Here is a 72,089-nt window from a genome sequence, read left to right as displayed (position 1 = left end):
CAATAGTAATTATGTCTTTCTTCCGAGCACCAACATATGCCATTCATACATTCCAACTAACTCTTCTGAAATAACCGGATGGTCCAATATACAGCCTGGGCCGTGATGTATGATTGTGATAAATTGGAGAAATTTATTATTTGATTTCACTTATTTTAGGCTTAGTGGTAAATATGTGTGAACACAAACACATATAGAAATGTACTGTCTTTCAATTTTGCACAATTATTTGGCAAGTTGCTAGAAAAAAACTGCAGTTCTTTTTTTCTAGGAAGCAGTATCATAGCCATGTGCTTAAGAATAAGCCACTCTCTGAAAATAATGTGGTCTTGCAAACAGGCCTAAGCATTGGGACATAGATGACTATCCTGATCTTGCACAAGCCCACAACTTAGATGTGACAATCTAAGTTCCGGGGGAAACTCCCTTACCATAGTTATGTGTTGCTGTGGGATAAACTACCCCACAAGTCAGTGGCTTAAAACAAAAACAATGACTTCTTTCTCATGATTCTGGTAAAGCAGCCTTTTAGAGATGACCCAACGAGAGAAACTGAGGCCCGAGCCAAACAGCCTCCATGGAGTATCCAGTTTGCCTCTTCCAGCTGTCCCAGCATCTCAGCCTGCACCAAGCTAAGCAGAACCTCTTGGTAAAGCCTCAAGTTAATTACTCTTCTGGGGGCTGCACTCTTCCCCATTTGCCACTCTCTTGAAGGAATCTTTGGTTTACCCTCTAGCAATAAAACTGCCACCCACTTCTCAGAGGTCCCGCGGACCACTTGGTGCCGGAGGAGGCTGGCTCTGCCTTGGAGAACCAATGGAAGGGATCTTTTCCCCACTCCACATTCAGTAACTTGAAATTGGCCAGGATAGGGGCATGTCCACGACGGAAACTGGCAGATGTTTTTCCTTTGGAGAACCAGTTGTCGAACATTTCCCAGCACACCATTGCCCTGAGCCCTGAAATGTGCTTGGGCAACCTCACTGCACCCTCCTAGAAGAGCCTCGGACACGGTGGTTCTCAAAGTCAGACGTATAGAACCTACCCAAGGGACTTGCACACTTCGCAAATACTCACCCTCCTTGCCGCTCATCTTCCAGCCATAACCGGGACATGGTAGGAACTCAAGAAATGCTTCTTGAGTGAAAAAATGAACACGACTTTAAGGTGGGTAGTAGTATCATCTGTATTTTACCAATGAGGAAACCAAGGCACAAAATTGTTTTAAAAAAAAAAAGAAAAAGTTGCCCAAGGTAGCATAACTTGTAGGTACAGGAGTCAAGTGCAGGTCTCTCTGGCTCAGACAAATGCACATAGTGGACTGAAAGATCCCGGGCGATGGCCCTGCAGAGAACCAGTGCCTGGTCCCACCTAACAGCGATGGCGGGTCCCACCTACCATTACGGCTGGCTTATCATCAGCAATCATTTTGGCCCAGCCACGATGGTGCCCTTAGTGAGCTCAGGGCAGTGGACTTACACATTGTGAACTGACTACAGGACAATGCCTGAACTATGCAGCAAACACAACCATGAGACGGTATCACATGAAATTCTGGAGAATGGGTTTGGGGTCTAAAAGCACTGGGTTCACATACCACCTAGGCACCTCAATTTCCTCATATGCAAAAGAGGACTTATTCCTTAGGTTAGTCAATTTGTTGACTTAAAAATATTTGTGTAGCACCTACTCAGCCATATACTGAGCTAGGTGCTGGGGCAGGCAAAACAGGCTTCATGGCCCCTGTCTTTCTGGAGGTTAAGAAATTCTGAATAATACAAAACATGATGCATTTTCTTTTTTTCTTTTTGAGACGGAGTCTCCCTCTGTCGCCCGGGCTGGAGTGTAGTGGCCCGATCTCAGCTCACTGCAAGCTACGCCTCCCAGGTTCACGCCATTCTCCTGCCTCAGCCTCCCAAGTAGCTGGGACTACAGGCGCCTGCCACCTCGCCCGGCTAGTTTTTTGTATTTTTTAGTAGAGACGGGGTTTCACTGCCCTACGGAAGTACTCACTAAATGGGAGTTATTTTTGGTATTAATTTATTGAGGTCTTTGTATGTACCAAGTGCTATGCTAACTGCTAGAAATATACTATGCCATTTAATTTTCCCAACAAGTCTATGAGGTAGGCATTTTATCTACATTTTACAGTTGTGAAAACTGAAGCTCAGAAAGGTTTTATAACTTTTCTTTTTCTCACCCAGCCAGCAAGTGGATTCAGACAGGTCTATCTGATGCCTCGGATGGTATTTTATTTGCTACATTATAGTGTCTCCTGCAGTGCTGATGAAAAACAGTTGCTCGGCTGAAACCTATTAGCCCCCAAGGTGATCTGTGAATGAGTTTCAGGGAATCTCTCAGCCCCTTTATATGATATGCAGACTTCTGTGTATATATTCATTTTTCTGGAGAGAGAGAAAGCTGTTCCTGTTCTCCAAAAAATGGTAATTTTTAATAAAGAGAAATCAGATAATGTACGTAGCAGGGTTTTATTCCATTTCCATGTATCCAGCTATCCATGGGTTGGACAATGGGTAAAAACCTGTAGTTAAAGGTATAAATTCTAATGTTCGATAGCAGTGACAATAGTTAGCAACAATATATCATATATTTCAAAGTAGCTAGAAGAGAGATCTTGGATCTATCCCTCCAATAAATATTTTTCAAAAAAAAAATTTTTTTTTCAAAAGGGCATTCTTTTCATCAGGCACTGAACTAAATGCCAGGATTACCTTTGAAAGACAGGATTTCAAGTATGTAAACATCTGTTTTACAATGAAGAAAACTTACATCTACTGATGAGATATGTTTTCCTCTGATAATAACTATTATGTAAATTGTTCTATATTCCCTTTATACTTTGGTGGGCAGAAAGCTTAGACTAAAAATTTTTATATTTTTATTTTAGCTCACATTGGCTCTTATTCTTTAATTCCACTTAAAATCTATATTTTTTACTATATGTATTGGCATTGTTGGCTGCCTCAAATTGTCTATGAAATGAGCTGAGAAACAAAACCAATTTATTAAAAAAAAAAAAAAACAAGCATAATTAACTTTTAGTCGTCTCACTTTTTATTCCATGACTCATGGGAAGCTTTAGGGATATTCAACAATAATACTATTCATATATCCAGTGGAATTTGTAATTATGTGAGTTTTACACTGGTTATGTATTATTAATCCCACATCAAGTAAAGGAAATAAAGCTCAGATTTTGCCCAAGGACTGATAGGAAATGGCCTTATGCTCTAACTTCAGTGTGGCATTCCTCATGCCATTCTTCCAAGAACACACATCAAACATCTCTTCCCGGGCATTTTTGTTTGTACTTTTAAACTAAAAATGAAATACAGGCAACATTTTAGACAGTGTAGCTGACTTCTTGATTGCCAACCCAAATCCCATTCCTTTTTCTTCCTTTCTAACAAAGACCTTATTTATTTATCTTTTTTTTTTTTTTTGAGGTGCCATTGTGGCCATATTAAAATGTCCAACTTCCCAGACTCCCTTGCAGTGAAGGGTGGCCATGTGACCCATTGTAGCCAATATAATGGTGGCAGAAATCCAAAGAGTAGCATCTATTCCCAGACAAAAACACAAAAGTTTGAGAGGAAAAGCCCTGTGGTTCTTTTCTCTCTTCCTGCCTGCAATGAGGGCATCATGCACGGAACAGCAGCAGCCATCTTACAACTAAGAGGAGGAAAGCCTCAAGTTACGATTGGCAGAGCAGGAAGAGCAAGCCAGTCCGAGTCCCAGTGGACATTGCCGGTCAAGCAACCACTTTAGCCCTATACTACTTACCTCCTGATTTCTTGCTATGTAGGAGGACAATAACCCTCTTAGGGGTCTCGACCACACTGGTAAGGTTTTCTGGGTCAAACATAATCCTAACTCTTAAGGCAGCTTAAATAAAGTGACAAAACTATTGATGAGCATTTTTTACTCTCAAATCACCAGAAATCACTTACCTAGGAATTGACAAGAGAATACTTATTTAGTTTTCATTGTCTAGATTGCTACTTTATTAACAATATGGCCTAATCCTTCAATAAGAGAAATCACTGGTTGATTCTGTCCCAAATGACTCCATGTAAGGAAAGAGATTAAGGTTGAAATGACTCCTGTATAGTACTTTGAGAGTATATTGTGCAGGATTCCCTTGAGACTCTTCAATTCAATATTTACTTGTCTGTCCTTTCAAGATTGATTAGCAATTATTTATGGCAAAGATAAAGCAGGCAAACTGTGAGAGGAACATTTCTTAGAATAGTGATTTATTATTAACATCAGAAATATTCATTTACAAAATTTGAGCAAGAAAGAAAAATGTAAGAGGGAAACAGCAAATTATCTGAAATCCTAGCATAACCAGAGTTAATATTTGCTATAGAACAGTTCAGGTCTTTGTGCATATGGCCCAATACATGGATAGAAAAGGAGTGTGTGTGTGTGTGTGTGTGTGTGTGTGTGTGTGTGGTGTGTGGGGGTGGGGATGTGTGTGTGTGTGTGTGTGTGAGAGAGAGAGAGAGAGAGAGAGAGAGAATCAGCTTGTCAATTTTTATTTTTTAAAAACTGCTGGGATTTTGTGGAATCTATAGATTTGGGGAGAACTTACATCTTAACAAGCCTAAGTCTTCTAATCCATAAATATGGTATACTTCTCCATTTATTTAGGACTTCTTTAGTTTCTCTCAGAAGCGTTTTGAAGTTTTCAGTGTATAGACCCTCCACATCTTTCATCAGATTTATACCTAAACATTTTTATGATGTCATAGAAGGTATTAATTCCCAACTATTTGTTGTATATAGAAATACAATTGATTTTTTAAATATTGACCTTGTATCCTGCAACCTTGCTAAGTTCACTTGTTAGGTCTAATAGTCTTGTTTAATAGATTATTTAGGATTTTTTACATCAATGATCATCTTTAAGGAATAAGTCAGTCAAAAAAGGACATATTTATTTCTTCCTTTCCTATGTGAATGTCTTTTATTTATTTATCTTGCCCTTTCCCCATTGGTAGAATCTTTACCACAATATCGATTGGGAGGGGTGAAAACAGATATTCTTGCTTGATTCTCAATCTTAGGGAGAAAGTATTCATTCTTCATTATTAAACATGATGTAAACTGTTGGTTTTATTCATAAATTTCCTTTGTCAGATTGAGGAATGTCCCTTCTATTCCTAGGGTTTGTGAGTTTCTATCAGGAATGTATGTTGAATTCTGTCAAATGCCTTTTTTACATTTATTAAGATGATCATATGGTTTTTCCTTTCTAATCTGTTAATATGATGAATTACATCTATTTCTTTTCAAAATTTAAACCAACCTTGTATCCCTGGCATAACCCCCACTTGGTTATGATGTATTATCTTTTCTACCTATTACTGAATTTAAATTGTTATGTCTATATTCAGGAGGGATATTGGTCTGTAGAGAATATTAATAGTCCTATTTTATTATTAAGAAAATAGGGACACAAAATGATTAATAAACATTCTATAACATTAACAGCTAACTGTCAGGACCAGGATTTGAACTAACATCTGTCTAGTTTGAAAAATTTTACATTTTCCATTGTAACATACTCTTTCTCAACTAAAACAGTGCAAGAGCTACACTTAGTTTTTAAGTATGCTCATTGATGAAGCAAACCAACGAACCAAATAATGATGTTCTGTAGAGAAAAATAAACTATTTTTCCTCTGACGTCACACCACAACAATCAATCAACACAGAAGACTCTGTAACCAAACATGTGGGAGTTTCTCCCCACACATGAAGCAAGTAATCAATTCTGTAGCAGACATCAGCTGAGTGTCATCCTGGAACTCAGTTCAATTTTGATACTATCTACCTGGAAATAGTGTCAGATCCTACGGGTTGAGCACTCAGCCCCACATGACTGCTCCCCACTTCCAACATCAATTCCAAGCCTCAAGTTGTTTACTTGTGCCTCTGACAATTGGCTGTAAATTGGGGGTTCCCAAAACCCTTCCTTGAATTTGATTAATTTGCTAGAGTGGCTCACAGAACTCAGGGAAACACTTACTTTACTGGTTTGTTATAAAGGACATTACAAAAGAATTACAAAGGACACAGATGAAGAGACGTACAAGACAAGGTGTGTGAATTAGTCTGTTCTCACATTGCTAATAAAGACATACCCAAGGCTGGGTAATTTACAAAGGAAAGAGGTTTAATGGACTCACAGTTCCACATGGCTGGGGAGGCCTGACAATCACAGCAGAAGGTGTGGAGGAGCAAGTCATGGCTTACATGGATGGCAGCAGGCAATGAAAGAGAACTTGTGCAGGGGAACTCCTCTTTATAAAGCCATCAGATCTCATGAGACTTACTCACTATCACGAGAACAACATACGAAAGATTCACCCCTATGATTCAATTACCTCCCACTGGGTCCCTCCTGTGACACGTGGGAATTGTGGGAGCTACAATTCAAGATGAGATTTGAGTGGAGACACAGCTAAACCTTATCAGTATGGGTGAAGGGACATGGTGCTCTCATGCCCTCCCCAGGCGCTCCACCCTTGAGGAACTACAACCTGTTCAGCTACTGGGAAGCTCTCCAAACTCGTTCCTTTGGGGTTTTATGGCAGATTCAGTATGTAGGCATGACTGGATAAATCCCTGGCCATTGGAAATCAACTTAACCTTCAACCCCTCTCTCCTCCTCAGGGGTTGGAGCTTGGGCTCAAAGTCCCGACTGTAAACCTGCACTGATCTTGTTAGTGACCAACCCCCTTCCTGAAGCTACCTACAGGCCCCCAGCCACCACTCAACTCATTAGCTTCAACAATGAAGGAGGCCAGCCCCTCCACACCTGTGGGTATTTCTCATCAGGTGGGATGAGAGACTGAGAAAAGAAATAAGACACAGAGACAAAGTATAGAGAAAGAACAGTGGGCCCAGGGGGCTGGTGCTCAGCATATGGAGGACCTGCACCTGCACTGGCACTGGTCTCTGAGATCCCTCAGTATTTATTGATTACTATTTTCACTATCTCGGCAAGGGGAATGTGGCAGAAGAACAGGGTGATAGTGGGGAGAAGGTCAGCAGGAAAACATATGAGCAAAAGAATCTGTGTCACAAATAAGTTCAAGGGAAGGTACTATGCCTGGACGCGCACGTAGGCCAGATTTATGCTTCTCTCCACCCAAACATCTCAGTGCAGCAAAGAGTAACAGAACAGCATTACCGACAGCATATCTTGCCTCCAGCCACAGGGCAGTTTTCTCCTATCTCAGAATAGAACGAATGTATGATCGGGTTTTACACTGAGACATTGCATTCCCAGGGACATGCAGGAGATGGAGGCCTTCCTCTTTTACTAATCCTCCTTAGCACAGACCCTTTACGGGTGTCGGGCTGGGGGATGGTCAGGTCTTTCCCTTCCTGTGAGGCCATATCTCAGGCTGTCTCAGTGGGGGGAAAACCTTGGACAATACCCAGGCTTTCTTGGGCAGAGGTCCCTGTGACTTTCCGCAGTGCATTGCGCCCCTGGTTGATCGAGAATGGAGAATGGCGATGACTTTTACCGAGCTTACTGCCTGTAAACGTATTGTTAACAAGGCACATCCTGCACAGCCCTAGATCCCTTAAACCTTGATTCCATACAGCACATGTTTCTGTGAGCACAGGGTTGGGGCCAAAGTTACAGATTAACAGCATCTCAAGGCGAAACAATTTTCTTGGTACAGATCAAGATGGAATTTCTTATGTCTTCCTTTTCTACATAGATACAGTAACAGTCTGATCTGTCTTTCTTTTCCCTATAAACAAAACACACCACTTTGAAGAGTCCAAGGATGTTAAGTGCCGTGAGCCAGGAAACAGGGAGGAAGGCCAAATACATATTTTGTAATATCACCTATGTAAATAAACAATATATAAAATTTACATTTATTTATTCCCATCAATTACCAACATATTTAACACGATATCCTAAGTAAGGCCCATTGGCTGAATACTGGATACTGGATACCCTGTAAAGGGAAGCAGTCATTAGTCACATTGTGCAGTTCTTTCACACCCTGTGGCACCTTCAGCAGCTGAGCAGCTGCCTAAAGTCCTCAATGCTACAAGGTCAGACATTGTTTATCTTACATTTTAGAGGCCACTTCTGCAGCTAACCCAAGCTTAGGTCATTACAAAGTAAAGAATTCTCCCTCCTTTCTCCAAGAAAAGACACACAGTGATAGTTACAGCCTGGGATTATGTCCTGGGATCAGTTATGACGATTCACTCCATTAAACAACAAATATTTACAGAAGGCCTATTATGTGCCAGGCACTATTCTAGGTCCTGGGGATACAATGGGAACACAATTGACAAATTCTTACCTTCATAGATCTTATATTCTAGCAAGTGATGGAGTAACACATCTAGTTCAGTTTAGGGAAAAATATACCGGAACACTTGAATGGGAAGAAGGGCTGAAGGGGATGGGTTACAAGGTATGTCTACATCTATTGAAACCCTCTCCAGATAGCGCAGCCCACTCAGGAAAGAAGCATAAGGTATTCCTTCCTGGTGGATGCCAAGCTCTAAGACTTCCCTTATTATTTGTCTGTTCATTAAGCTTTGAATTACAGTGATATTCAGACAGTCAAAAGTAGAGAGTATAATACAAAGAACGATCAAGTACTCATCAACCAGCTTCGATATATATCAATACAAGATAATCTTGTTCTTCTATATCTGCCTCTATTCCCACTGTTCCTGGATAACTTGTAGTGAGCCTAGACATTAAGCACTGTTATTTATAAACATTTCAGTATGCATCTCTAATAGATAATCATTATTTTAAAAAAGCAATCACAATATTTTATTATACTTAAAATATTAAGCCCTTATTATTAAATATTGTCATGTTTATATTTTCCTGGTTGCTTTATATTTTAAAAAATTGATTGTTTGAACCAGAACTGAAATAAGATTCCTACATTGCATTTGCTTGAAATAACTTATAAATCTCTTTTCTTTATACACTTCCTCTTCTTTCTTTTAACCCCTCCATTTTGTTGTTGAAAAAAATCAAGCCATTTGACTTAGAATTTTCCAGTCTGGATTTCATTGCATCCCACGGTGTCATTTAACATGCTCCTCTGTCCTTCGTATTTCTACAATTTCTTTCATCTGTGTCTTTCTGCAGTCCTTTCTTTTTATATTTCTAGTTATTTTCTAAACTGTGCCATCCCTCTTTTCAAACTTTTTTCTCCAGTCACCTTACTTCTGAGCTTTTTTCTGATTCTATGGTATGTTGTTCTTTCATAGCTTCTATCATTTTCTTAATTTTCTTTAACTTGTTTCATAACATTTGAAATGTTTTGTGGGCGTTCCTTTTGGACACGCTTTCATCGTTTGTAGGAATTTTATTCTGCTCTTTCTTTTCTTTTTTTCCTTGCTAACTTTTATACATTTTACTACAATGCTTTTCTGTTGTTTATTTTCTAAATGAAATGAATTTTCCTATACTTTTAGAAGTGAAGGGTATGCTGGGGCAACCTTTCTAGTTCAAAGGCTCTAGAGCTCCCTCTCCTGTTCCTTTCGCAAGGAAATAAAACAAAAATCTCCCAAGGTTTTGAGAGCTGCCTCTTCTGCTCTGCCCACCCCCCATCCCATTTATCTGGATCTTTTTCCCTTGCCTTTAGTGATCTGCCTAGATACTCATCAGCGCAAAGGCTTTGTATTGGCAGGGACTTTGTTCACTTTGAGAGCTGAAATCACCCCAACACCATCAGACCTTACTGTATCACAGTCTCTTACGCTTAACCATGTATTAGGTTTTCAGATAGCTCTCCTGGTTTTGGTTGCTGTACTCAGATGGTCTTGCTGTGCCCGCTGGTGAATACCTGCAGGTGATTGTGTGATTCCCAAGCTCTCAGTATCTTCAGAATCACAGTTTTTATCACTTGTCTTCTTCCGGCACTAATGCTGCTACCATTCAGTTCTTGAACTGTAAATGCTTTGCCCAGACCTGTTAGTATTTGGTGTCTGGGAAGATTACCTCTCTACCAGTTCTGTTGTGGATACTGTCCGTGGCTCTTTGGGCTTTGCTATTCTAGTTGCTGTTTCTATTTTATGGGGAGATTTGGGAAGATTCTGAGACTACCTAGCCGTTTCTTTTCCCCTTTTTAATTCTTCTTGGTACTCAGTGCTACAGTTTGAGCGTTTGCCTCCGTCCTTCAATTCATGTTGAAACTTAATCCCCACTGCCATAGTATTAAGAGATGGGGCCTTTAAGAGGTGGTTTATGTCTTGAGGGCTCCACCTTCATGGATGGGATTAGTGTTCTTATAAAAGGGTTTGAGGGAGTCTGTTAGTTCCTTTTTGCGCTTCTGCCATCTGAGGACACAGCAACAGGTGCCCTCTGTGGAACAGAGATGGAGGTTTCACCAGACACAAAATCGGCTGGCACCTTGATCTTAAACTTTCCAGCCTCCAGAACTGTGAGAAATAAATTTCTATTATTTATAAATTACCTAGTCTAAGATATTTTGTTAGAGCAGCCCAAATGGACTAATACACCCAGTGATCAGTGCAGATTGATTAGAAGTTTAACTCGATGAAATATTCCAACTTGGGAACAGGTTTTTCTCACAGGCTCCAGGAGCCATGACCCTTCCTTCATTTGGTGCCCTTGAGAAAGTGACTAAGACAAGAAAAAGTAGACAGAAGGAATACCAAGGGTCAGCTGTTGGGTTGAGCATAGCTCTTAGAACCTGCCTCAAGGCCAAGTTGTTGAGTCCCGCCTCTGACACGTCACTTCTCCTTTGCTGGCCAGGCTCTGAAAAGGAGACAAATAATCACACAGGAAGAGAAAAGAAAACAGTGCTAAAAACAAAAGTTCCATCTCTCACCTTATACAAAAATAAACTCAAGATGGATCAAGGACTTACATCTAAGACCTGAAACTGTAAAAATTCTGGAAGATAACATTGGAAAACCCTTTCTAGACATTGGCTTAGGCAAGGATTTCATGACCAAGAACCTCAAAGAGAATGCAATAAAAACAAAAATAAATAGCTGGGATTTAATTAAACTAAAGAGCTTTTGCATAGCAAAAGGAACAGTCAGCAGAGTAAACAGACAATCCACAGAGTGGGAGAAAATCTTCACAATCTATACCTCTGACAAAGGACTAATATCCAGAATCTACAACTGACTCAAACACATTAGCAAGAAATAAACAAACAAATTGTCCCATCAAAAAGTGGGCTAAAGACATGGACAGACAATTCTTAAAAGAAGATATACAAATGGCCAACAAACATATGAAAAACTGCTCAACATCAATAATGATCAGGGAAAATGCAAATCAAAACCACAATGCAATACCACCTTACTCCTGCAAGAATGGCCATATCAAAAAACCAAAAAATAATAGATGTTGGCATGGATGTGGTGAAAAGGGAACACTCCTACACTGCCGGTGGGAATGTAAACTAGTACAACCACTATGGAAGATTCCTTAAAGAACTAAAAGTAGATCTACCATTTGATCCAGTAAGTCCACTACTGGATATCTACCCGGAGAAAAATAAGTCATTGTACAAAAAAGATACTTGCACATGCATGTTTATAGCCACACAATTCACAATTGCAAAATCTCACCAAACGCTCACCAATTTTTCCATAGGTTATTGGAAACCCAATACTCACCAACCCAAATGCTCACCAATCGAGTGGATAACGAAACCGTGATACATATATGATAACATATGATATATGATACACATATGATATACATATGATATCTATATGATATACATATATAATGGAAAGGTAGTCAGGCATAAAAAGAATTAATGACATTCGAAGTAACCTGGATGAGGTTGGAGACTATTATTCTACGTAAAATAACTCAGGAATGGAAAACCAAGCATCGTATGTTCTCACTCATAAGTGGGAGCTAAGCTATGAGGATGCAAAGACATAAGAATGACACAGTGGACTTTGGGGACTCAGGGGGAAAGGGTGGGAAGGGGGTGAGGGATAAAAGACCACAAATTGGGTCCAGTGTATACTGCTCAGGTGATGGGTGCACCAAAAGCTCACAAATCACCACTAAAGAACTTACTCATGTAACCAAACACCGTTCCCCAATAACCTATGGAAATAAAAAAATTAATTTAAAAAAAATTCTAGGAAGCCACCTGGGAATTTCCCAGCATAAAACACCCCCAGATTTGCATTTGACTTCAGTTTTGTATTATGGGTGGGGGAGCCACACAGCTTCCCTCTCACCTCCCAGCCCCTCCCAGCCTCTGCCTAAGCTCCATTTTCTTGTGCTTCCTGGGTGGTGCAGGGTTGTGATGTCTTGAATACCAAGAGTGAAGCTGAACATATGTGAACCTTTCCTAATCCTGCTAATCTTTCTTCAAAAACCTTTCTCAAAGTGTAGGCAACATCCAGATTGAAAAAAGAGAGTGTGAGTGAGCCTGAGCATTTTAATGACAAATAATCTTTGTCCAAGGGGGAGGGGCGGCTACCTCAGCTGGAGATGGAGCTGATGAACTGCAGCAGGTAGAAATAACTGCCGTATTACCTCATGTAATCTGCACCACTCAGGGGCAGATGAGGTCTGAATGCAGGAAGAAATCAACTTCGCTTTTAAACTGGAGACTCTGCATCCGTGACAGCTATTAGGCGGTAATTAGTTGTGACACAGAATTACCAGCGGCACAATGGTAATGGGAGCCTTACGAGGCCTTTGAAGCTGAGTAGAGAAACTGAATGGATGCTACTTGCGATTAAAAAAGTCTGTTCAGATGTGAGCATGAGTTAAGACTTCACCCTGTCCCCTTCCTCTGTCCTCACCATCCTACAAATAGTGAACTGCTCCCAAGAGTGGCTGCCCACAGCTGGGCAAATGTCTCCCAGGGGCTTGTGTTTCTCAAAATGGATCAGGTACCAACAGGTCCTTGGATTTTACCCATCCGAAGGGAGGGGATTTTGTAGATTCTTTTTGACAGAGTAGAATCATAGAGGTCTAGAGCTACAAAAACAAAAGCAAACAAACAAACAAAAAAACAAATAACAACAACAACAGCAACAAAAACACAAAGGAAAGAGATTTGAGGACCAACTGAGACAACCCATCACTCAGGGCTCTAAAACTGAATATCAAAATCGTGCCCTGAGAGATATAAACTCAGAAATAGCTTTGTCACGAGGCAGACATGCAGGGCTGGGGGATTGAAATGCTAGTTTGGCAGAGATGGGTTTGCCGGATACGCAGCCTCTTTTCCTGCAGGCTCCAAGCCCTGGACAAGTGAACCCCAGAGAGCAAAGATGTGGTGCTGTGCCCTGCCCCCTGGGGCATCCTCTAGGGGAGAGCTGACAGCAGAGCAACTCCTTTGGAAATTTGCAGGTCAAGGTGCTGGAGGAGTCTCCCGGTGAATCACGTAATATGTTCATGGCTGTCTTTGACAAGATCTGCCTTCTGCCCCACCAGGTGAGAAATGAAGGATTGCAGGGAAACAGTTAGGGATTTTGAACTTACTCCTTGCTAGAGAAGCCAGACTGGTAAGGACATTCACTAATTAAACTTTGTGGGTGGTTTTATTTCTCCCGTATTTTAAATAAGGCTGCTATTTTGAATAGCTGTGGATTCATCTTAAGTTTGACATTTGTCATACCGTCTAGCTAAATATATATACAGATAGGTAGCTGGATATAGACATATATCATACTATATCATATGCATAAAACTTCTACCTATATATTTGTAGATATAGATACATAGATGGGTTGCCTTAAGTAATTATACGTTTTTGTATAAAATTGAGCTAACTTCTCCCCATTGTTTAAGCAAACTGTGCCCCCTTTGCACAAGTGATAGACTTTTTTTTTTCTTTGAGACAGGGTCTCACTCTGTTACCCAGGCTGGAGTGCAGTTGCACAATCTTGGCTCACTGCAGCCTTGACCTCCTGGGCTCAAGTGATCCTCCCACCTTAGTCTCCCAAGTAGCTGGGGCTACAGGTGCACATCACCATGCCAGATGAATTTTTGTATTTTTTGTAGAGACAGGGTCTTGCCATGTTGTCCAGGCTGGTCTCAAACTCCTGGGCTCAAGTGAGCCACCTGCCTTGGCTTCCCAAAGTGCTGGGATTACAGAGGGGTGAGCCGTGGTGCCCAGTTGATAGATTTTTTTCACATGATAATTTTACTCAGTTCGCCTAATGTCACCCCATCTCCATTTTGCAATTGACTTGCTGTGTCACCTTAGGAAGATCACACCCCTGGGGCCTCTGTCTTCTTTTCCTTAAGCAGAGATAATTAACCAGTCCACTGGAAGCATTCAGGTGCTTGTTTCAGAGGAAGTTTCAGTGCCAATTTCAGAGGAAGGGTGGCCCTGCTGACACCTCAATCTCAGACTCTGGCCTCCAGAACTGTGGGACAAGATTTCTGTTGTTCTAAGCCACCTAGTTTCTGGTACTTCATTACTGCAGCCACAGGGGACTAACATGGTATGTATCCCATTCCTAGTTATTGGAAGGATTTAAGATGGTTTCAAACAATACAGCAAATACAAGACAATTGAAATTAGATGTAAAGAAATTCAAGGTGAAAGTGAATGGCAAGTCCCAGGATTATAGCATTGTAATTTCCTGCACTGAGGCCCTTCAACTCCATTTCATTCCAATATATAGAAGTGATAGGACAGGAAAAAAAACTTAAGGAATGATACTTAAAATGCACAGTTGATATCAAAATTGGGTAAGTATTATGTCCTTGGGCAAGAAACAAGAGAAACTCAACATGGAAGTGAGGCTGAATCCACAAGTCTGCTGGCTTCCGGGTCTGGATACAGGAAAGGCAGTTGCAAGCTCAACTCCTGTGGGATAAGAAGGACTACAGGTGTCCCAGATGTGGCAGGTGACCAGAGACAGGCTTGAAACTAAAGACTGAGACTTTATTTTTATTTTATTTTATTTTATTTTTGAGATGGAGTCTCGCTCTGCCGCCCAGGCTGGAGTGCAGTGGCCAGATCTCGGCTCACTGCAAGCTCCGCCTCCCGGGTTCACGCCATTCTCCTGCCTCAGCCTCCCGAGTAGCTGGGACTACAGGCGCCCGCCACCTCGCCCGGCTAGTTTTATGTATTTTTTTTTTTTTAGTAGAGACGGGGTTTCACCGTATTAGCCAGGATGGTCTCGATCTCCTGACCTCGTGATCCGCCCGTCTCGGCCTCCCAAAGTGCTGGGATTACAGGCTTGAGCCACCGCGCCCGGCCAAGACTGAGACTTTAGAATGCTGGAGACTGAAGATTGCTACCAATCTGGGACTATAGCCGCTAGGTAACTGTACACCGGGGGAGGTGGGAGGAGGCAGAGGGGCCTCACAGCCGTGCCCTAGGCCAAGCTACCAGCAGGAAACTCCATATCTCCCTAGCCCCAGCTGCCATGTAACCTCTGCTTCTGGTCTGGGGAACATGAGGAGATGTGTGTGATGGCAGCGGGGGTATCACAGAAAGCAAGGAAAGGAGACTCCCCGTTAAGATAACTCTACGAACTAAGATTTCAAAAGGAATGAAGGAAGCAAATGTTAAGAAAGAGCAACAAGTTTTTAAAAAATCAACAACCTGGAGAATGAATTCCTAGAGAAATGAAAATAACAGCGAAATAGAAACATGACTTTCTAATAAACGTGGTTTAGGTTCTCCCAGAAATGAAGGGTGAGAAATTAGGAAACAAACAGTGGCAGAAATGGAAGAAGCACAGGTGAACATGAACAAAATAAAAAATCCTTGGAATGAAAAATATGGTTATTGAAATACAAGATTGAAGACATAAAATCAAGCTCCATACTTGATGCAACTGAGAAGGGAATTAGTTAACAATGCTCGAGAATTCACCCAGAATGCATCTCAGAGAGATAAAGAGAATAAAAACTATGCAAGAGCAGTTAAGCGACTTAGAAAACTGGTTGAGAGGCTCCAACATACACCTCATAAGTGTTTCAGATGGAGATACATAGAAAACTCAGGTGAGAACGTTTAGAATTAAAGAAAGACACAGAATTAATGTTAAGTTCTCTGCTACCATGTTTACAATCAATGCTGCACCATGACAAACGAATCTTCACTTGGTCGTAATGTAATGAAATGCAAAGATAGAGCAATCTTACGAGATTTTAGAAAGAAGACAAATACAAATAAAACTTAAATGGAGAACAGATGTCACATTTGCAGGAATGGACGTCAGGAGACAGTGAATCAATATATCCAATATTATTATTAAAAATGGGAGGAGTGATATAGACTGAATGCTTATATACCTCAAAAATCCATATGTTGAAATCTAATGCCCAATGGGATGATATTAGGAGGTGGGGCTTTTGGGCTATGAATAATGCTGCTATGAACATTCACGCACAAGTGGATACATCGTGCCTGGCCTAATTTTTGTTGTTTTAAGCCTCCCAGCTTTCTCATGGGATACATATGTTCCCATGACATATGTACTACTTCACATAGTACAGGCCCCCGAATGGGATTCTGGACCAGCGAGGAATGAGAGACGTTATGGGGATATTTGGCAAAATTTGAGTGGGGTCTGTGGGGTGGAGGATGAGGCTGTATCAATGATGACGTCCTACATGGGAAAGCTGTGTGCATACATGTGTTCATTCCCCTTGGGTATATACCTAGGAGTGGAATTGCTGGGTCATATGGTGACCCTATGTTTAGCCATCTGAGGAGCTGTCAGACTATTTCCCAAGGCAGCTGCACTGTTTCTTTCCCACCAGCAATGTATGAGGGTTCCAACTGCTCCACATTCTCGCTGGCACTAGTTATTCCCTGCCTGTTTGGTTCTAGCAGCCATGGGGGTGCGAGTGCTTGCTGACTGTGGCTTTGATTTGATTCACCCTGATGGCTGATGATGCTGGGCATCTTCATGTGCTTACTGGCCATTTGCATATTTTTAGAAAAATGTTGGATTCGTTTCCTAGGGCTACTGTAACAAAGGACTACAAACTATGTCACTTAAAACAACAGAAATTGGGCCAGGCACGATGGCTCATGCCTGTGATCCCAGCACTTTGGGAGGCTGGGAGGATAACTTGTGGTCAGGAGTACAAGACCAACCTGGCCAACATGGCAAAACCCTGTCTGTACTAAAAAAAAAAAAAAAAAAAAAAAAAATTAGACGGGCGTGGTTCCTTTTACATTTGTTAACAGGCATTCTACTATTAGCAAAAAATGGTTCTCTTTCTTCCCCATTTATTTATTCATTCATTTATATCAGTACAGACACTTGGACTCTTATTCAATATATTGTAACCCGATATTATGATTATTTATTTTGATTCCCAAGTTATCCTGGCTCTGGCCAGTGGGAGCCTGTTCGAGCTGGCTTCTGCATCCTGTGGGCATATCTCTACCGTTCTTTGAGACTTTCATGACTTTTCATGACACAATTATGTGTTCCAGGCTCGTTTTATTTGTACCCTGTTGCTATGGTTTGAATATGGTTTGTTTGGTCCTGGTAAGTCTCATGCTGAGCTTTGATCCCCTGTGTTGGAGGTGAGGCCCTGTGGGAGGTGTTTGGGTCCTGGGGGCATATCCCTTGTGAATGGCTTGGTGCCACTCTCATGGGGTAGAGTGAGTTCTCACTTTTAGTTGCTGTGAATCTGACTGTTATAAAGCTCCTAGTGCCTCCTCCTCTCTCTTCCTCTTTCCTCTCTCACCATGTGATGTCTGCTCCCTTTGCCTTCCACCTTGAGTAGAAGTTCCCTGAAGTCCCCACTGGAAGCAGATGCTGGCACCATGCTTCTTGTACCGTCTGCAGAATCTTGAGCCAGATAGAGCTATTTTATCTATAAATTACCCAGCCCCAGGTATCCGTTTATAGCATGCAAATGGACTAAGAGATCTGTATCACTCATTCTCTCCAAGCCTGAATCACTCATTCTCTATAGAGCTTTTTCTGCTTTTGGTGTGGGTATTTAGAAACCAAGATCTGAGTGCTTAGTTGGTTCATTGTTACTGAGGAGTCTTTGTCTCAGGGACAAAGCAAGTACACATGTGAATGTGTAAGTGTCCATTTACAGATACATGTACCCATCTATAACAATTTCTAGATCTATCTGTATGTCTGTGTGTTATATATACATATATACAGATATAGGAATTTATGTATGTATGCTGTATGTCTGTTTTATGTATACACACAAAATACTCAAATATATAGTTTTGAATTATTATTTAGTAATAGTTCTAATTCAACACTTTCGGGTTCTTTGCAGTCTTCTCCCTAACGTCTTTGTAAATCCATTCTCTGACAGTAAGCAACCTGCCTCTCACCAGCCTTGGTATATTTGCTTATTTGCTGACTCAAGCAACTTGCTTGTTTACTGTAACCAGCCTCCAAAAACTTGCTTTCTCTGCTCCCTACTTCCATACCCTGTCCCCAATACCCTGTATCCTGGACACCAGACATACTGTTGCTGGGAGGGGAGGGGAGGGAAGAGGAGAGGAGAGAAGAGGAAAGGAGAGGAGAAACAGATGGGACCTATATCTTTGTGTAGGACTCAGGTGATAAATTAAGAAGGGGGGCAGAAGGGACCTATAGCCTTGTATAGGACTCAGGTGATAAATTTCTCTTGCTTTCATTGACAGAAGGAAGTTGATGGCTTTAGGTATTTTATAGGCCTTTGGATCCAACCTGGTTGTCTGTTTGCTTGGAATGACACCCCTCCCTGTATGCTCCTATGCTAGGGATCCTGGTGGACCCCTAACCATGAATTAAGATACCTGTAATCCCAACACTTTGGGAGGCTGAGGAGGGAGGATCGCTTGAGGCCAGGAGTTCAAGACCAACCTGGCAATACAGTGAGACCCCATCTCTACAAAAACAAATAAATAAAAATTTAAAAATTTATAAATAAATATAAGAAAGACTTGGCTTCCCTGTCTCTGCTGAAACGGTGCTGTCTCCAAGTTGCTCCCTCCACCCTTGCTTTATATGGCACAAGGAGCCAGAAACGAGGCTAAAAGACAACCTACAAACTGGCACAAATACTTGCAACATACGGGACAGACAAAGTGATAATAATTTTAATAATGACCTCGGTAAAATAATGGACAGAGGGTGTGAACAAAACACGTGAAAAGATGCTCAGTCTCGCTTTTAATCAACTGTATGCAAATCAAAACGAGACCCCTCTTTTATTTTTCTTCTCAGACTGCCAAAGATGACAAAAACGATAATGAGATGCATTGGTGAGGGTTTGGTGGAAATACCATTTCATCTAACCTTTCTGGAGCACAGACTAGTTATATCATCTTTTAATCTAGTAACTCTATTTCTTAGGAATTTATTCAAAGGAAATAATAAGACAGACATTAAAATATGAATATTATTAATAACGTACATAATGTTAAGATATGTATATATGTATTTATGTATGATAAAATGTCTATATTATTGTCTATATTATGTATGATAAACATAAAGATGTTTGTTGCATCATTGTTTCTGATACCAAAAGTTGGAAAAAGCTGAATGTCCATCATTAGAAAATTAATTCAATAAATAATGATAGACTGGAATATAGTATAGTCTTTGAGAAAGCAAAGGTTGATCTTTTTGTATTAATAAAGTTGTGTGTATCGATATATATAAAACCATATTTTGTTTTATTTATGACCAAAAAACTTCACTTGTCTAATACTATTTGTGTGCCAGACGCTGTTGTAAATATATCACAGATATTAACACATTTGTTCCTCAGCATGGTCTGTGGGGAGGGAAGGGGAAGGAAGGGGAAGGAAGGGGAAGGAAGGGGAGGAGAGGGGAGGGGAGGGGAGAGAAGGGAAGTACTCTAAACGTAAAATACTCCAAAGCCCATATTCTTAAACACCGCACTCTCCTGCTCATGAAAAAACAGACAGACAAACGTTTTCAAGTTTATGATCTCACTCATATGTGTGTGTGTTTATTTTGATAAAAATATACAGGATGAAGTTTCAACAGTGGTTCTTTCTAGAAGTGGAGATTCATTGACACCAATCATGTATTAGCAATAAAACAAAATTATGCAGCCCATAGAAAAATAAACTGTAACTTGGGGAAGCGTGACAGTTGCTTGGTCCCCTGTCCTCTCCTCATCTAAGGGTTATCCTTGGGGTGCTCCAACAGAGGCGGGTCTGACCCTGGGCCTTCCCCACATCTGCCGGCCTTTCCTTCGCCAAGACGCAGAAACAGTGTGCCTCCTGTGAGACTCACAGTGAATCCAGGAGGCTGGACCAAGAAGAATGTGACACAGGGTAGTAGCAAAAGCACCGAATTGGGAGTTAGGCAATGTGGACCCTTTTAGCCAGCCGGGTGAGTCCAGGCACATCCTTTACCTCCCTGGGAGTCAGCCCCTTATGGGAAAATGAGTGAGCCTCCAGCATCTTACGGACCTTCAGAAAGAAACTCACTGATGAGGCTACAAAAAAACCAGCATGTAAATAAAGCTCTGAGCATTGAGTCTGTTGCGTGGTAGGTGCTCCAAGAGTGACAGCTATTGTGTTGTCATTGTGATTCTTCACTGAGAAGTAACTTCTCAGTGAAATGCAGACATGAGGATGAGGGGAGATGGACCACAGGAGAGCTACAGATCGGGGTTTGTGCACTTCAGAAAATCTTCTCAACCGATAAATTTAGTCCAATCTCTGGGTGGGCTAGGCTCAGAACTTGTTTTCCTGGTCAAATCTCTGCTCCCTTCTGAACTGGCTTCATAATAACATGACACTTCCATTTCTGGAAGCACACTGTCTAGCCACCTTATGATATAGGATCAAGTCAAGAAACTGGAAAGAAGCAAACAAAAATTAAAGATCTTCCTATTGTACCAAATGCAATCTTTGAAATTCATGACTGTCACAGGAAAAAAAATTTCATTCCTAATAATACTAAGCTGTCATTTTAATAATAACTCATATTTATTACATATTTATTATACTCCAATCCCCATTGGGTGCTTGATGTATATTATTTCATTTAACCTTCTCAGTAATATCCTGGAGTAAGTATTATTTCCATTTCCTTTTACAGGTACACAGAAATTAAATAATTTGCCCAGAATAACAAAGCCAGAGTTTTGACACTTACTCTTGTTACACCTTGTTAACAGGTTTCACAAGCCAATAGAAACAGCAGAGTAGAATGACGGCAAGGTGCCCCCACAAGCTAAAGTGACAGCTGAAGGACATAGAAAAGCTGTAAAAGCAGGCACCAAACCTCCCAGACCATCATCCTCAGGGTCATGAGGCGGGAGGGCACAGTCATTGAGAGGAAGAAGAATAGCCCACGGGCGCATTGTGCTTTAGGGTTTACAGAGCACTTTTGCACATTCTATTTTATTTGAGCCTGAGTCAGTAAAAAAAAAAGTGCAATTCAATTTGGTATCTTCTGTTTAGAACTGAGGATGTGTGCGATGCATTTGAGGAAGTATGATGGATGTTTTTGAAAACTTGTGATTTAAAGGAGTGGGAAAGATATCTATTACTTGGAACATTAATTTTGGTAAATAACTTGATACACCAAGTTACAAGGTGCCTGACACGTGTAAGGAGATGTCCTTCCCAGCTGGGGGCCAGCAGCAGTGAGCTGTTTTTACATTTGGTGTTATATATGTTATATATAAAGTGAGCTTCTTCAGAGTTTAAATCAAGAGTGGGAAACTAGTTTTAGTAAAATCACCCTCACCCCTCCCTCATTCTTAGCTATTAATCATGACGGTTTCCTTCCTTCTTTCCTTCTTCACCTCCTTTCCTCCTTCCTTTCTTTTCTCCTTTCCTTCCTTCCTCTTTCCTTCTGTCTGTCTTTCTTTCCTTCCTACCTTCCCTCTTTCTCTCCTTTCTCTCTTTTCTTTTCCTTCCTTCCTTCCTTTTCTTTCTCTCTTTCTTTCTCTTTCTTTTTTTCTTTCTTCTTTCTCTTTCTTTCTTCTTTCTTTCTCTGTCTCTTCCTCTCTTCCTCTTTCTTTTTTTACTTCTTTTCTCCCCTGGCTCCCTCTCCTCTTCTTCCTCCCTCCTTTCTCTATCTCCCCTTCCCTCCCTCCCTCCATTCTTTTCATTTCTCTTCTTTTTTTCTCTCTCTCATGATGTCTAAGGCTGGAGGCTGGCAGACAGAAAAGTGCAGGAAGACGTGGGTATGAAGCCACAGAGGACCTGGGTTAAATCTCCTGGCAAATTTGTGAGGCAAGAGGGTCTGGCTCTGGACTCTCCCTGAAAACACAGCGGGAACCCTTTGGGATGCTCTAGGCTCCCATCTACTCAGGATGCCAGCTAGCCCGGCAGCCCTTTCCAGACCCAGAGTCCTCTTAGTTGTTCGTGGGGTTTGGGGGATGAACTCTCCAGCACCCAGTTTCTCTTGGGCTCTGCTCCACAGCCTGGCCATAATTTACTGGTGGGGGTCCCAGGCCGAGGAGGCACTGTATGTTTTGTTTTCAGGGTAATTTACAAGGCAGGCTGCCCTGATGGTCACCTTCCCCTCTGCTCAAGGAGGTGAACACAATGTCTCCATCTTGGTCGCCACGGAAAGAGTACTTTCTCCAAGGGCGCCATGAATTGGCCGCCTGAGCCCCTGACAGCCAGGCAGGGGGGCGATTATCTGGGCCGATGAGAGCCATTAACAAAATGGAGTGTGCCATCTTCACAGCACAAACGTCGCCCTGACCATAATACCCTCTTAAGGAGACCTCAAGTGGCCCAGTCTTGTCACTGGCTCTCCCAGGCACACCACCAATCATTTGTCACGGCTGCTGGTATTTGCAGGGAGGAGAGGGCAAGAGAAAAGCAGGACCTGAGAGCATCACAAGAGATCTCCGCCCTGTGGCCTATTGTACTTCATCTTGGAGACAAAGAAGCCCCCAGGCCTTTCTCCAGCAAGTTGCTTCAGCTTCATCAATAAATCAGAGGCCAGAGAAAGCCATTCAGATGTGGCTGAGGCCTCCTGAAGGCTCTCTCCTTAGAGCCACTTTCTGGAATATGTAGGATAGGAGAGATTTTGTTTTAATTCTCCCCGCCCCGCATTCTTTGTCACTTTTCTCCTTTCTGTCCCCTCGGTGTGGAACAGAAGATGCGTTTGTAGGCCTGAATCGGGGGGATTGTTCCAATCATCAGACCATTCACGCCCGCCCCTCCCCTGTTGTAAAACACAAGCCCAGGCCGGGGAACAGCGGCCCCATTGTGCGGCGCCCATGCCACCCAGATTTCACCTCAGCCTTCGCGGAGCCCCTGTTTTGTTTCCAGTCAAAAGAAAGCATTTGCTCAGGGGAGGGGAGGGGTGTTCCTATTGCTTCCACTAACAGAGAGGTTAAAGGAAAGATTGATGGGAGAAAGTTCACCTAGAAAACCAGGATACATTTCTGGCCGGCCAAGGCCAGTTGTTTCATTGTCCTGGGGCCATGTTTTTTGTTAATTATCTCCCACTCTCTCCTTTTATCAAGGAGAAAAGTAGCAAAGCAGGCAGAAAGGAACAGGATATAGGGGTCAGGGGTCCCCCTGGGCCACCTAGGTATTCCATTTGAAATGCTGAGGCAGGCAGGGCCGAGGGTGAGCCTTGCCTGGCTTGGGGTGGAGAAGAGTGGCGGTCACCAAAATAGTAATTAATTTGATCCCGTTACTTATGAGGAAACTTCCCACCCTTCACCCCATTCGCTGGCCTCCCTGTATCCTTGTTCTAACTTCCAGGGCCTTTATCTCCTTTCCAGCTCCAATCCCCTGCCCATTGCCTCCAACGCACACACACACCCACACAAACATGCACACACACGCACACACCCATATACACACACAAACGCACATTCATGCACGCTCACGCACACACATGCACACATGCACACACATATACACACACACGCACACATATGCACACACGCATGCACACACACGCACCTGCACTTTTTCCTGTTTAATTTTAAGCTCCATGCAACTGTAAGGGTGATTTCAGGAAGGGTGGGGGTAGGGTTGTGGGGAACAACGAGAGAAAGGCTAAGAAAGTTGGTCCAAACAAGAACATGTTGTCAAGGAAATAAACCTTGGTGAGGGTAGGCATGAAACCACAGCTGCTGAATTTGGCCAGCCTCAGACGCTGGTGGTAATGACAATGATTCTCAGTGGCAGGGCCCCAGCTCCCAACATAAATAGGGCTCAGCCTGAAAGGGGAGGAAATGGAACAAAACATTTCCTTGGGTACCACTGGCAGAGAAATAACATCAATTTCAATTTGGGGGAGGGCGGGAGGCAAAGAATCTGCCTGTTTCCCCACAGTAGCAAAGGCAAATTCATAACTCGCCAACAAAGTACCTTTGAAATGCAGCTGCACTCCACGAACACACTGCCTTTTTCCACCCAGAGAGACAACCCTGTCTTGACCAGAAAGAAGGGGAAAAGAAAAAAGCACACACTATTGAAAACCCACAAGAGAGGGAAAAAGAAGGGGGGAGGGAAGTTGCTGGGGGCTGCGGGGCAGGGAGGGAGGGGAAATGCATGGATCTTGGCAGATGCAAATGATAAGCTTTACCTAGTATAATGCAACCTTCTTTGCCTTTCCAAGAGGAGGACTATGATGAATGGCCGCACAGATTTTCGGGAGAGAGACTGCACTCAGGCAGCTGGTGGCCAAAGGCAGCCATGTGGCCAGGAAGGAAGGCCATTGGACAGAGCCCGGCCTCCAGGTACCCCTTGGTGCTCTTGGACTCCAGTGCCTGCAAGGAATGGAGCAGCTGCTGCCTCCTGGGAAGAGATACTCTGGCGATATCAGAGCCAGGGTCCTAGCAGCCCAGGAATGTGTCTACAAGACAGCACTTTGGGATGAGTGATAGCCATAAGTTGGGCAAGTCCAGCTTCTACATTTAAGAAAAAGATTTTCAAAGTATGAATACAAAATTAGGCATAAACAAAAATATTCACTTAAAATGAGAAAAGAAATCACAACAAACTACAAAAGTTAAAAGCTGAAAAATATCAAACCTCACAGAATCCAGAAATACTCTGTGTGTGTGTGTGTGTGTGTGTGTGTGTGTGTGTGCACGCACCCATGTTTCTTTAATTAGCATCTGGACACACCTCTGCAATACTTTTCCACAGACTAGCTTCTCACCTTACACATTTTAAACCTTGTTTTTCTGCACCACCCACCTGTTTCTGATGCTGGACACCAAAGGATGTGATTTCTGACCCTGCAACCCCCTGTCACCATTCTAGGAACTCCACTCAGTGGGCAACAGGGGTACTCCTGGAAGCCATTTCTATGCCCGGGTGACCAGGAATCATTCAACCATGGAGAAGCGACAGCAAAGCACACAGATACAACCCACTCACCTAAACCTTTCTCCCAATCCAGCTCCCCTTACCACATCCCACACATGCTCTCGGCCACTCCAACACCCACAGACACAGGGAGGTAGGAGAGAGAAGAAGGGAGTCAGGCTGCAAAGCGTTGAGACAGCATCTTACTGCATTGGGGTTAAAACATGTAACAGATACAAATTCTACAAAAACATATGACCATGTGAACAGTTGGTGGGGTCCTTCCCAAGTCTTGGAAGATGGTGTGCAAATGAGCATCCTTAAGCTTAAGTTTTATTCCTGTCGGAATCAAGCTGCCTCTGCCCACGTGACTCATGTGGTCAATATCAATGTCTGCAGGTCTGGGTGCCGATCACCTTGACAGTGCCTGTCCTCCATGGAGCCTTTCCTGATGCTCTCCAGGGAGAAATCCCTGGGCCTTATTAGGGTGCTCCTAACATTCCACACTACACAGCCCTTACTGGGGTCCCAGGGCTACAGGACATGGACTGGATCATGTTCCCACATAAGCACCCATAGCAGCAATCAGAATGCCTAGCACAACATGAGACTCAATAAATATGTGTCGAGCCAAAAAGAGAACAGGGCCAGGCACAGTGGCCCACACCTGTAATCCCAGCGCTTTGGGAGGCCAAAGCAGGCAGATTGCTTGAGTTCAGGAGTCTGAGACCAGCCTGGTCAACATGGTGAAATTCCGTCTCTACTAAAAATACAAAAATTAACCAGGCGTGGTGATAGGTGCCTGTAGTCCCAGCTACTCGGGAGGCCGAGGCAGGAGAATTGCTTGAACCTGGAAGGCAGAGGTTGCAGTGAGCTGAGATTGCATCACTGCACTCCAGCCTGGGCAACAGAGCGAGACTCCATCTCAAAAAAAAAAAAAAAAAAAAAAAAAAAAAAAAAAGAAAAGAAAAAAGGGAACATATGAGCTACACCAAGGTTAGCTGGCTTACGTGAAGAAGGTTTATACTTCCATGTCCTGCGCTGGGGTGAGGCTGGAAGGAGATTCGGGACGAAGTGTCAGTATGGAGAGAAATAATCTACTATAACCAAAATAGTTTCAGTGGTGCTTTCCAAGGTCCAGAAAAGAAATTCCTCATCCCCTAAGTGACTATGTCCAGCCATAACCCCATGCTTATTCACAGTGCTTGAGAACCATTTGTTAACTGGAATGTCCTTTACCGAGCATATCTATTAGGGTACTGTGCTCTGGGCTAGGAATTTCCCAGTGAATGATAGGGATAAACGTGAGCGTTTTGTAAAAGCTCATACGATCCACCTAGCAATCCAATCAGGTAGACTCTTTTATTAGCACCTTAAGGACAAGGAAACAAAGGTCTCAGAGAAGTGACTTGTTCAAGTCACGTAGCTATTAGGAGATAGGAGTTGGAATGTGAACCCAGGTGTGCTGGAATACACTGATGAACTCATACCCCAGCTGGGAAGATAGCATGGAAACACAGTATACAGTGGGCTAAATGCACCAGAGACGTATGTACAGGGTGCTCTCCGAGGCTAGGGGAAGGAGCAGCTGATTTTGCTAGAGAGGAAGATAGGAAGAGACTGGATATTGGGGATATGGTGATGAGTGGGAAGTTTCTCTCTTCCAGCCTTCAGCCTTCCCCTTCCCCAAGGACATAGCTTTGGGGCTAGATGACTTCCCAGCCTGATGTGCAAGTCAGATTCATGAATGTTCCAACACGGTTTGGAGAAGAAGCACTTGAAATTCCAGTCTTGGTTGTCTCTGTGACTATCAGCGAGGTGCCCTGTTCTCAATTGGCCATTGACACTGGTGGGTCCTCTCTGGAGTTGGACAAGCTGTTTACCAGCCTGCAGGCCCCTCACTCATACAATTCCTCACTCTAAATGAAGGGGCCACTCTGGCAAATTGCCATGTCTTTCTCTAGTTCACCCTTCTCAGTTACTTGACCTTTCCACCCTTCCACTAGCCCCGTGGTTTGGCTAGAAAGAAGCGGCTCCGTAGAAGAGCTGAAGGACTCCAGCTTGACCCCAGCCTGCCCCCATGGGGTCCACCATCAATGGTACAGTCCAGCAGCAAGCAAGACTGAGGCAACTCCCAGCCACAAAGAAGTCAGCAATGAACCAGTTCAGTCACGGGAAGTCAAAGGATACCCGCTTCGGGTGGTTTTTGTTTTGTTTTTTTGAGACATGGTCTCACTCTGTTACCCAGGTGAGAGTGCAGTGGCGAGACTGTGACTCACAGCAGCCTCGACTTCCCGGTCTCAAGTGATTCTCCCACTTCTCAGCCTCCTGAGGAGCTGGGACTACAGGCATACACCAGCATACCTGGCTAATTTTTTTTTTTTTTTTTTTTTAGAGAAATAGAGATAGAGTCTCACTTTGTTGCCCAGGCTGGTCTTGAACCCCATGGGCTCAAGCAATCCACCCTCCTCAGCCTCTCAAAGTGCTGAGATTACAGGTAGGAGCCACCACACCTGCCGCCCTCTCTGCGGGTTTGATGCTAAATAAAAATATCCCTCCCTTACTTTTCTGATGGCTCTGGGTGCATTTTCTGGCTCTTTTTCTTCTCTTCATTGTGGGTGGTGGTGATGGGAGGTAGGAGCAGATCCAATCTAACATTTGCACTTCCTGGTTTGTACTTTTCCAATATCAATATGAGGCCTTAACATACAAATCTACCTGTTCTTGTGTTTCAGGCACTCATAGCTATAAACACCAAGTACACCCTTCCTGATATGGTGGAGCTGAGAAAGGAAGGGACGCCTATTCAGTTGGAGTGGATTTACTTCCCAAAGAACACAGTTTCCATGACACTAATAGTTTTCTTTGGATCTTCGATTGCATACTCCAAGTGGTCTATGAACATGCCACATTTGACTCAACCATCCATCCCATAGACTCTCATAGCATGTCTACCCTGTGCAAACCACTGTGTTACAGAAATCCTAAGGCGTCATGTATATGAAATGTTGAAGGAACTGTATTTGAACTGAGCTGGTCATAAAGAATTAGATATTCAGGGCTTTCTTCATTTATTCATGCCGTCTGCAAAGTGCATTGACAGACAACTTGCCCATTTCCATGCGTGCAAAATATTTCCAGAAAACAGAACCAGGCCCCAGGCAAAATTCACAAAGGGAACGAGAGACTCTTGCCCCTGTTATTTTACTTTTACTCCGTTTTTCACTCTTTCCCTATTCAAGATAGCTTGAGACATAGAGGAAAAGCAGAACAACTGTGAAATAATTGGACGTCTTTGCAAGAGGTCAGAGAGAGTCAAATCTTTGCTACTCAAAATCAGTGCTTTAGGCATTGATAATACAAGTAAGCATTTGTTTCTCTTAGGCTCACTCTTCTAGCAAAGTTTAGAGCTTTGTGAGTGTGTGAATGTATTTATGAAATGAAAACTAAGTTATCTGACTCTGGTGTGCTGATGTTATTCTAGTTGTTCCAGAACTGATTGCTTTGTTCTCAGTATTGAAGCTTAGTGTGCTCACAGATACTCAACATACAAAGGCAATTTACACAACTGAGAAAGTATTCAATTTGGCTTTTTTTTTTTCTGCTTTATTTTCCTTTCTGTTGTATCCTAAGCATTATTAAGTAATCAATGAGTTGTATAGCTACTTACAATAATGCTCCAATGGGCATATAGTTTAATCTCAACCCACTGAGACTGAAGAAATAAAAATACAGGAAAACCCTATAACTCAATGCCTGATGAGACTGTGGGGAAAGCAGATATATCATTCTTTGAAAACTGGTACAATGCCTTTTGAGGGCATTTGGCAATCAATGCGGGTCAAAGGTCATAAAAATGTTTGTACTCTTTGACCCCGTAATCTCATTCTTTGGAATTTATTTCAAGAAAGTAATTTAAAAGGAGACATGGTGTATGCATTGATATATTTATAGCAGTGTTATTTATGAGAGTGAAAAGCTGAAAATAACTAAAGTCTTAGCAAAGGGCAACAGATAACAAATTATGGAATATTGGTATAATGGGATATTATTTACTAAAAATGATAAAGATGATATGTAATTAGGACTGTGGGGAGAAACACAGCATATCTACAGAACTGTCAAAACGGAGTGAAAACAGGACATACATAAATAAAACTCCAAAGTGATGATTTTTTTTTTTTTTTTTTTTTTTTGAGGCGGAGTCTCGCTCTGTCGCCCGGACTGGAGTGCAGTGGCCGGATCTCAGCTCACTGCAAGCTCCGCCTCCCGGGTTTACGCCATTCTCCTGCCTCAGCCTCCCGAGTAGCTGGGACTACAGGCGCCTGCCACCTCGCCCAGCTAGTTTTTTTGTATTTTAGTAGAGACGGGGTTTCACCGTGTTAGCCAGGATGGTCTCGATCTCCTGACCTCATGATCCGCCCATCTCGGCCTCCCAAAGTGCTGGGATTACAGGCTTGAGCCACCGCGCCCGGCCGTGATGATTTCTTATGATGAAGAAATGAAAACGATTGTAATATAGGATAGTAGGAATCTGGGAAAAAATGTATTTACATTGAAAATGGCATATTTTAACTTTCATTTAACAACAAAGAATAGTTCTAACTCAGGAGAGAGCTTCTAAGGCACTACTCCAGTTATCAAGCAATTCCACTACTTCATTTGTTTATCTCTTGTTATCTTTTCTTAATATTTATACCTTGCCAAGTAACTTGGGTTACTCATTTCAAATTAAACAATTCTTTAGATTCCAGTCAGAATAAAATAGGAGCAAGTTACATGTAAAAATAACTCCCCTAAATACTTAAGGGCCATAAACCCAGGTACAGAGGGTGAAAAGCCACCGCCCACCAGTCCCACCTCCTCTCCTGCCCATCCTGTGAGCCTGACAAATACGACTCTTTGGACTGTGTGCTCTTCACCCAGGAGAGGGACTGTAAGTCTTTGTTGTTTTTCTTTTTGTTTTTTTTTTAAATATTCCCAAACAAGCTTTCTTGGAGAGCAAGAAGAACCAGCCACCAAATGTTTTTAAAAAGCAAAATATTATTCTCAATTTCTTCCTCTGCATGTAGAATGGAGAATCTGTTTAGAGTCTGTGCATGAAGGACACCCACTGCTTTCCAAATTAATATCTGAGTTGTTCCCAGAAGACAGGACTGGGCCTTGTATGTTGCAGTGGAGGCCACTGAACAGCATTATGTCATAGACAATGGTGGGGTTGTGTAGAGAAAGAAAAGGCTTTGCGTGTTGGTGGGATACTGCTTCTTGCTCCCAAACTGGTTGCCCATCCTAATCCTTTCCGCCTGTGCAAGGAACCGTTTGGCTCCTGGATTCAGGGCTCGTTCTCCAAGGGTTCTGCATCAATTGTGCATTCCGTTTGCCCCACACTGGCTGATTGGGCTCAGCCCACCAGCTGCTATGGAGCTGTTTGTGTGAATGCCCTTAAAGTGGGGGCCCAGATATATGCGGGGAGGGGAGGGGGGAGGCAGGAAGATGCTACTGGGAGCTATTTTCTTCTTCTTCTTTTTTTTTTTTGTGACAGAGTTTCGCTCTTGTTACTTTGGCTGGAGTGCAATGGCGCCATCTCGGCTCACTGCAACCTCTACCTCCTGGGTTCAAGTGATTCTCCTGCCTCAGCCTCCCGTGTAGCTGAGATTACAGGCGTTCATCACCACGCTCAGCTAATTTTTGTATTTTCAGTAGAGATGGGAGTTTCACCATGTTGGCCAGGCTGGTCTTAAACTCCTGACGTCGGGTGATCCACCTGCCTCAGCCTTCCAAGGTGCTGGGATTATAGGCATGAGCCACCTCGCCCAGCCTGGGAGCTTCTCCTAACAGCGCACTCCTCCCTAGACCATCTACAGAAAAAACTTACAAAACTGTGCTCCACTAAATAGCGCAGCCCACTCCCGTTTGGTCAGGGTAAGTATTTACGCAGACTTTTCAGGAATCCCAAAAGAATACCTTATTATCTGGCATAATAAAGCAAAAAGGGTCTTTATGTTAATTACATTTCTAAATACATTTATTTCATGTGGTACCAACATTTGTTTTAAAATGAACAATTTTAGGTAAAGAATACTTTTTAAAGTTTATCCATGTCCCTGCTTTCTTAATCAGAGTCTTATAAACACAAATTCAACTTTTCCTGGTGACTCTTCATTAGAATTCTAAACATATTTTCTCCTATGTGAATATCCCCGACTTTTGTTTTATGGAATAGTTTTCTTTTACTCGATTTTACACTCCCGTCTCTCATTATCAACTATCCCTTCTTGTGGCACCAAGCCTATCTTCTTATGTTTTCAGAAGACAAACTATGCCTTTATTTACTCAAATTCAGCAACATTTATTGTGCCGTAAGTCAAGGCCTTAGGTAAACTGTGAGATTTGAGCATGAACAGAACACACTGAAGTTTAATATTCACTTAAATCCGCATGGATGCATTGGTTGGGGGTCCTCACTGGACCACATAGCTCAGATCTTCGTAGGCCATGAAAACCACACCAAGCAAAACTTGTTCTGTACCACCAGCCTGACCCACCTTCTGGTATGCATGTTTTCTTTGAGTGAAGAAATTGATACATGATATGTTGTATGGGTGGCCTAGACAAGTGAAAAGCAGATATCAGAGAGGGAGAGAGAATAAGTAAAGGGGCTTTAGAAAGACGATGTATATGTGATCAATAAATCGCCACCTTCTGTACAAATACCTGTCAATATCTCTACAATGGATCCCTCCCTTTCTTCCTCCTCTACCTTGTCATCAGATCTTAGCTGGGTACACCTAATAAATAAGGCTATGTTTGTGTAAATAGACCTGAGGGAATTGCTTCTGAGGTTAAACAAAGATACTATACTCTCCTTTTGTAGAATCCTAAGAAAGATAATTTTATTGTCACAAAATAGAAACAAAAACGAAATTGGGTGGAGGGGAAGCATTTTTCCTTAATTCCTCCTCTCTTTGTATAGATCTCAGACACAAGGCGCTTCCTAGGACTGGCCACCAGCTGGACATCCATTTGGGGACTGAGTCTCCCATTTTTCACATTTGGTTTAATTTTCCTCATCTATCATTTCAAGTCTAATGAACTGAAAATACTTATTTTTTAAAGAACAACAAACAAGAGGAGAAAAATTTGGTGGTGAAAATCTCCAACCATTATTTTTCTAAGTTTCAGTTCTATTTTACAACATAAATTCTCGGGAAACAGATTCAGTGCTGCAAAGGGCATCTGCAGATGATGTCTGTGATGGCCTGAGAACAGCAAACCCTCACAGTCTTCTGAACTGACAGACTATCTCCTTGACCAAATCTAGTCAGGCTCCTCTGAACTCCCTTCTCAACTGAGCCCTGACTTTTGGGGTTCTGTGTTCATCTCTGCACTGTCCAATTCTTAGCAAAAATCCTGCTGAGCCATTTTAGCCAGAATCCTCCACCCCTGGTATTGTTACCAGCAGTGAATCCCTACGGGCCTACAGCAACTTGATTCTTGCCTCCTCCGAGGAGAGAATTCAGCCAAGCTACGTAAGGCAGAGTAAGAGACCAAGGTAAGTTTTAGAGTATGTGTGAGTTGATTAAAAAGTTTTAGAGCAGGAACAAAAGGAAGTAAAGTACACTTGGAAGAGGGCCAAATGGGCAACTTAAAAGATCTGGCCAGGCGCAGTGTGACTCAGGCCTGTAATCCCAGCACTCTGGCCGGGCGCTGTGGCTCAGGCCTGTAATCCCAGCACTTTGGGAGGCTAAGGGGGGCAGATCAGGAGGTTAGGAGATCGAGACCATCCTGCCTAACATGGTAAAACCCTGCCTCTGCTAAAAATACAAAGAAATTAGCCTGGTGTGGTGGCAGGCGCCTGTAGTCCCAGCTACTCGGGAGGCTGAGGCAGGAGAATGGCGTGAACCCAGGAGGCAGAGCTTGCAGTGAGCCGAGATCGCGCCACTGCACTCTAGTCTGGGCAACAGAGCGAGACTTTGTCTCAAAAAAAAAAAAAAAAAAAGAAAAGAAAAAAGATCCAAGTGCTCCTTGACTTGGGGTTTCATGCATTGGCATGATTCCGGGATGTGTGTTTCTTCTCCCCTGACTCTTCCTTGGAGCAGGCGTTCCATGACACAGAAGGTAGAAAGAAAGTATTTAGGCAGGTAGAAAGGGCAACAGAGTCCTTGGCAGAACTTCCCTTTTAACAAAAAGCAGCTCCAAAATAATTTCCTTTCCAACAAAGAACAGCCTGAAAAAAACCAAGCTGCAGACATAGATAAGCAAGCTGGAAGCTTGCACAGGTGAACGCCGGCAGCTGTGCCAGTAGAAAAGGGCTACCTCGGGGTCAGGTGTGTTCAACATGGAGGCTCCATCTTCCCTTTCCTTTGTTACCATGTGTACAGTAAAGAAACAGGCAACATGGCGCCAGCCAGGTAAAGAATCGATCTGCATAACAAAAGATTAGGGTGGGGGTGGCCAGTTTTTTGTGTCCTATGCAAATGGCACACCTAGCTCTAACCAGTTTTCCATGTCTTATGCAAATGACCCACGTGGTCCAAACAATCTTTCATGCCCTATGTAAATCAGACACCGCCTCCTCAAGCTTGTCTATAAAACCCCACTGCATTTCACCGTGGAAGCACAAAACACATTTGGCACCCCTCTGCAGCAGAGAGAGCTTTTCTCTTTCTTTCGCCTACTAAACCTCTGCTCTTAACCTCACTTCTTGTGTGTTTGCGTCCTTGATTTCCTGGGCGTGAGACAATGAACCTCGGGTATTACCTCAGATGAAGGACGCCACTTCATCCAGATGCGTGGTAGGCTGCCAGCACTTGGGAGGGGCCATACACACGCACAGTGTGTTTACTGAAGCTGTGTGCATGCTCATTTGAGGCATTTTACCCTTTACCAGTTGAGCGTTCTAGAGCAAGGGCATGTACCAGTTAAACTCCACCATTTTGCCTCTTAGTGCTCATGCTTGAGCACATTTGCCCAACTCCTGAGATCTTATCAAAAAGCTGCTGATCCTCAGGGATCGGTGGCTCCCGCCTGTAACCCCAGCACTTTGGGAGGCCAAGGCAGGCAGATCACTTAAGGTCAGGAGTTTGAGACCAGCCTGGCCAACGTGGTGAAACCACGTCTCTACTAAAAATACAAAAATTAGCCAGCTGTGGTAGTGCACGCCTGTAATCCTCCTGAGCTACTTGGGAGGCTGAGACAGAAGGATTGCTTGAATCCAGGACGCAGAGGTTGCAGTGAGCCTAGATCGTGCCACTGTACTCCAGTCTGGGCAACAGAAAGAGACCATCTCAAAAAAAAAAAAAAAAAAAAAAAAAAAAGGCTGCTAATCACCAGCTTCAGGCGTTTTCTGTCTGTTGGGAGGCTGTCTTTCCCTGGCATTGGCTATGACCAATTATTATTTTAGAGAGACAGTTCAACAACCACAACCGCCCGGCCAGTACCTGATGGTCACTTGGCATTCCAGTGGGGAGGGGGACCCCCTCCTGCCCTGCTCATGTCTGCCTAGTTACTTACTCTAATTGTATCTGATCACCTTCCAGATCTGGGGAATTTGCTCATTCTCCACCATCCTGCAGGTGCTGTCTGATCATCCTGGCCTGTGGTCAGCAAGAACCCCATTAGGACAGTTAGCCAGAATCCCTCCTTACCCCTCATGTTTCCTCTTGGTAATTTACCATCCACTGGCCCCCCTCTCACTCCTTGGCTATAAATTCCCACTTTTCCTTGTTGAATACAGAGTTGAGCCCAATATCTCTGTCCTACTATAAAACCCCATTATAATAGTACCTAGACTTGTTGTGATAATCCCCCTAAATGTAGTCTGCCTTGCCATGCTTTCCTGAGTGTCACAGATACTTTTTTCTTTAAGAGAACACAGTTTGTTACTTAGGCCCACATCTTTCTGTCTTCCAGCAATCATGTTATTCCTAAGTCATACAGAAGATGACTGTGATTCTGGGGAGAAGCTAAGTCATGCTATGATCGGGAGTGGGGTCCTGTTCCTGTCTCTGAAATCCCAAGTCACAACCACAGCGTGCAGCGGTCAGAGAGCTGGTGGAGGAAGTCAGGAGGTCTGCCAGTCCTTTCCTGGAATGCTGAGCTTCTGAGAAGAAGTGAATGGCTTTGAGGCTCCTGTGCCCATCACCAACTCCAAAAGTCCCCATTGATAGCTTGTTGATGTTTAGCTGAGGTTAAACTATTGCTTTGGAGGACAGCTGTGATAGTTTAAGCAGAAACAAGTTATTTATTTGCATTGTCTCAAAGTATCTCCCCCTTCAAAATATTTAATAATTACAAAGGGGAAAACAGAAAGTTTACAGTGGAGAATCTTGGTGGGTATCACCTTAGCCAAGTGGTGAGGATGGCATGGTGCACTGAGATGGACACATCAGTCACTTTGTGGTTTCCTTTCCAATAATGCATAATGCTAGTCTAACCCTGAGAACCTACCAAACAAGGCCCACATGGAGGGACAACATTATTATTATTATTATTATTATTATTATTATTAATTTTGAGACGGAGTCTCGCTCTGTCTCCCAGGCTGGAGTGCAGTGGCCGGATCTCAGCTCACTGCAAGCTCCGCCTCCCGGGTTTACACCATTCTCCTGCCTCAGCCTCCCAAGTAGCTGGGACTACAGGTGCCCGCCACCTCGCCCAGCCTAGTTTTTTGTATTTTTTAGGTTTCACTGTGTTAGCCAGGATGGTCTCGATCTCCTGACCTCGTGATCCACCCGTCTTGGCCTCCAAGAGTGCTGGGATTACAGGCACGAGCCACCGCACCTGCGCCATGGAGGGACATTCTACAAAATAACTGACCGTTACTCTTCAAAAGTGGAAAGGCCCTGAAATCAAAGAAAGACTGAGGAGCTATCACAGATTGGAGGAGGCTAAGAAGATGTGAAAACTAAATGCAACATGGAGTCCTGGACTGGGTCTTGGAATAGAAAAAGGACATTAGTGGAGAAACTGGGGATGTAAGTTCTGCACTTTAGCTAATACTCTCATGCTAAGGTTAATTTCTATGTATGGTATATAAGACGTTAACAGAGAGAGGGCTGGTTAAGGGGTATCCAAGGATCTGTCCTACTGTTGCGACTCTTCTGTAAGTATAAAATTACTAGGATTTTTAAAAATGCTGCTGTGACTCAAAATAGCCGAGTGCAACTGAAAATGTCTGTCAGTGTTTTGAGGAGTAAGTGAGCAAAACTACACTGCACTGTAAGAAAAGAAATCGCTTCTTTTAGGAAAGAGCTGCCAAGAAGTCTTAACGAATATTAGGCAGGCTTAGAGCTCTCCATGTGAGAAAGAAACCAATAAATTATCCAGAATGCTAAGAAGATTATCAATGGTTTTTACTCCTCGATCCTGTTTACATCTCCCTGCTCATTAGAAGTAATAAAGATGTACAGGTTGAAACCAGAGTCAGTCTTAATTTACTATTCCCATTTTGTTTATCGTTCTGTAAAACTTCCAAAAGCTTGGCTTTACCTTTAATTCAATAGCTAGGACCAAATTGAAGTAATCAAATCAAGCTACTGTTATTATGTAAAGCTATTTTCCTGGGCCCCTGCTTTGAGTAAATGATTCCTATTAACATGCAGATTTGCTGGGGATTACCAGAAAGTCTCTCAAAATAATCATCAGACGATGTCTTTCTAAAGAATACTTTTCTCTCTGACTTGGACCAGGATTCAGTCCATAAATCTCTCCCTTCTACTCAAGGACAATTCAGGACTACTTCGTGACTAGGATGGGAAAACGGGACTCCTAATTCACAGAGTTGAACAAAACTGAAAATACAAACTCCAGCTTCCTCCCCGCACTCTGCTGGGTTTAAAGTTGTGCCACAACCAGTCAGGAGGAGAAAATTCAGGGTGGGCATACGCATTAGCACTATGTGTATATGTGTGTGTGTGTGTGTGTGTGTGTGTGTGTGTGTGTGTAAATGCGAATGTATGAATGTGAATAAAGTGAAGGGTAGCCATTGTATTAGGTATTATAAGTAATCTAGAGATGATTTAAAGTATACAGAAGGATGTGTATAGGTTAAACGCAAGTACTATGTCATCTTATATAAGAGACTTGAGCATCAGCTGATTGTGGTATCTATGATTTGAAATCTTTGTTCAACTTTTCTTTGTAAGGGAAAAAGGTGAATAAAGATGCCAAACTGCAGATATGAAAGATACTGAAGATTATCAGTATATTTATTTATAAGGGAAAAAGTGGAAGTAATCTCACTGTCCATCAACAGGGAAATGGTTAAATGATGATCCGCCCACTCAATGAAATATTATGCACCCATTAAAACAATTACGCGAAAGACTCTCTAATAACCTATGGCAATGTTTAGGAGAAAATCAGATCACGGGCCGGGCGCGGTGGCTCAAGCATGTAATCCCAGCACTTTGGGAGGCCGAGACGGGCGGATCACGAGGTCAGGAGATCGAGACCATCCTGGCTAACACAGTGAAACCCCGTCTCTACTAAAAATACAAAAAATAAAATGAGCCGGGCGAGGTGGCGGGCGCCTGTAGTCCCAGCTACTCGGGAGGCTGAGGCAGGAGAACGGCGTAAACCCAGGAGGCGGAGCTGCGGAGCTTGCAGTGAGCTGAGATCCGGTCACTGCACTCCAGCCTGGGCGACAGAGCGAGACTCCGTCTCAAAAAAAAAAAAAAAAAAAAAAAATCAGATCACAAACTTTGATGCACATTATAACTGTAAATATAAATGCAGTTAGAGAAATAATGGAAAGAGATGACCGAAACATTAAAGTAGTTGTATCTGGGTTGTGCCATTATTGTTACAGGAAAGAGGTCCTGATCAGACCCCCAGAGAGGGCTCTTGGATCTCTTGAAACAAAGAATTTCGGGTGAGTCCATAGACTAAAGTGAAAGCAAGTTTATTAGGAAAGTGAAGGAATAAAGAATGGCTACTTCACAGACAGAGCAGCCCCGAGGGCTGCTGGTTGCCCATTTTCTGGTTATTTCTTGATGATAGGCTAAACAAGGGGTGGATTATTCATGCCTCTCCTTTTAGACCATACAGGGTAACTTCCTGACATTGCCATGGCATTTGTAAACTGTCACAGCCCTGGTGGGAGTGTAGCAGTGAGGACAACCACAGACCACTCTCGTCACCATCTTGGTTTTGGTGGGTTTTAGCCGGCTTCTTTACTGCAACCTGTTTTATCAGCAAGGTCTTTATGACCTGTATCTTGTGTCCACCTCCTATCTCATCCTGTAAGTTAGAATGCCTAACCATCTGGGAATGCAGCCCAGTAGGTCTCAGCCTTATTTTACCCAGCTGCTGTTCAAGATGGAGTTGCTCTGCTTCACACACCTCTGACATTATGGGTGATTTCCCCCCTCCCCACCCGCTCCCGCCCTGCCATTTTCCTTTTTTTTTTTTTTTTTTTTTTTATAAGACAGAGTCCTCCCTCTGTTGCCCAGGCTGTAGTGAAGTGGCATGGTCACGACTCACTGCAGCCTTGACCTGCTGGGATCAAGCAATCCTCCCGCCTCAACCTCTGGATTAGCTGGGACTTTTTTTTGTAGAGACGAGGTCTCACTATGTTGCTCAGGCTGATCTTGAATGCCTGGGCTCAAGATATCCTCCAGCCTTGGCCTCCCAAAGTGCTGGGATTACAGGCATGAGCCCCCATGCGCAGCCCACTTTACAACTTTTTATCAATAATAATGATTTGTTAAAATCTTCTTCTCCCAAAGTGAAAAAATTTTAGGGAAGAAATAACAGCAGGAACAGGCAGTTTGTGGTGGTTTACACCAGAGTAGCTTAACTTTTTTGGCCCTTCACCTCGCTCCCATGCCCAGCTCCTGACCTCATCTAAAATCCTTGGACTTCTTTAAAAAGATGCCCCGTGCCTGGGCCACAGAGCGAGACTCCGTCTCAAAAAAAAAAAAAAGATGCCCCGTGCCTTCCGAGGGAGCATGCGCATTGTTGAGAGGCAAACCCGGCTGAATGGAGCTTGGCCACCCAATGGAGCTCTCAGGGAATGGATTTGATTTCGAGTTTGGGGAGGATATTCCCTCCCACCCAACCTCCACTTCTAGGGCATTTTAAGGATTTGCTTTCTGTATTTACAACACTGACATGAATAGTTGAGCTGATTTTATTTATTTATTTATAGAGACAGGATCTCCCTCTGTCACCCAGGCTGGAGTGCCATGGCACGATCATACCTCACTGCAGCCTCCAATTCCTGGCTTCAAGCCATCCTCCCACTTCAGCCTCCTGAGTAGCTGGGACTAAGATGCATTCCCCACCCCTGACTAATTGGGCCAATTTTATTTACAAACAGACTTCTTAATAGGTCAATTCTGCCATTAATTTATTTCAAATGGTAAGTTGTGAAATTAAATTCAAAACTTGTAAATGAGACACAATATTATCTGTTTTATTTCCAAAGCTATTAATTGTAACTGACACTTCACCATTCTCCATGCTTACTAGTTTCTATGTTGCCTTCTTTGATGAATGTATTTATGGTGCTATAGATGGTGAGGTGAAGTGTGGATGGATGCAAATTAAAATGGGCTGCATTTTTTAAGAGGATGTGTTATCACACAAACAGGCAACCAAAAGAGTGGACTCTTCAGTAAGTTTTAGAGTTATTCAGCAATTCTATCTTCAAAGGTAACCTTTAAAAAATCAATGAAACAATACTTAAGAAAGATCAGGTTGGAGGCAAATGGAGATTTAAAGACTATGAAGATTATTAACGTTGCCAAAGTTTTAATCAAATGTATGAGAAAGTTGTATGTCTCCCGACCTCAATCAGTAGCAATAGGATTTGTCTAAGGAAAATCACTACTTCCCTGACTTGTGATTGAAAGGCCATCTTAATCCTGAGCATGCCTCTGCTATTTTTAGCCTTTTGCACAGAGCACACCAGAGCCAAAGACTAGGGACATTACTGAGCCCCTGGGGAAGAGGCTGTTGACTTGTTATTTTCCTTTAACTCTGCCAGTCCTGCGCCTGTCGAGGTGATAGTCATCCAATTTGACGTGAGACCTTGCCCCTTCCCCCACCCCAAATTCAAGCATCATTTTCATTGCCTGTGGGCATACTTTGCACTTTCTAGGTTTCTTTTTCTTTTTTTTTTTTTAGATGGAGTCTCGCTCTGTTGCCCAGGCTGGCGTGCAGTGGCATGACCTCGGCTCACTGCAACTTCCATCTCCCAGGTTCAAGCAATTCTCCTACCTCAGCCTCCTGAGTAGCTGGGATTACAGGAACCCAACACCACGCCAAGCTAATTTTTGCATTTTTAGTAGAGACAGGGTTTCCCCACATTGGCCAGGCTGGTCTCGAACTCCTAACCTCAGGTGATCTGCCCGCCTCAGCCTCCCAAAGTGTTGGGATTACAAGCATGAGCCACCCTGTTCCATGTACTTTCTGTATTTTTAAATAAAATTTCAGGAGATAGTGTGTAAGAAAGAGAAAAGCAGCCTACTAGACTATGAAGTCTTTCTGTTGTGGGGTGGGAAGGATCATTTCTACCTATCTCGGTGTCTCCATAGCCTAGAACAGGGTCTGGTTAAAAGCAATAATAACAAAATGGGCATAATATTTGAACTCTTTATATACAGCAATTCATTTAATCCTTAAGGTAACCCCATAAACAGACACTCTGACAATTCTTCATATAGAATTAAGGGAACTGAGGCTCAGAGAGGTAAATAACTTGCCCAACGACACACAGCCAGGGCTAGACTTCAAGTTCCTGAATCAATTTCCATGTCCTTAACCACTGTGCTACACTGCTTCAGAGCACATCGTAGGTGCTCAATGGATGTTGCTGGCTGCATGAATGAGAGAATGCGTGGAAAACTCCTCGGCAGTCTTGGCATTACAGGAATGCTCCTAGTCAGTGCAGCGAAAAAAAGCTTCCTCATTGCTCCAAGGCAAAATCAACTTTCCTCACTCTTAGTCTCCTACTCACTTTGTGCTCTGTATAGCATTTTTCTCCCACAGTTCTTTGTTCATCTAAGTGTTTTTAAGCATTTATTATGTGCCAGACACTGTCGTAGGCACTGAGACTGGAGCAGTGAACAAAATGAACAAACCTTTGCATTAATGGAACTTACACATACAAGACCAGGAGGAGACACACAGTAAAATAATAATTATGTAGCTGTATCAGGTGGTGATACTGTGCTGGTCAGCTTTCACCACTGCTTTCCCACTGATCTCTCTAGAGTGAAGCCCCATGCCCCGATAGAATTAGCTGTCCAGTACCTCCCGCTTATGAACTGACTGCCAAAATCACATTTGAAGTAAGCTCTAAGAAGAAAAAGGCAAAACCAACCAAACAAAAATGAACCCAGAAGAAACAGAGACAACTCAGTAAACGTTTCAATGAGTAAACATATTTTTAAAAACGATGGCCTTTTCAAAAATAGCAGGAGATTAGCTCATGAAACAAGAAGAGGAGGCTATCAAAATGGATCAGAGAACCAAAATTATTGAAAATGAAAATAGAATAGCTTAATTTAAAAAACCCTTTTAATAATGGTATTGAACAATACAATTCAGGAAATCTAGAAACATATCATCTAGAGATATGGAAGTAAATTCCAGAAAAAAATCTAAATTAAATAGCTGAAATGTGTTGTTTCAAGGGTGTGAAAGATTCCAGAAGAAGCTGAGCAGAGAACTATGTTTATTTGTTAGAATTCATCCAATTACTACTTGATTTTCAAATGATGAAACACCTTTTGATCAAAATAAAAGTTGTATTTTAAAGTGTTGACGATATTGGTTAAGATTTTAGAAATGTATGGCGAAACAGTTTAATATACCCTGAGCGATGCATACATTTATTGTATATGCTTTAGGGACACAATATAAATAAATGACTTTGAGTATTAGAATTCTTAATTCGATCCAGGCTCTTGGGGGCATGGTACAAAATTCAGTGCATTTTCCTGAAAGACAAGATGTGGTCTGATTGGGTTGGCCTGTGGGTCGTGGGTGAGGGGTAGCTGGTGTCCTCTGTGTCCTCAGGACTGCATGGCCTTCAACAATTGTCAGAAAGTTTTTCAGGACTTTAAGTTTTTATTTTCCTAATGACCTGTTCAGATTCCTGCATTGCATTGGGGCTAGGTAAGAGGCTGTCTGGCCAGGTCTTTCCCCACAGATCTCCGTTAAGAGGCAGAACAATTCTATAGCAAAAATATTTTATGCCCCAAATTAAGTAAGTGGCTTGGGGAGTCTCTGAGTCCCAGTTAATACTGGGATAAAAGAATACCATTTGGATTTCCTCAGCTTAGATCAGAAAATAGAGGAAAGGTGGGAGGCTCCCTGGCGCCCCCCCCAGAGAAGGCAAAGAACGGGATGATTTAGGGTCATTGTTGTCTCTCTCTACTCCCATTCCTTCTTCTGGTAAAATAAGAGGCTTAGAAGAGCTGGTGTCTCAGTTGTCTTGCAGCCTAAGGATTACATGCCCACTGGTAGGACAGTTGGCTGGTCTGGGTGGTTTTGACTCACAACTCAACATTTGGACACATGGAAATCCACTCCCTGAAGTTCCAGAAGGCAGGAAGCTGCCTAGAAAATAGCCTGTCCTTTCCAAAACAGGCCAGAGAATAATGCGTCTTGTAGAGCTGTAGAAAAAACATCTTATGTCCTGGCAGTGCTTTCAAAGCCTCTAAACTCACCTTGCACTCTCTGCATTTCCTCATGTATAAATACATGTCAGAAAAGTTCTTTTAGAAACATTACTCTATGACTATCTCCTTCCCGTACTCTGCACACACCTAACAGACAATGTTAACAAGTGCTGGCGAAGACGCTCCATGCTATAAAATTCAGTTCTGATAATAATAGCAAGGCTGGGCACAGTGGCTCAAACCTGTAATCCCAACACTTTGGGAGACTGAGGTGGGATGAATGCTTGAGCCCAGGAGTTTGAGATCAGCTTGGGCACCAAAAAATAAAAAATTAGCTGGGTATGGTGGTACATGCCTGTGGTCTCAGCTACTCCAGACGCTGAGGAGGGAGGATCACTTGAGCCAAGGAGTTCAAAACTGCAGTGAGCCACTATTGCACCACTGCACTACAGCCTGGGTGACAGAGTGAGACTCTGTCTCACTTAGAGTGTGCCTACCTTTACCCTAAGTGATGTGAGCTAAGCTGCTCCATGCCCCAGTCTTTCTGGGATAAACTCAGATTTCACTTTATAAAAGAGACAATGACTTTTTGGCGAGTAATGCACCACTTTGCTGAGGAACTTGCCTCTATTACAGACTTTTGTATCCAGTGAGATTTTTCCATAAAGATAAAACACTGGCTTCTCTTTCCATTCCCACAATGCCACAGGAAAGGAGCTCTTAAAGCCTAAGGTGAAATTATCCAGGGAATCACCTTCCTGCAGGAAGACTGAACGCTCAACCTTGTTTCTAGCTTGTTTCTTGCCTGGTAGAAATTTATTGCAGTAGAATGACTTTGGTGGAACACTGCCTATTTTATACCAAACATCTGTTATATCACAAATGCCTTCTACTCAACACCACCCACGTTGCATGCTCCTTACAAAGGCAGTGCCTGATAAGGGATTTCCTGAAGGGCCAATGACATGAAGTCCTCACTGCCTTGCCTTTCTCTCTCTCTCTCTGACCATTTTGCCTCTTGCATGTGAGCGAGGGCAGGAATGAGAAGGAGAAATCAAGTTCCATTAGTTAACAACTCTGATAAAAGGGCAAGGAATAAAGGATAATAATGACAGTTGACTTCCAAGTTTTCTGTGGCTTTAAATTACCCAAGCCTCTCCTGGTTTCAGAGGCAAGTGAGTCAGAACTGCCTGTGTGGTTGGACAGGTTGTTCACTGCACAATGGCCCTGGACCGAGGCGGTGAGCAGAGATACAAATCCAGCCTGCACCTTGCTTACCAAGACTGGTGCCCTGCACAGGGCTGAGCCCTCTTAATTCACACAAAGCCATTGTATAGACTAGCAATGGCTGGCCCCCATTAAACCCTAGTTCACAATTCAGTTTTATAGATTAGCATTTGGGGTAGGAAATGCTAGAACTTAAAGAAAGAAAGAAAAGAAAAACTGTACAAAGGTACTGCAAATGGGAGGAGGGACTTTGGCTGAAGTCACCAGATGAAGTTGAGATTTGATGTGATGGAGTTTTTATTGGTTGCAACCAATTTGACAGTTCACTTCAATCAGGGCACATTGAATAGAGCTCAGAAATCTTAACACCGGAGTGGGCTATCTTCCAAATGTTTTCTAAGTGGAGTGGCAGAGTTTGTTTTGTCCTCCTGGAACTCATTTTCCAAGAAAATTTTCAAAGTCTGAGGAGACTTGTCATCCAGGTGGATTTTTCCCCATCACCTTTATCCTGCCATTCAAACATTGCTCCCCACCAATTGTGGGCATGGCAAGCTGTTCCTTCCACAGGGTTAATGGCCCATGGCGATGTTCTGGAGATGGCAGTTTGTAATATAAAGAGGCTGAATTGTTTAACAGTGAAGTGACAAATTATTTAATTAGCACATATGCCATTTGTCTCCACAGCTGTGATCATCGGTACTAATTGCAAAGCAGTCTTAATTTATTGTAGATATATTGCTCCATGATGCTAATGTGATCATTACAAGCAGCCATTATGCCCCTGGCCCATGGTTGAAAATGAGAGCAATTCCGCCACATGGGGAAAACCACACTTCCAGTCCCCACCAATATATGCAGCCATGACTGTCTTCCAGTAAAGGGAATATTCAAAAGAGCAGTGCTCCTTTGACATCTTCTCTTTAGGGCTTGGACCCAATCAGTGCAGAGCACCACCTGCTTTTAAAGCCCATGCCCGATCCCACCTCCCCACCTGGAGGATAAATGACAGCACAGACCCTGGCTCTGGCTTCCATTGAGATTTGTCCTGGTCACCTGCCTGCTACTCACAAAGGGAAACCTTTTCTTTCTCTCCACTTTTAATCGGATATGCTTCACAGGCCTACAAATGGGGAACTCAAGGCAAGGTAGCCACCTCAAGACAAATCTTGGAGGCCAACTAGGTGTTACCAGCTTCTTAGCAAGCACTGTACTGAAAGGTAGCAATCCAACATCCCCATGAGTAGGGGCAGTTGATTAGGAAGGATGTGACTTTCTCCCCATGTTTTCCATTAAACACTATATTTGCCTCTAGTAAAAGCAAGGGGTGCTGAACTGGAGAGTTTTATTTCAATTTGGAGATAAGTCCTACTCTGTTACCCATGCTGGAGTGGCACAGTGGCACATCACGGCTCACTACAACCTTGAACTTTTGGGTTCAAGCAGTCCTCCCACTTCAGCCTCCCAAGTAGCTGGGACTACAGGCATGCACCATCACACTCAGATAATTTTTAATTTTTTTGTAGAGATGGGGTTTCACTATGTTGCCCAGGCTGGTCTTGAACTGCTGGCCTCAAGCAATCCTCCTGTCTTGGCCTCCCAAAGCACTGGGATTATAGGAGTGAGTCATTGCACCCAGGCTGGTTTGATTCTAAAAGAGGGTCCAAACAAAATTATGTGAAACCCATCAGAGAAGGGGCCCTGGGCACCAGAAGGCAATGACACCAAACTCTCTCTAATCTCATTGGTCATGTCTCCTAGTCTGAACTGAAAGTTAAGAGGAGAGCCTTTAGCACAGCTGGGGCAGGGGAATCACGTGCTAACCAGCAGGGCTAATTAACGACCTTTCTGGAAAGCAGCTACCCATCTATTCTCTCATTATCCTCTTAACACCCTGAGATGCAGGCAGAGGAGGCTGTTGATCACCGTCCCCTTGCCTGCCTGCCACAGGTGAGGGGAGGTGGGTGGCTGGACCAGGAAGCCTGGTGGCGTGGGAGTAGCGTTGTCAGATAAAGTGCAAGACACTCAGTGAAAACTAGCTTTTAGGGAAACAGCACATCATGGCTTAGTACTCGTTCTGAAATCCAAATGTAGCTGGGCATCCTGTATGTTTATTTGTGAAATCTGGCATTCCTGAGTGAGGAAAAGATGGTGACAGAGACAAGGAGCAGCATATCTCTTTCTAGAACCTTTGGTTAGGGTAGAGACCCCGGATGTAGACCTAACACCCTTCCAGTCTCCAGCCAGAAACCACGGGAGAAACCACTTGGCTTCAGCCCCAGATACATTGCCAGGGAGTGTTTCTGAAGCTTCACTCTTTTCCTCACAGGCTCCGGAAAGTGCCTGCTTATGAGCCTTGCGCCCTTTCCCCCTCTGGGCTGTCAGGACCCTGCCTTCCCAGCCGCTACCTTGGATAAAAGGCTTTATTAAATCAGGCAAACATCAGCCCCACGGCTCAGTCGTAAGTTAACCAGCCGACGGGGGAGGATGGAGAAAAGTCCCCTCCTGGGTCCCTCGGCATAAAGGGAGGCCCAGGGGATGGAGGCAGAGGGGACAGTCCGCAGGCCCTGGCCCTCATTTTCAGGTGGCCACTGGTCAGAACTGTCAGCTGTGCCTGTCCCCCAGACTGCAAATTGAAAACAGCAAATGTAGCTCTATTCTTTTTTATTTTCCTCCTCCCTCCATCTCTCCCCTTTTTTCTTGTTTTCTTTCCTTTTTTTTTTTTTTTGTCAATGAGGAATACAAGGCCACTGCCAAAAACATATCCCACACAATCAAACATCAGATGGTGACTCCTTTCCCACAGCTTGTGTGAGTGAAAACAGTGAAATTATACCCATGTTTTCGCGGCAAAGCCCCTGGTGTTCCAGCAGAGGCAAGCCTGGCACTGGCTCTTGTTCGTCGGCTTTTTGTTCCTGCGCTCGCGGTGTTTTTAGCGCTGGACGCCATTCAGCCGGCATTCAGCATTGTATGTCGCTTCACATATGGTTCATCCGCTCCAAATGTGTGCATGTACCCAGAAAATGCAGCTTTTCATTATGTATTCTCTATGTAACAGAAAAGATTAAGATATAAGCCTGGTGAATGTGGCAGGAATTAGTTGGACAGATGAATAAGGGAAAAATGAATCTGGAATGATGGTGGATTTGGTCTAATGATTGTGGGAGGGCGTTAAGAACTTGCTGGTAGGTTTCAGCCCTTTTAATCCCAGGCTGTGTGTGTATTTTGGCAGGAGAAATGCTCCTTCAGAACTCGATCTTGAAGGGTACAGTAAAAGACAGACGCACGCACACACAGACGCCCACAAACCTTCAGCCTGAGGCTGACCCAACACTTCCATAAGCCTGGGTGCCTGCCCTCAATGTCTTCAGACTTTCTGAGCGGCTTGGGAGGATTCATATTTCCAACTTCAGCTCTTAAAATACAAGCAAATAAAAGTGGGACGTCTTCAAGCCATTAATGATGCCTTCCTTTTGTATTTCATTTTATTTTATTCATCTGGACTTACATAAAGGATCCAAGCTAAGAAGGGAGGGCTCTCTAAAACAAACTTGATTTGAGACAGTCAACAAAATTAAAAGGTTTTAGATGCTTTGGACGTGAGCACCCAAATTAGAAAGAAAAGAAAAGGGGGGTGTTCATTTATAACACATAAACTAAGCATCCTTTAAGACTAAAACTATAGTTAGTTAAAAGTGCTAGTTGACACAGTTGATTTTCAATCAGCATTTGCAAAAGGCGTACGTGTTTGATAACATTTGTTTTGTGGCTTCATAGGAAGTCAGAACAGAGAAAATTTAATATTTAGGCTTATGTACTTCCTACAATGGTTTCCAGAGAAAGATTTTTTTTCTAGCCAATTTTGATTGAAAATCGAGATTTGCATCACAATGGAGATATCTCAAAAGTGTACATACAAAAGGCTGCAACTTCAGAGACCTCTTGGTCAGATGTGTTGGTTTCTGGTACATCATCTCATAAGGGCTTTGGGAAAGGGCTGCTCTCAGATTCAGGCCAGAGGGGGCTATGTTCCCCGTTCATTGCGAAAGGTCACATGGCCACCTCCTTCTGTCAACTCATATGGAACTATTTAATGTGGGGGAAGGGAGTTAGCGATGTTTCTACTTTTGAGGAAACTGTTTACATAATTTAATTCACAAATACTTTTGGTGGGCAGAAAAGAAGCATATTAGACTATCTGATTAATTTACATCAAAAATAAGCCTTTCAGAGATTAACAAAATCAGACAAAAGCTACATCCTTTTGTTGTTGCAAAATCTATACATTTGATATTCCTTCACATAATTGTGGTCCAAAAATTTGACAAATTCCTTTATTGGAGTACACAGGTGCATATCAGCATGCCAATGAGCAGTAGTATCGATGTTTTCCCTCTTTCAGTTGAAATGAATTTGTTTGGATTTTTATTTGTAATGTGATCAATATTTCAATGATTTAGCTGTCAGGTCCATGTTGTTCTCATAGAAATGTTGAAAACTTAAAAGTTTCTTTTCCATAACTCAAAGTGTAAGGTTATTCTAATTTTTTCCCCATTCCTACAATCTTCTCATCCCGTGTGACAACTGAGGAACAGATCAAATTGAGAGCTGCAAGATGTCTTATATCCACTAACATGTTTCTTTTGCTTTTACACTCCAGGTTCTATTTTCTCAGCCTATTCCGGGATCTGGACACGTGAAAGAACGAAACATATACATCAATTAAAACACTCTATTTTCACACCAGTTTTTATACAAGTTGATGTCTTTTGATAACCCTTTAGGATGAAAAGTGTTGACCGTGTCCCGTCTTCGGACTTTATGTGAAAATATAGTGGCTAGGTGCGTTGGCTCACCCTTGTAATCCCAGCACTTTGGGAGGCCAAGGTGGGTGGATCACGAGGTCAGGAGTTCGAGACCAGCCTGGCCAAGATAGTGAAACCTCGTCTCTACTAAAAATAAAAAAATTAGCCGGGTGTGGTGGTGGCTGCCAGCTGCTTGGGAGGCTGAGGCAGGAGAATGGCGTGAACCCAGGAGGTGGCAGTTGCAGTGAGCTGAGATCGTGCCACTGTACTCCAGCCTGGGCAACAGAGCGAGATTCTGTCTAAAAAAAAAAAAAAGTTAACTGTAGCCATTTTCCTCCCTGGCTGTTTTATTAATGTAATCCCTGGGTAACAGATCAGTGTTGGGAAATCACTGCCTTAGGTTGTTGCCATTCCTGTACAAGTTGGACTGAACCTAGCAAAGCTGCTGTCTCTGCATCCCGACATAGTCGTTTGTTGCCATGCAGTTTCTAGTGTTTTCTTTCCTCTCCTGTCCCTTGCAAGTGGCACAGTGAGGCATAAAATTTTTCCTTTAGCCTAGATAATCTGGCGTAATTTTCCTCAGTGCTTTCTCTTTTTCACAATGGGAATCGGGTTTCCATTTGAAACACTTTACTTCTACATAATAAGCCTTCTCTCTCTCTCTCTGACTCTCTTATTCTTTTTAATCCCAGAAACTTTCATTGCATTTTAGAATCTCAATAAACAGACTGGTGTTGCCATAAACAATCAGGGGGAAAAAAAAGTGTTGGCAGAAAATTTAGATCATAATTTGTCTGATGGGACAAAACAGACATGCCCTCTGCTTTGTCTTTGTGTATATTTGGGGTTATTACCAGTGTTCTGGCTTCTAAAGCATCTTTCTGTGCTAAATACGGGGTTGGACCGTGGAAAATCAAAAAACAAACTGGCATTTGGAAGGGCAATAACTTTCCTCGAAGAAAGGAGACAGCTACCGTTGGCCTATTATTTCAGACTTACTTCTGGTTCTCCACATCTTCCAAGGTAACAAATGAAGATGGTCACCCACCTTCAGTCTCGCAGCAGCAAGAAAGCAACAGAAGCCTTCTCTCCAGGAATTAGTATAGGAAACCTGTTTGCTTTTAAAATTCCGAGTCCTCCCATAGAGATGAAAGGGGAATTAAAGTGAGTTACCCCTGTGGAATCACCAAAGTAAAAATGGGTTGCTTTATCTGGGCTCTTCAGAACTCTTTAAGACCTGAAGGTCTGGATTGAAATCCGTATAATACATTCATTCACTAAGTCAAGATTAATAGCGTTGGTGTTGTGTCCTCAGGGGAAGGCCTCCAGAAGGCATTTGGAAATAAAGGTTGTCTTACTTTGAAATGCTTCCTCCACAGCACAGAAAAATTGATTTTTTCCCCAGTACATATTTCTTTGGCATCTGATTTAAAGACACTAAATCTTTTCCTCACTAAACATACATTTCTCTGTCGTCTCTTTCTGTCTGAAATATTGCTGGCTCTCACTGCTTTCTCCCTTCCCCGGCATAACTCTGGCTACAAATAGTCACTATTGAGTGATATTTTGCTCTCACTTCTTAGCCATCCTATATTTCAAGGTCATCCCATTCTTTAACGCTGCGCTTCAGGGTTTTGATAACAATCCTTGAAATCGCTGTATTTAGGACCAGAAATCCTCTAAGTTTGCTTTTCTTCTCAAACATGTTTTAAAATAGAAGTGGAGGGAAATCATTCTGAATTAAAATATACTTCATATTAAGTTGATAGCAAAATGTGGTTTTATTGGCTTTCTGCTTTTGCCCTGGAAAATGGGATACAGTAAAAATAAAATAGAACCCAAACCACGAATAAGTGAAGCAGGTGGCTCTCTGCAGGTAGTGAAGCGAAGAAGAAACTTGCGTTGGAAAGTTACATTCTGAAACGTACGTGACTATTGGGCCAGCTGTGGAGCCTGCCGCACACTTTCAGAAGGACCCCTTCTGCAGGAACCTCCCAAATACAGTTTCAGAATTTTTTTTCTTTCACAATCTTTCATTCTTTCTTTGCATCTGAATACGGTTCACTTTTAGTGGTTACTTTTTGCACGTTGGGAAGATTTTACCTTTCAAAGGCCTAAAACTGAAGGCAATGCCTGTTGGCTCATTTTAAACCACCCGGACTGCGACCAGGGTTTCAGTTTGGGTTGTGCATGGGGCGATAAATCCTGGCAAAGCAGCCCTAATCCTCTGCAAGCCCCTGCTGCAAATTCTGTCCCTGCCATTGTGTTTTCTAACCAACTTGGGGGAATACCATATTGATCCTAAAAATGGGCAGCTTCTTAGCTTGCAAGTGGCTCCCTTTAAGAAGTACAGAGAACCAGGCCTCAGGAAGCAGGGATTGCATCTCAGGGCAAAAGAAAGGGATGAGGTAAGACCCTGCAGAGGAATGCTGCCTGATGTGTGTGCTGGTTATTGTGAGTTGGTTCAGTGTTTCTGTCAGCTGTTTTACTGGTGTCTGATTAATCCCGCTGGTCACCAGGGGTAAGCCAGGGTTTCATCTGATCTAAGAACAAAACTTTTCCTCTTTTGGACAGAAGGTGGTCTGTCCAGGTCAGGGTATGGGTCACTGGAAGGGCAGCCTTCGGAAGCCTGCGTTTCGCAGCAACCACTTGTTACAATTAGTTTAAAAAAAAAAAAAAAAAAAAAAAGCCAACATGCAGTGAATTGACACTTTTGTGGGTCCCTGAGTCTGGATGGTGCGATTGTTCTGGAAAACAATGTCAGGATCTTCATTTGAAAGTGGAGAGGGTACAATCGTATTTCAAGTAGCAAAATCCCCACGGTCTGAGCCATGTGGGGGTTTCATTTCCTTCAGTGTCTAGAGTCCCATTCCTCTTCTCTGTACCAAATCCAAGTGTATTAAATGAAAATGCAGAGATGAAGAAGGGTTAAGTTGAGCAAGATGGCAGCTGTGCATGCTGTCCTAGCCTGCTCCTCAACTGGGCTGACAAATCGTTTGCAGAATTGAAATTGGGAAAAGGTCCCTTGACTCTTGGGACAGAGTGCCCTTGGACTCTGGCAGAGTCTAGACAGCAACCCCCCTCTCCACCCCACCCAATATCAATTCTGTTCTGCTTCCTTTGCAATAGAGGCCCCAGTTTATACCCAGGCACAGGTCCATGTGGAATAACAACACTGCATTTTGCAGTATTGCTTCCAGCTAAGTGTGTCCTTGAGACTAAGTCCTAGCCAAAGGCTGAAGGTGGAAGTGGTATACAACTTCCAGAAAGCATACTGTAAGAGAAGGGACATTCCCTTCTTTGCTCTCCTTTCTTCCTGCTGACTGGAATGCAGACGTGATGGCTGGACCTCTGGTGCTATAAGAAGCTGTGCTAAGGAGGTAGAGCAGCCCCTCAGAACCTATGGAACAGAGACATCCCACCAGCCCTGGCCACAGGAGAGAGATAAACTTGAGTCATTTTCAAGCCACTTTTATTTGAGGCCTTGCTTTCAGACAGATGAACCTAATTCTAACAAAGGCAGATGCTAAAGAGATTCTCACTTAATCCTGCCTAGTCCAGATGAACATTCTAAAATGTTTGACTCTAGAGACCCCACTGGAAAAGCCAAGTGAGAAGATGTCACCAGTCCCAGGTGACAAGCTGGCCTGGCCCCGTCCCAGAGGAGGGTGGTGAGTAGGATCAGTAAGCTCTTGTGAGAAAAGTTGCCTCTGCAAGAAGCCAAACCACCCAGTAATGCTGTCCTTTCATGCTAATTGCTGTTTGATACAAAGCCATTCAAACAAGTCTAGGGACATTTATCAGATAGACAAGGAAAACTAATTCTCCACTGATTTTTTTTTTTTTTCAACTGATTTTTGTAGCTTTGTGTGGACTCTTCACCTGGTTAAACAGGCCCCAGAGATATAGAAAGAGAGATATTTCAACTGTATCGGCACAAAAATAAATAAATAATAACAAAGGCTGGAGGCTTCCAAAACTAAATGCCAAATGGGCAATTATTTGAGCTTAACTAATTTTCTTTTGCAAAATGAAAATTTAGGAGTTTTGCTTTCAATTTTATGTTTTCTAATACAGTTAAAGCAAGGCCTGGACTGGTATAGAGAACATGTAGAAACCACTGAATAAATGGGAGCTTCAAGTCTCTCTAAGTCCTAGTTGTTAACATCCAGCAGAGGTGGCAGGGAGCACACCGATGACACCCCCTGTGAGGTCATCCAGATGTTACCCAAAAGGAGCTCTGGTCTAGACCCCAAGAGAAGGTTCCTGGATCTCACGCAAGAAAGAATTCAGGGTGAATGCATAGAGTTAAGTGAAAGCAGTTTATTAAGAAAGTAAAGGAATAAAGAATGCCTACTCCATAGACAGAGCAGTTCCAAGGGCTGCTGGTTGCCTATTATTATGGTTATTTGTTGATGATATGATAAACAAGGGGTGGATTATTCATGCCTTCCCTTTTTAGACCGGATAGGGTAACTTCCTAACATTGCCATGGCATTTGCAAACTGTCATGGCACTGGTGGGAGTGTAGCAGTGAGGATGACTAGAGGTCACTTTTGTTGCCATCTTGGTTTTGGTGGGTTTGGGTCGTCTTCTTTACTACAACCTGTTTTATCAGCACGGTTTTTATGACCTGTATCTTGTGTCAACTTCTTTTTTTTTTTTTTTGTCTTCTTTTTTTTTTTTTTTTTTTTTTTTGAGACGGAGTCTCGCTGTGTCACCCAGGCTGGAGTGCAGTGGCCGGATCTCAGCTCACTGCAAGCTCCGCCTCCCGGGTTTACGCCATTCTCCTGCCTCAGCCTCCCGAGTAGCTGGGACTACAGGCGCCCGCCACCTCGCCCGGCTAGTTTTTTGTATTTTTTAGTAAAGACGGGGTTTCACTGTGTTAGCCAGGATGGTCTCGATCTCCTGACCTCGTGATCCGCCCGTCTCGGCCTCCCAAAGTGCTGGGATTACAGGCTTGAGCCACCGCGCCCGGTCATTGTGCCAACTTCTTATCTCATCCTGTGACTTAGAATGCATTAAGCATCTGGGATTGCAGCCCAGTAGGTCTCAGCCTCATTTTACCCAGCTCCCATTCAAGATGGAGTTGCTCTGGTTCACATACTTCTGACACAGACATGGACAAAGGATATCCACATGCACAATAATGAAATTGGACCCCCTCCATCACGCCACACACAAAATTTAATTCAAAAAGGACTAGAGTGCTAAATATAAGAGCCAAGACTATAAAAGTCTTAAAAATCCTTAACCTTGGATTAGGCAATGATTTCTTACACATGACACCAAAGGCACAAACCAAGGACAAAACAGATAAAGTGGACTACCTCGACTTAGACTTTGGTGCTGCACTGTCAAGAAAGTGAAAAGATGACCCACAGAATAGGAGAAAATATTGGCAAATCATGTATTTGAGAAAGAACTAGTATCCAGAATATATAAAGAACTCTTACAACTCAGGAAGAAAAAGACAAATGAGTCAATTAGAAATGGATAACGCGTTTGAGTAGACATTCTCCAAATAAGATATACACATAGTCAATAAATACATGAAAAGATGTTCGATATTATTAGCCCTTAGGGAAATGCAAATCAAAATTACAGTGAATTACCACCTCACACTTGCCAGGATGGGCTAGAATCAAAAACACAGATAATTACAAGTGTTGGTGAGGAGGAGGAGGAGAAATAGAAACCCTCACAGTCTCCTGGTGGAAATGTAAAATGGGGCAGCTGCTTCAGAAACCAGTTTGGCAGCTCCTCAAAAGCTTAAAAATAAAGGTTCCTTATGACCAAGTAATCATATTCCTCGGTATATATCCAAGAAGAATGAAAACGTATGTCCAAACTAAAACTAGTACACGGATGTTCATAGCAGTATTATTCATAATAGCTAAAAAATGGAAGCAACCCAAATGTCCATCACCTAATAAATGGATAAATAAAACAGGTATATCCATACAATGAAATATTATTCAGCCATGAAAAGGAATGTAGAACTGATACATGCTATGACATGGATAAGCCTTGAACACATTATGCTACACGTAAGAAGTCAGTCACAAAAGACCACATATTACGTGATTCCATTGATATGAGATGTCCAGAACAGGCAAATCTATAGAGACAGAAAATAGATTAGTGGTTGCCAGGTGCTGGTGGGAAGGGGAAATGGGTAGTGATTGCTAACGGGTATGCAATTTGTGTGGGGTGATGAAAATATTCTAAACTTAGATTGTGGTGATAGGTGCACAACTCTGTGAATATACTAACCCCATTGAATTGCATATTTTAAATGAGTAGATTTTATGGCATGCAAATTATGTCTCAACAAAGATTTTTTTTTAAAGGGAAATAGAATTGACCCAGCAGCCAAAATGAAATCAGCCCCAGAGCAAAGAACCTCTACTCATGATCTGGGACTTTCAACCCTGCTCTCAAAGCCCCTTATTAACTGCCTGGTCTCTAGGGTCTTGTCTCAGCCTGCCTGTCTCAGTCTCTGGTTGATGCCCAAGCCTTCCTGCCTTGATTGGGCTTCCCTGGACTCTAATCTGTTTCCTGTCCAGACTCACACACTCCACCAGCCCCTTTCTGCTTACCTAGCTCCTGCTCCCACTGTGTCCTGACCAATACCTGTCTCACTGTGCACATTCCTGGTGTAACCACATTGCATCCACACAGTGACAGTTGTCATTTACTGAGCACTACTACATGCCAGCTGATGCCCCAAAAGCTTTACATATTGTAACTTATTTAATTCTCAAAACAACTCTCCCTTTTGTTTGAAGACAGGATGTTGCTCTGTTGCCCAGGCTGGAGTGCAGTGGCATGATCATGGCTCATTGCAACCTTGAACTCCTGGGCTCAAGCCATCCTCCCACCCCAGCCTCCTGAGTACCTGGGACTAAGGTGTGTGCCACCGCACCTAGCAAGAACAACTCACTTTGATACGAGTTCTATTATTGTCTCAATTTTACAGATATAGAAAATGAGATCAAAGAGATCACCAAGTTCACACAGTCAGTGAATGGAACAGGAGGATTTGAATCTTACTCAAGGGAGGACCCACACAACCGTGGGCCACATGACCTCCCCTGCGATTTGTTGATGATAGTTGATGGAGGCCAAGATCATGACTTCCAGATCTCTTTGGAGCCAAGTCACACTTATGCGGAAGGACTGGACTTCTCACTCCTTCTCCTTTGAGATCTCCTTGGACCCCTTTTTCTCATTTTTTGCACACTTCTCCTTGAGATTCGTTTTGCTTCCATACCTGCAGCCAGCACCTGTGGCTTCCCTTGGGCTACTGGAGCCCCACTTTACTCAAAGACGTGGAGCTGGAAGTGCCTGGGAATTTATATTCCCCCCAAGGTGGACCTGATCCTGTAACTGATGGCATGCGAGTAAGAAAAGCCCAGCTTCCTTACTTCTCCTGGGCATAACTCTGGGGTGTAATTTACACTCCACTGTCCCCTGCAGGTTCAGGTGGCAGCTACCTCAGAGCGATTTTGCCTGAGATCATACATTTGCTCGATTTCCTCCCTCTCTGCATCCTGCTTCTTCACTCACTCACAGCTTTTCCCTGGGAGCCTATCTTTCATAAATGAAGTCATTTATGAACTTTGCACACATGAACTTTGTCTCTGGGGCTCCTGGAAACTCAGCCTAGGATAGAACCTATGTAAAGTACTGAGCATGGCCCAGAGCACATAGTACGTGCTCATTAAATGGCCACTATTCTTGGCTTTGCTGTTCTAATAGTCATAGCTTATGAAGGACGCTTTTCTTTTCTCCACTAATTCTTGAGTTATGACAAAGTGGGGGAAGCAGAAAACTTGAGAGCAAGTGCTATCATCACTCCCATTTTTATGGGTCAGGGAACCATAACAGATCCTCCCACATTGGCCCCCAAGTAGCTGAGATTACAGGCACACACCACCATGCCTGGCTAATTTTTGTATTTTTTGTTGAGACAGGGTCTGGCCATGTTGCCCAGGCTGGTCTTGAACTCCTGAACTCAAGAACTGTGTTGTAAGACAGGGTCAGTGTTGGATTCCACCCGTTTGCTTCTCTTAAGAGCTATTCAGCTCTTACACCAGATAGCTGATGCTCCCATCATATAATAACTTTCACATCTGGCCTTGAAGGTACCAGCTGATATATTTTTTTAAAATTTAAGAAGATTTGAGAGAAGTTAGAGGATTTAGGCCTCCAAGCAGCTAGCTTCTAATGCTTTCCCAGTCTTGCCTCCTACAGATAAAAATCAAATATTTATTGAGAGTAAAATGTGCAAGTATAAAAAACCTCTTATAACCACATATCAAATGACGGTCCTTGTCATACAACAAGGCCTTTCCTAAGTGCTTTAGAGATGTTGATTAATTCAAACTTCTCAACAGCTCTGTGAAGCAAGTGCTATCATCTCTCCCATTTTTATGGGTCAGGGAACCAGAACAGAGAGGTGATGTCACATGCCCAAGTTCACCCAGGCTGGTTGTGAACTTGAGCAGTGTGGCTCCGAAGTCCATGTTCTAAACCATGAGGCTATTCCACCTTCTTGTAATAGAACAGGGTGGTCTCACGAGTAGGCAAAGGAAGCAGTCAAAGTCCGTATCCCTTGAGCACCTGCTATATGCAAAGAGGTCCAGTTGCCTGAAAGAACTACCATTACCGTTCACATGTGCACATGCACAGACACACACACACAAACTCACACTAACCTCCCCCCAGAGCCAGAGCCTGATATTACCACTGTCTGGTTATGTCTCCAGGTCTCAGGTAAAGCTATCATGACTAGGTAAACCCACGCATGACCATGAATAGCTCTTGGTATTCATAACCCCAGGCATACTCATTCTGTTGCATTGCCCAGCAATTCTCCAATAAAACTATGATCTAACCTTTTCTGATAGTTTCTACTCTGTGGAAGTCAGAAAGTGTGCTAGGAGTATGTGTTTCGTAGCATCTCAGAAGTTTCCTCCACAGAGGCACTCAGAAAGACTTTGGTGGATGTGTGAATGAGGGAGAAGGGAGAGGTCCACTCAATGGTTTTCCAACTGTGTTCTGAGGAATCCCAGGGTTCCATGGAGGTCCTGCAGGTCCACCAGGAGGTCAAGAGAAAGGCCACGCAAGGGGGATGACAGAGGTATCCTTCTCCCCATCCTGTCCTGCCTCTAGACCCCTTGCCCAACCTCTTCTCACTTCAACCAGAGAAGCTCTGCCTCAATGTTTTTCACATCTTTAAATGTCTGCCACTCAAACAATATTTGAAAACCCCTTTTTGAAGGGAAGTTAGATGACCAGAGTCTCCATGTTCCCACTGCTCAGCCTGCAATGAATATGTTGACAGGGCCTGTGACATTCTGACCTCCCACCACCCTTAAGACCCCTGTCTTGCTCCCTGATGATGTGGGTTTTTTGTTTTGCTGTGTTGTGAGACAGGGTCTTGCTGTGTTGTCCAGGCTGCAGTGCAGTGGCATAACCACAGCTCACTGCAGCCTCGACCTCCTGGGCTCAAGCAATCCTCCCACATTGGCCCCCGAGTAGCTGAGACTACAGGCCCACCACCATGCCTGGCTAATTTTTGTATTCTAATTTTTGTACTTTTTGTCAAGACAGGGTCTGGCCATGTTGCCCAGGCTGGTCTTGAACTCCTGAACTCAAGCAATCTGACCATCTTGGCCTCCCAAAGTGCTCAGATTACAGGCATGAGCCGTGGTGCCTGGCCTCCTGATGATGTTTGACACATGAGTCACGGCCCCTTCTGGGGGCTCTGACTCTGCTAAAGTCTTCTAAACTCTCCCAAACAGATGCTGAGCCAGCTTGAGATTGACCGGGATGAAGGTGTCTGTTTTTCAGTCATCCAGATACAGTGGCCTGTCATTGGGTCCTTTCCCTGCATTCCTGCACTTGAGCCTTGCTTTTAGGCATGGGAAAGCTCAGGCCAGTCAGTCTTAGTGTGTCTTGGTGACTCTGGTGAGACCCTGGTGCCAGGTGCCTAGGGAGCATTCTCTATGCTGCTTCTTCCTGGAGCCCTTGGGGTCTCTGAGTGCAGTTCCCTGGCCAGCAGCATCAGTATCTCCTGGGATCTTGTTAAAAATGCAAATTTTGAGGCCCACCCCAGACCTGCTGAGTCTGACTTGGGAACTCTGGAGTAGGACCCTGCAGTCTGTGTGTTAATGAGCCCTCCAGGTGACTCTGTGGCTCATTGGAGGTCAAGAGCCTCCACTGCAGATCATTAGAGTCAGGAATGTCCATTTGGTTTTCTGTGTATCCTCCTGTGAGTCAGTAACCAAGTGGTAATCAAGCTCTGTGTCTTGGAGCTGGAAAGGGTTTGGGCAGAGTCCATTAGGATCATATATATTTGACTATTATGATTGGAGGAACCTGTTCAGACCACACAAAGGTATATGAAAACCAGAACCCATGTGTTGCCCATTCCAGGAAAACCCTCAGCAACTTTTTGTATCTAGGTCTTCCAAGAGAGAAAACATCAGGACCAGGCACTATGGCTCAAACTTGTAATTCCAGCACTTTGGGAGGCCGAGGTGGAGGGATCACTTGAGCCCAGGAGTTTGAGACCAGCCTGGGCAACATAGTGAAATCCCATCTCTACAAAAAATACAAAACTTAGCTGGGCATGGTGGCATGCCCCTGTAGTCCCAGCTACTCAGGAGGCTGAGGTGGGAGAATCACTTGAGCCTGGAAGGTCAAGGCTGCAGTGAGTCATGATCACACCACTGCACTCCAGCCGGAGCAACAGAGCAAGACCCTATCTTAAAAAAAAAAAAGAAAGAAAAAAATAAGAAAGAAAACACTGGGCAGGATTCTATTTAGTTCTGCCCCCAAAGTCAGGAATCCTGGGAATGTTGAAAAGCCACATGGTGTCCTGGTGTCCAAAGCCATCCAACAGGACAGGATCAGAACCACTTGGCTTTGGGAAATGCCCTCCTTTCCAGGGAATGCTAGGAAGCTCTAGTCACCTGATACTTGGAAATGCTCACTTCGTCCTTTTTAAAGTAAGTTGTTTATTTTCACTGGTAGCTAGAGATCCTGAATATTCTATCAAGTTTTTCAAGTACTATGGACTCCAGAAATGCTAAGGAAGGAATACTTACTGGAGAAATTTGCTCTGCGGTGTCCTCAGGACACTGAAATGCCTCGCCCTATTAAGTCCTGTGAGTTCTCAGTTTCTGTGAGGTGCTTCACTCTTAAAAATATGCCAGGCCTTTAATTCTTTGTGGTTATTTTTTCTGTATTGTTTTTGTTTTTTTGAGACAAAGTCTCACTCTGTTGCCTAGGCTGAAGTGCAGTGGTGTGATCTTCACTCACTGCAACCTCTGCTTCCGAGGTTCAAGTGCTTCTCATGCCTCAGTCACCCAAGTAGCTGGGACTACAGGCGTGTGCCACCATGCCTGACTAACTTTTGCATTTTTAGTAGAGCCAGGGTTTCAGCATGTTGGCCAGACTGCTCTTGAATGCCTGGCCTCAACTGCTCCACACACCTTCAGCTGCCCAAAGTTCTGGGATTACAGGTGTGAGCCACCACGCCTGGCCTATCTTTTCTAAATACAAAGCAAGGCTTCACAGATGCTGATTTTTGGTTATTACTTTTCTCTTCAGTGTCTGTTTGCTAATTCTTTGACATATTTTCTCATGGACATGCACTGTGTCTTTCCAAAAGCATGCAGTCCTTTCCCCACTGCACGCCGTTCTGTGAAAACACACTACCATGTGTGCACGAGATGGAGGGAAGTCACTTCAGAAAGGCATTCAACTCCAAATTGGAATCACGTTATTTAAACGCACCAACAAAGAACAAATGCATTTCTCAATTATAGACCCCATCTGTGAGGTGCTTTCAAAACATGCAGTTTTGCAGCCAGATATTTGATCAAATTCTTAAATCATCTTGAAACAGTAGTTGCCCCCTGCCCCTCTCCACGTTTGCTTGTGCAATATGATAGCATTGCATGTTTCACTTTTTAAGTTAAACACATTTCCCATTTACTCCAACCGGCTACAAAGTGATTCCAAACCACTGAGGGTGGCAATACGCAGTGATAACAGCCTCTTGGAAAGAATTGTCACCAGTCAACTTGAACCTTCCAGTCCCCAGGCTGGAATCAATTTTCTCTGGCTGAAACAACTGCCCCTTCCTCTGGGGAGGTGTAGGCTGGATGTATCATTAGCACCAGGTGGAGGGAGTCCTGTTATCAAAACTCTGTAGCTGTAATGTCAAGAAACCAGGAGAGACTTTAGAAGCCATTTGTTACGGGTTGAATTGTGCTCCTGCAAAAGACATTGAAGTCCTAACCCTCAGTACCTGCGAACATGACCTTATTTGGAAACAGGGTCTTAAGATGAGATCATCAGGATTGGCACAAATCCAATATGACTAGTGTCCTTATAAAAAGGGGAAATTTGAACAGAGAGACACACGTACAGGGAGAATGCCACGCGAAGATAAAGGCAGAGATTGGGATGTTGCATCTGTAAGTGAAGAAACGGCAAAGATTGCAAACCACCAGAAGCTGGGAGAGGGGAATGAAAGAGAGTCTACCATAGAGGCTTCAGATGGACCAATTGTGCAGACACCTTGATCTTGGATTTCCAGCCTCTAGAACCGAGACAACAAATTTTTGTTGCTGAAGCCACCCAGTTTGCAGTGCTTCATTGCAACAGCCCTAGGAAATTACCATGCAGTCCACCTAAGTCTACAGATGAGCATCTGAGTCCCATTAGTTAGGTAGTTATGGCAAAACTGAGGCTTCTTAGAGCCTGATTTGGGATCCAACAAACTTTCCATTATTGTATCACTAAACTCACTACCAGAGGCAATAATCATAGGCTTTGCCCTGAGAGATCGCTGTAGCATCCCTCTCCAGGGCTTGTTTTCACATCAAAATCTCCCTCTCAAGCACCAAGGGGCTGAGAATACAAAGACTCCCAAGATTCAGCCCTTTCGACCAGCAGGTCTCCCCATGGCAAAGGTTTATGTAGCTCCAGTGTTGGGAAGTTTTGCTGAGGCTCTTTGGGTAGAAGAATGGGAGAGGAACCAAGATTGGTTAATGAGGGGCTGAGATGAAAGAGAAACAGTTGAATCTGTCTTCTTTCTTCTGACCCTCCAGACCAGGGTGGTGTGAAGACAAATACAAGAATACCTTGATGGTCACCAGTCGCCTCCTCTCTTGAGCGCCCTCTGGTGTTCTCAAGTAGAACAGCAGTAGCTCATTAAGGTTGGAGAGGTGCCTGAGCGAAGGCGCAATTCCTTTATTTAGAAAGCAGGAGGAATTCTTTTGGGTAACTCATTTTCAGAGTTTAATATCCTCCAACTTTCCAAGGACAACAGAGGTAGCAATTCTGAGCTCAAATTTTGGTTTGCTTGCTCACTGTTTCCAGCATTCTTTCTGACCTCAAATTTCACTACCGCGTGTCTTTTACGCTTTTTCCTGTTCCACGGACCTTGCCCATACCTCACATACACCGGTTCTGAGAAAAAGGAAAAAGACTCTGACCCCACTTCTCTGGGCACACAGACAGAGTCGCGCTAATCTCTAAAGCAGAGTTTCTCAACCTTGGCACCACTGACATTTGGGGCCTGACCACTCTCTGTTGTGGAGACTGCCCCGTGCTCTGCAGAACGTTTAACAGCATCCCTGGCATCCTCCCAAGAGGCCAGCAGCACCCCCCTCAGCTTGTCACAGCTAAAGATGTTTCCAGATATGGTCAAATGTACCCTTATGTTCCCTAGAAGGTAAAAATCACACCATCAATTGACCTAATGTGCTCTCTCTCAGTATACAATTTTTTTTTTTTTTTTTTTTTTTGGAGACAAAGTCTCACTCTGTCACCCAGCCTGGAGTGCAGTGGCGCAATCTCGGCTCACTGCAACTTCCACCTCCTGGGTTCAAGCAATTATCCTGCCTCAGCCTCCTGAGTAGCTGGGATTACAGGCAGGTGCCACCAAGCTCGGCTAATTTTTTTGTATTTTTAGTAGAGATGGGGTTTCACCATGTGGGTCAGGCTGGTCTCAAACTCCTGACCTCGTGATCCACCCACCTCGGCCTCCCAAAGTGCTGGGATTACAGGCATGAGCCACCATGCCCGGCCAGTATACATACTTTAAAAGCACTTTCCCCTCAATGAAAATGAAAGTACCACTCACAAAGTTCTTTTTGATTTTTGGATGTCATTTACAATTGTATGTGTGAGTGTGTGCATGTGAGTGTGTGTGTATGACAGGGTTTCACTCTGTCGCCCAGGCTAAAGTGCAGTGGCACAATCTCAGCTCACTGCAACCTCTGCCTCCTGGGCTCAATCAAGCCTCAGTCTCCCGAGTAGCTGGGACCACAAGTGCATGCCACCACGCCCGACTAATTGTAGTTTTAGTAGAGAAGGCATTTCACCGTGTTGCCCAGGCTGGTCTCGAACTCCTGAGCTTAAGCAATTCACCTGCCTTGGTCTCCCAAATTGCTGGGATTACAGGCATGAGCCACCGTGCCTGGGCATCAAAAGTACTTTTATGAGCTAGCCTCTGAAGTCACATACCATCACTCCTTAAATATCCTATTGCTTACACAGGTCAGCTCTATGTATATGGGAGGGGACTATACAGGACGTGATTGCCAGGAAGTGAGAATTACTAGGGGCCATCTTGGAGGCTGGCTATCACACTGCTGAGATAAGGAGGGTGCAAGTGTTTGCCACTAGGCAGTGTAGACAACAAAGTGGCGGTGGTAGGGGTAGATGCAGGTGACTACCAAAGGCTGCAATGTGGAGTGGATGTTCCTTGCCCAGCTGGGAAGAGCCTTCCTCCATTTTGAATTGCCATTTACAACTAAGTCCTGTTTCTCTCTCTCCAGAATCCAGGAGCATAGCTGTCACCTTGTGTCTTTGACAGAAGCAACTAAGCATCGCAGAGGAGACACAGTGTGTCTATCTTCTAACTGGTTATCAGAAAATCATCCATAAAAATGAGCTATTCCCCAGCTCAAATCTCCCAGGTGCATGCGCACAAGAAAATGTCCCACGGGACTCCTTCTCATGCACAGTTGCTTGTAAGATTTATGCCAGATTTCTCACCAACCTGCCCCATCTGCCCCCAGAGGAACACAAAGCAAAGGATGTTTCCATTCATTGCTTCTTGTTTCCTTGTTGAATGTTTATGAGATCAGGCCAAAGTCTCCCATGTATCCCAACTCCTAGAAATTTTCCCAAAGCAACACCAAATGCTGCATAAGTCCCGAGCATAATCTTTTAGATTTAAGGGTAAGCCCTAATACTACCTGCCGTGGGTTGAATTGTATCCCACCAAAAGATATGCTCAAGTCCTAATTTCCAGGACCTTAGACAAATGTGACCTTATTTGGAAATAGAGTCACTGCAGATGTACTTCGGATGAGGTCATACTGGAGTAGGGTGGGCCCCTAATCCAGCATGTCTGGTGCCCCTATAAGAAGAGAGCCATGAGAAGACAGTGACACAAGGAGAAAGCTGTGTGAAGATGGAGGCAGAGATTGAAGTGATGCAGCCACAGGTCACAGCAGGTCCGAGGCCACCAGAAACTGGGAGAGAGAAGAAGGCATCCTCCATAGAGACTTCAAAGAAAGCAGGAGAGATAAGAAAGCATCCTCCCATAGAGACCTCAAAGAAAGCACCTTGATTTCAGGCTTCTAGCCTCCCGAGTTTTCAGATAAGTTTTGTGTTTTAGGCCACCCAATATGTAGCACGGCATCTGCTGTTTCCACAACTGTGCATTCAACCAGCCACAGGTCGAATGTATTTGAAAGAAAACAATTCAAAATAACAATACAACCATAAAAAATACAAATAAAAACAATACAGTATAACAACTAATTGCATAGCAGTTACATCGTGTTAGGTACTATAAGTAATCTAGAGATAATTTAAAATATATGGGAGGATGTGCATAGGTTATATGCAAATACTATGCCATTTTATATCAGGGACTTGAGCATCCTCCATTTCTGGTGTCTTGTGAGGGTCCTGAAACCAATCCTTCACAGAAACCAAGAGATGGCTGTATGGTACTTTGTTATTGGCAGCCCCAGACAATGAATACACTATTGTTATGGTGAAATTACTTCTCTCCATTGTAAACATTTTTAATGAAGTAGACTTTCCTTTTTTTTCGCTTTTGCTGCTGCTGCTCCTGATTCCTGCAGATCACTGCCATTATTATTTAATACTACAGCATAGCATTTATCAAGCAGAGAAATAAAATTATTTTGACCCCCAAACTGGGTTTTCACCCAATCACCTAATAATGCGATATAACTGCTTAGGAGAAACATTGCAAAATCGACACAGATAAAAACAATTACGTGATATTTTGAGGAATTGCAGCAAGTGTGGAAAGGAAAGTGTATTAGCCCATTTTCAAGCTGCTATGAAGAAATACCTGAGGCTGGGTAATTTATAAAGGAAAGATGTTTAATTGACTCACAGTTCCACAGGGCTGCGGAGGCCTCAGGAAATTTACAATCATGGCGGAAGGGGAAGCAAACACATCCTTCTCGACACGGCAGCCACAAGGAGAAGTGCTGAGCCAAGGGAGAAACGCCCCTTATAAAGCCACCAGATCTCGGGAAAACTCACTATCACGAGAACAGGACGAGGGTTATGGCCCGCAGGATTCAATCACCTCCCACCTGGTCCATCCCATGACCGATGGGGATTATGGGAACTACAATTTAAGATGAGATTTGGATGGGGACACAGCCAAACCGTATTAGGAGGCTTTTCAAAGGAAACCTGGCTATCAATCATCTAGGGAGGGTTTCCACCTGCCAAGAGTTTTGCAATCAGACAAGTCAGACCTGGGCCCATGATACTCAAGAGCTATATATCGGCCAGGTGCGGTGGCTCAGTCCTATAATCCCAGCATTTTGGGAGGCCAAAGTGGGCGGATCACCTGAGGTTGGGAGTTTGAGACCAGCCTGACCAACATGGAGAAACCCTGTCTCTACTAAAAAAAAAGAAAAATACAAAATTAGCCAAGCATGGTGGTGCATGCCTGTCATCCCAGCTACTCGGAGGCTGAGGCAGGGAATCACTTGAATCCAGGAGGCAGAGGTGGTGGTGAGCTGAGACAGCGTGATTGCACTCCAGCCTGGGCAACAAGAGCAAAACTCCGGCTCAGGAAAAAAAAAAAAAAAGCTACATACCATTGGGTCAGTGACCTCACTTGGCTAAGCCTTGGTTTACCCATCTGTAAAATGGAGGTTGGATGATTTTGTTAAGGCTCTCATAGCAAAATACCATGAACTGGGCGGCTTAAACAACAGATTTTATTTTCTCACAATTCTGGAGGCTGGAAACCTGAGATGAAGACATCAGCAGGGTTGGTTTCTTCCAAGGCCTCTAACCTTGGGTATAGACAGCCACCTTCTTGTGCTGTCACATGGACTCCCTCTGTGTATTCCTGTGTCCTAATGTTTTTCTCATGATGACACCAATCATATTGGATTAGGGTCCCCTCATATGACCTCATTTTAGCTTAATTGCCTCTTTAAAGACCATATCTCCTGTTACAGTTACAATCCTAGGTAATGGGGAATTAGGGCTTCAACATATGAATTTTGGGGGTACAATTCAGCCCAGAACAGAGGTAATATGGTCATGATTAAATAAGATAAGGCACCTGAAGCCGAAGCTGTTGGATGTTCTCACAAGATGTAAACTCCTATTTCCATGCCTACCAATTTTGGTGGCACTATGTAAAAAAATCACCTTCAAAAAGTGGGTGGCACACAGGAAAACTGGCTTTGCTTTCAGGCAAAATCTCCTTAAAACATCTGGTTCGCCCCCACCCCTACCCTGCAACCGGTGCAATTCAACCCTGACGCTGGAATCTGAGCAGCTGCAGCCACACAGGCCTGTTTCCTGAGGGGGCCTTTGCCGGAGGCTGCGTGGAATCTGAGCTTAACACTTGAGACTGGGCTTCTTTTCACAGGTGCTGAGGGCTCAAGCACTTTGTTGCATCTAATCCTTTTTCAGAAGAAGGGGAAAGGCATTTTAATGCGGCCACAAAATCCTCACTCTGGGCTTGCAAAGGGCCCCGGTGGATTTTCACACTTGGCCTGGTCTCCCTGCAAGGTACCAGAAACAAGGCCAGCTACCCACACATGGGACCATCTGATGGTGCAAGGAACAGGGGACCATGGGCCCCTGGAGCCTGAGGGTGCACTCCATGTGGACTGAATTTTTGCTTCTTGGGTGTGGTCTGCTCTGAAAGCCCACTGCAAGATGATGTCCCCTCTCTGCACCATGAGGAAGCCCAGCACACCCAAAACACACTGCTGCAGAGGCTGGGGCAAAGGGACTCATCCCTGCACTTCCGCGTTACTCATTAGGAAGTTACTCAAAGGAAGTGGGTTTTGTCCTTTTTTTTTTTTTTTTGTGACAGTCTTACTCTCACCCAGGCTAGAGTGCAGTGGTGTGATCTTGGCTCACTGCAACCTCCACCTCCTGAGATCAGGCGATTCTCCTACCTCAGCCTCCCAAGTAGCTGGGACTACAGGCACCCACCACCACACAGGGCTAATTTTTGGATTTTTGGTAGAGATGGGGTTTCACCATGTTGGCCAGGCTGGCCTCGAACTCCTGACCTCAAGTGTTCTGCCTGCCTTGGCCTCTCAAAGTGCTGGGATTACAGGCGTGAGCCACCGTGCCTGGCCAAGAAGTGGGTTTTTGGGAGCCTTCAAAGCAGGCAAATGCGAAGTACCACAACCAAAAATGCTGACCAAGCCCCGGGTGGCCTCAAGGCCTTGGGGTGAATGCACAGCACCCTCTTGTCCACAGCTGTGCTTTGGAGCCCACAGTCTGCTGTAAAAGGATGCTGGCTTGTAAGAGATGAGGGTAGGCAGGGAGAAACCTGGATGTGAGTTTGGAGATCTGGGCAGGGAACTTTCATCTCTGGGTCTCTGGTTCTTCATTTGGTTACATCAATTACCTATAGTATTCTAGCTCTAATGTTTGTGACTACCAAATTCCATCCGCACCTAGACTAACTAGACATGATGCTTCTGGTTCAGCCCAGCTAGCAATGAAGCATCAGATCAGGATGGTGACATCTACTTTTGAAAAGGGAGACAGTGAGAGAGAGAGAGAGAATAAAGCAACATGCTATCTCAGCAAACCAAGCTCAGAGACCCATGATTCTATCTGGAATTATGGAATTATGGACGTCCATAACTTCCCCTATTTCTCTGAGGGGAATAACCTGGCACAGATCCATGGAAGCTGTCCTGTTGTTTTTTATTCAATAGGTCTCAGGTAAGGTCCAGGCATCTGTATTTTGCATACTCCAAGTAATTTAATTGCTTGCCAAATTATGAAGGTCTCTGTTTTAAACCATTGCCTCTTGCCTAACCAGACTTTCTGGTCTTGCTTTTTTCCAGACTTTTGGCGTCCTAATCTGAACAAAATCATCTCCTAATCTGAATAAAATCACTACCCACATTTACAAAGTGGCCCAAGCTACCCTTCCTCTAGATTCTACCATGAACAGAAGCCTCACCAAGGTATAGAAAGATTAAGACAGTAGCCCAGGGAGCCATTTATATTCTCAAAATTGAGCTGAATCTTAGCAGAATGGGCAACAGGCCTTGCTTGATGGGCTCCCTGGGCCTGGCTCTGCTTTGAATTTTGGCCTCAAACATTGCAGAAGCTCTCTTTGCCTCTCAAGATAGGAAATATCCAAATGGGCAAAGTCTAGCATGAAGACAAAGCTCAGTCTTCAGTCCCATGACTCACATTACCAGGAAAGAAGATTGCAAACCCCAAGGCCGAAGACTCCCTCTACCTGGGAGTATCGGGCGTGGAATTGGCACTCAACGCCTTCCTGGTGGCAAGTGTTGCTTGATGAAACGGAAGTGTCCTCTCGGTTTCCTCTTGCTTGTTAGGAACCAGGCCACACAGCAGGAGCTGAGCAGCAGGCAAGTGAGCCAAGCTTCATCTGTATTTACAGCCGCTCCCCATCACTCGCATTACTGACTAAGCTGCACCTCCTGTCAGGTCAGCGGCAGCATTAGATTCTCACAGGAGCATGAACCCTATTGTGAACTGCGCATGCAAGGGAGCTAGATTGCTGCTCTTTATGAGAATCTAATGCCTGATGATCTGTCGCTGTCTCCCCTCACCCCTGGACGGGACCATCTAGTTGCAGGAAAACAAGCTCAGGTTCCTACTGATTCTACATGATGGTGAGTTGTGTAATTATTTCATTGTATATCATGGTGTAATAATAATAGAAATAAGTGTACAGTAAGTGTGCACTTGATGCACTTAAATTATTCTGAAACCATCCCCCGCACCCCATCTGTGGAAAAATGGTCTTCCATGAAACTAGTCCCTGGTACCAAAAAGTCTAGTGCAAAAGCTGGGCGTGGTGTCTCACGCCTGTAATCCCAGCACTTTGAGAGGCTGAGATGGGTAGATCATAAGGTCAGGAGTTCGAGACCAGCCTGACCAACATGACGAAACCTCGTCTCTACTAAAATGTGAAAAATAGCCAGGCATGGGGGTGGGCACCTGTAATCCCAGCTACTCGGGAGGTTGAGGCAGGGAAGATCACTTGAACCTGGGAGGCGGAGGTTGCAGTAAGCCGAGATCGTGCCACTGCACTCCAGCCTGAGTGACAAGAGCAAGACTCTATCTAAAAAAAAAAAAAAAAAGTCTGTTTTAGACAACAAAGAATGAATGATGAAAGTAATATGTGTATTAGGCAGAAAACTTGGAAAATATAAAAAAATCTAAAACAAAACAAAAGCAACTCTTGTCCTAACACCTAGAGATAGCCATTGTTAATATTTTCTGGCCCATCTGCTCTACATTTTGAGTTAGACCCCTTGTCTTTCAAGTCCTGCCCTTTCTCCAATCTCTGCTCTTTTCTCCTCTGTAGTTCTTTAATGGGTTATTTCTCAGAAAAGGATGTCATACTCATTCACACCAAGGTATAATTGAATAATAATAGCTGAGAGTATTACTTTGACTAGGCAAGTTCTATTTTTAACAGACTTAACGCTTTCAGATGAGAGAATAAAGCAGTTAGCACTTCTCCCCTGCCACCTCCTCTATCTCAGCTATCTCAGAGTCCACTACACTTGGAATGATTAGATCTGAAGTCTAGGCTCAGCACTGTCACAGTCAGCCATTACTGTTACCTTGAACAAGTAATTTCACTTTCTTATGTCTTTTCTGTAAAGTAAAAGAGGTTAAGCCAGAAAGTAATAACTCAATACGGTCGAACACATTTTTTTTTTTTTTTTTTTTTTTTTTTTGAGACGGAGTTTCACTCTTGTCGCCCAAGTTGGAGTGCAATGGCATGATCTCGGCTCATGGCAACATCCGCCTCCCAGGTTCAAGCGATTGTCCTGCCTCAGCCTCCCAAGTAGCTGGAATTATAGGCGCCCGCCACCACGCCTGGCTAATTTTTTGTATTTTTAGTAGAGACGGGGTTTCACCATGTTGGCCAGGCTGGTCTCAAACTCCTGACCTCGTGATCCACCCGCCTTGGCCTCCCAAAGTGCTGAGATTACAGGCGTGAGCCACCACGCCCAACCAGGTCAAACACTCTATTCCATAATTGAATGCATATATATGCACTTACATATAGTATTTAATATCTATTATAATTATATCTTATATATAAATATATATTTATTTAATATTTTATTATACATATTTCAAACAAATTAAAAATAGAGGAAATAGCACAAATTACCTCTATTTGCCCATCATTGGGCCACAAAAAGCATCAANCCAACCAGGTCAAACACTCTATTCCATAATTGAATGCATATATATGCACTTACATATAGTATTTAATATCTATTATAATTATATCTTATATATAAATATATATTTATTTAATATTTTATTATACATATTTCAAACAAATTAAAATAGAGGAAATAGCACAAATTACCTCTATTTGCCCATCATTGGGCCACAAAAAGCATCAATTCCTGGTCCTCTGATTTTACTTACACTGCCACCTATTTCTCTTCAAGTATCAGGTTATTTTGAAGCAAATCCCAAACATTATACCATCTCATATGTACATATTTAGTATATATCTTTAAAAGAGAAGAAGTCTTTATTTAAACAAAATGATTATCATGCCTGAAGAATGAAAAATAATTTCAATTTCATCAAATAACCATTCAGTGGGACCGAATGTGTTTTCATGCATGTTTATGTAGGCATGTTCAGGATTTTGTTTTATTTTGTGTGGTTTCAGGAGCCAAATCTACAAGTTCCACCTAAGCCTTTCCTAGACGCAGGGAGTACTAATAATGTCTTAGTCTGGGCGGCCCCCAGGTGGGGCTTGGAACAATAAAGTAAACAATACTAAGTGCCAGGCACTCAGTGTATTGCTGAGAAGAGCTGTTGGTGCCTTGCAGTAAGAGGGTGAGAAAGAACAAAGAAGTTATCTTTGGGAAGCCTGACCCTGATCAGAAAAACTTCATCAAGGAGATGCGGCATAACCTGGGGCTTAAACTTAGGGGTATGCAAGAAGGAGAAAGGGATTATGTGAGAACAAAGAGAAAAACCAACTCACTGGGAGGCTGAGGCTGGCAGATCACTTGAGTGCGGGAGTTCAAGACCACCCTGGGCAACATGGTGAAACCCTGTCTCTATAAAAAATTACAAAAATTGGCTGGGGATAGTGGCACATACTTGTGATCACAGCTGCGTGGGAGACTGAGGCAAGAGGATCGCTTGAGCCCAGGAGGTTGAGGCTACAGTGAGCTGTGATTGCACCACTGCACTCCAACCTGGGCCCTGTCAAAAAAGGAAAAGAAAGAAAAAAAGAGAAAAGAAAGAAAGAAAAAGAAAGAAAGAGAGAGAAAAGGAAGGAAAGGAAAGAAAAGAAAGAAGAAAAGAAAAACCAACTCGTTTGACTTCACAAGCTAATTTCCATGAAGATGGGAAACATGGGGCAGTTTGAGGTTGTATTAATCTCTTATTCATCTACTTGTCAAACTTGTATTGAAATCTACATAACACCCTAATTCGATTTAATGTGTGTCAGGGTGGGTGGGGGGAGATGGTACAAGAAATAGAGACACAAAGTTGGAAAAACGCATTGAGAAGGAAGCGCTCATGTTTGTTGCGTAGAT

Source organism: Rhinopithecus bieti, unplaced genomic scaffold, assembly GCF_001698545.2.
Source record: "Rhinopithecus bieti isolate Rb0 unplaced genomic scaffold, ASM169854v2 scaffold_13207, whole genome shotgun sequence".
In the NCBI taxonomy this organism is placed as follows: domain Eukaryota; kingdom Metazoa; phylum Chordata; class Mammalia; order Primates; family Cercopithecidae; genus Rhinopithecus; species Rhinopithecus bieti.
This window is presented reverse-complemented; position numbering follows the sequence as displayed.